We start from the raw sequence: 72,089 nt of genomic DNA, 5'->3' as shown, positions 1-72,089 counted from the left end.
AGGCTTCACTGACTCTGGCCAGTGTCTGCAGGCTTTGCGGACTCCAGGCAGAGTCTGCAGGCTTCACTCTGGCTGGAGTCTTCACTTCGCTCTGGCCTGAGCACTGCTCTTGTAGCTCCCTCCGCCGCCCGGCTGCTCTGCACCTTGAGCAGCTGGAGGGGCAGAGCTGCCACCATCTTTGTCCTGCTAATTTGTATATTCCCTCCTGATTGGCTGGTGGGCGTAGCAGAGATATGGTCAATTTACATGTTTCTCTTTTATTAGTGTAGTTACACTGAGTGGCCAGATTATTATGTGTTCAGAGATCATAATAATCTGGCCACTCAGTGTATATATAAATTTAAAGGTTATATGATAATGTGAAGGTTTCCAACTTATTTAAAACATATAATTAACTTAATAAACATTAAATAAAACAATGTCTATGTCATACTGAATTTATTATCTTAATAAATGTGTAACAATTCCTCTAATGAACAAAAACATAAGTTATATCCATTATCTCCTTTATGTTCATTTCTCTCTGTAACTATTACACATATCACTTATCTTTACCAAAGAACCAACCAATTAAAACTTGTTTTCTTACAGAGAAAAACTAGAAGCCAAGAAATCAAGAATTGTCTAGTCCTTTTTGTCCACCACCACATATTTCATGTTACATAGAATTATTTTTACTGTTTAAATTTATTTTTTGATGTTTTTTACTAGATGTTTCCTGCATTGTCTCCTCAGTCATTGTCTACAGGACTCTGAGAAGCTGTAGGAATATCAAGTCCTGTCTTCTATCCAACTTTGTGGAAAGAGAGTGTACATCAAGGGGCACAGCCATAAACAGAGCCCACCTTATCCCACCTGGACAGAGCCCCTAAACAGAGCCCAAGGGAGAGGGACCTCCTGGGGGTATTCACGCTGGACATGTATACAATTTTAAAGTAACAATAAACCCATATATTAATACTACCCAAGCCTTTTCAACTTGTTAATTTATAGCTGTTATATATATAAGGAACAAGGGTGAATGAAAACTGTGTGTAGTGACCAATGCTTTGAACATTTTTTCTGAAATTGTCCAGATAGCCAAAAAATATTTACTAATTAAGTCAATTTAATATGAATTTAAGGACACCAAGTTAACTAAGCATGTGGAACTTATAATTTAAGCCAATGTAATTGGCCTTTATAATTTGGAACATTATAAACATTACAAGACTAAATTCTATAAAATATACTCATTGTTGCAAATTCATTTAGTTCAAAAGAATTTTTATTTTAATAATTTAAAACTATTTGTGGAAACAATAATGACAATTTTTTGATCTATAAAAAAGTAGAAAATTTGAATATTTTAAACTTTGATCAATTAAATTCAAGTCTTAATACTAATTGGAATGTTGTATCTATTACTTTTACATGGTGTTAAAATCAGCAAGAAGACAAAAAATTGTTAGTGCACTAAAAATAAATCAGTACGATTCTTCAAAGTGTCATCTGTTTATTTGGAATATTTTTCATGTTTTATAATACAATTCATAAAACTCTCTACTTTTGAAATCATCCCCAAAACTCTGATCTCATTTTTCTTCTTTTTTTTTTACCTACCAACTTAAGCCATTGTTTGAAGTCACAGTTAAAATTTTTCATCCAATATACAGTTTTAGTGAGGAAGAAACTTTGAGTACCAGCATATTTGATACCACAAAACACATACCATTAATTTTTATTTTTTGTTTATTTATCAGGAATGAACATATTCCTAGAGTTTTTACATAATAACAAAAAAAATTTTTGAGCAATTAAACATTAGCATTTCCAAAAGATAGAAGAGAGGAAGAGGGGGTAAAAAGAGAGAGAGAAGTGAGCAAAAGCCAGCCCCAAATATGTATAAAATTATCACCGTAAAATGCTAAGTATATTTCCTCTAGAAATTTGGGAGGTGGTATAGAGGCAGTAAACCTCAGTTTCACACATACATACAAAAATGTGACTACAGCTCATTGATTGATTGATTGATTGATTGATTGATTGGAGGTGGGGGGGTTAATCCTCACCCGAGGATATTTTTCTATTGATTTTTAGGGAGAGTGGAAGAGAGAGAAAAAGACAGAAAGAAACATCAAGGTGAGAGAAACACATCTATTGGTTGCCTTCTGCACTCATGCCCTTGACCAAAATCAAACCCGGGATCCTTTGGTCCACAGGCTGACACTCTATCCACTGAGCCAAACAGGCTAGGGTGTAAATACAGCTGATTTAAACAATAAGTTAGATGTGTGATAATTCTAAGGTTTATATGTTGGAAATATGCCTATTGTTCCCTGAAGTATGGAAACAAAGGAGGAGGTTCTTCAGTTGTTAGTGACAAATGGAAAAGAAGAGAAGAGAAGAGAAGAGGAGAGGAGAGGAGAGGAGAGGAGAGGAGAGGAGAGGAGAGGAGAGGAGAGGAGAGGGGAGGGGAGGGGAGGGGAGGGGAGGAGAAGAGAAGAGAAGAGAAGAGAAGAGAAGAGAAGAGAAGAGAAAAGGAAAAAAAAGAAAAGAAAAAATGACATCTAATTAACAGGAGGTAACAAAATTGAAAGTTGAGAAAAGAAAATGTGTAATATCCATTTACTTTATTTATTTATTTATTTATTTATTTATTTATTTATTTTAGTCTCTCACAGGTTGGAAGATTCTATACTTTCAGTCATTGCTACCAGTTATCATGTCAAATTTCAAAAATCATTAGATGGTGGATGATGTCAACAAGATGGTGGACTAAAAAATTCCACACTCTCTCCTATGGAAATATCAAATTAACAACTAGATATTCACTAAAATTACTTCATAGGAGATCTATAAACCAGACAAAAATCTACGACAACCAAGTAGTCACACTGAAAACAGTAGAAGCAAAGAAACCATCAACAAAACAAAAAGAAAGCCCACTGCATGGGAGAACATATTTGCCAATGATATCACCGATAAGGGTTTAATCTCCAACATTTACAGGGAACTCATACAACTTAACAAAAGGAAGATAAACAACCCAATCAAAAAATGGGCAAAGGACCTAAATAGATAATTTTTGAAAGAGGACATAAGGAAGGCCAAGAGAGATATGAAAACATGCTCAAATCATCAGAGAGATGCAAATCAAAATGACAATGCAGTACCATCTCACACCTGTCAGAACGGCTATCATCAACAAATCAACAAATGACAAGTGCTGGTGAGGATGTGGAGAAAAGGGAACCCTTGTGCACTGCTGGTGGGAATGCAGACTGGTGCAGCCACTGTGGAAAGCAGTATGGAGTTTCCTCAAAAAACTAAAAATGGAACTCCCATTTGACCCATTGATCCCACTTCTAGGAATATATCCCAAGAAACTAGAAGCACCGATCAGAAAGGATATATGCACCCCTATGTTCATAGCGGCACAATTTACCATAGCTAAGATTTGGAAACAGCCTAAGTACCCATCAGCAGATGAGTGGATTAAATACCAGTGGTACATCTACACAATGGAATACTACACTGCGGTAAAAAAGAAGGAATTCTTACCATTTGCAGCAGCATGGATGGAACTGGAGAGCGTTATGCTACGTGAAATAAGCCAGTCAGAGAAAGATAAATATCACATGATCTCACTCATTTATGGAATATAATGAACAAAATAAACTGATGAACAAAAACAGACCCAGAGACAGAGAAGCATTGATCAGACCATCCAAACCTCAGAGGGAAGGCAAGGGAGAGTAGGGATAAGGGGGAGAGATCAACCAAAGGACTTGTATGCATGCATATAAGCCTAACCAATGGACACAGACAACAGGGTGGTGAGGGCATGAGTGGGGGATGGAGGGGCAATGGGGAGATAAGGACACATATGTAATACCTTAATCAATAAAAAATAAATAAATAAATAAATAAATAAATAAATAAATAAGAAAGAAAGAAAACAGTAGAAGCAGAGTGAAAAGTTTTTTCAAGTTTTAGTCTGCTGAAAGGCTGCTTGGATGACGGTTTCTGTGTTGCCTGACTTGAAGCTCAATTGAGAAGCAGAAGAAAACATTTGAGTTCAATCTGGAAATCGTGGCATATAGGAAATGCAGGGGTACTATAGACTTGTAGATTCCTGGAGGCAAGAGATTATAGATAATCTATGGTGAGAATAATCTATGGTAAGACATTTGGGACACTAAGACTTTGAAAAGCAGCTGGGAGATAAAAAAATAAAAATAGCACAGCCACAGACCCATAGATGAAACATACCCAGAAAAGACCAGAGAAGAGCTTAAGCCTTCACCCTGGGCTGATCCAAAGGCTCAAAAGAAGACAAAAAAAAAAAAGTAAGTCTGCAAAGATTGGGAGAGGTGACCATTTTTCACATGCACAATTTTCAACATAATGCTATAAGACATACAGTGAAACAAGGATCCACAGCCAATTCAAAGGAACAAAATAAATCCCTAGAGATTATTCCCAAAGGAATATATGCATTGAATTTACTAGACAAATATTTTTTAAATAAATCTTTATTGTTCAGATTATTACAGGTGTTCCTCTTTTTTTTCCCCATAGCTCCCCTCCACCTGATTCCTCACCCCACCCCATGCCCTTACCCCCCACCACTGTCTTCATCCATAGGTGTAAGATTTTTGTCCAATCTCTTCCCGCACCCCTCATACGCGCGTCCCCCTGAGAATTGTCAGTCCACTCCCTTTCTATGTCCCTGATTCTATTATATTCACCAGTCCATTCTGTTCTTCAGATTTTTTATTCACTTGATTTTTAGATTCACTTGTTGGTAGGTATGTATTTGATGTCATTTTGTTATTCATAATTTTTATCTTTACCTTTTTCTTCTTCTTCCTCTTCTTAAAGAATACCCTTCAACATTTCATGTAATCCTGGTTTGGTGGTGATGAACTCCTTTAGCTTTTTCTTGTCTGTGAAGCTCTTTATCTGATCTTCAACTCTGAATGATAGCTTTGCTGGGTAATCTTGGTTGTAGGTTCTTGCTGTTCATCACTTTGAATATTTCTTGCCACTTTCTTCTGTCCTGCATAGTTTCTGCTGAGAAATCAGCTGACAGTCGTATGGGTGCTACCTTGTAGGTAACTAACCATTTTTCTCTTGCTGCTTTCAAGATTCTCTCTTTGTCTTTTGCCCTTGGCATTTTAATTATGATGTGTCTTGGTGTGGTCCTCTTTGGATTCCTCTTGTACGAGGTTCTGTGCACTTCCTGAACTTGTAAGTCTATTTCTTTCACCAGGTAGGGAAAGTTTTCTGTCATTATTTCTTCTAATAGGTTTTCAATATCTTGCTCTCTGTCTTCTTCTGGCACCCCAAAAATTCGGATGTTGGTATGCTTAAAGTTGTCCCAGAGGCTCCTTACACTATCTTCATATTTTTGGATTCTTTTTTATTTTTGTTGTTTTCCTGGTTGGGTGTTTTTTGTTTTCTCATATTTCAGATCTTTGGTTTGATTCTTGGGGTACATTGATCTACAGTTGAGTTTCTGTATATTCTTTATTTTAGACAGTGTATGCTTAATTTCTGACTGGTCCTTTTCCATTTTTTTTTGGCATTCTCATTAAGGTCCTTGAAGGTCTCACTAAGCTCCTCGGAGGTCTCATCAAGTTTCTCGGCGGTTTTTAGAAGATTCTTGAGTAACCTTATAAATGTGATTCTGAACTCTATGTCATCCAGTAGTTTGCTTTCCTCCATTTCTTTCATTCGTGGCATGTTTCTTTGTCTCCACATTTTGCTGCTTCCCTGTGTTGATGGAGTGGCTTTGTGTGGTAGGTGACCTATAGTGGCCAGTAGCTCAGCCTCCCTAATCACCTGAGGTGGACACCTTTGGTACACCCCTTTGTGGGCTGAGTGCAAAGTCTTGGTGTAGTTAAGCCTTGATTGCTGTTGGTACACTGGGAGGAATTGACCTCCAGGCCAATTGGCTGTGAGGACCTGCTGTGTCTATAATGGAAGAACTGCTGTGCTGGATACATGCTTATGGTGCAGGACTTATTTCAGGGGGGCTTTGGTGCTCACTGAGTCTGCCTCTTGAATGTGTCACTTATGGATGTGAGGAGTTGCAATCTGGTGTCTCACACTCACCACTAGGTACACTGGCTTCTGGATCTCCAATGGGGGGCAGGTCAGCTACTGTCTGAGGCCACCCAGCAGGAGCTACAGTGAGAACTACAGTTTTCTCCTCTTTGCTTGGGGTTTGGAGGTTTTGGAGCTGTCTGATCCAGGCTGCAAGTTTGCTAGGTTAAGCTGCGATAGGGCAGGTCATTCATATGCTAAAGCCACTGCTTGGAGCTTGGGTGGGTTTGTAGATTGTACGGGGTGGGGTCTCAGGGTGTCACTAGGCTAGGGCGTGGCAAACAGCGATGGCTGCCAGTCAGCTGGCTCTGCGTCTCTGACCACATCCCCCCCGTCCGCACCCCAGCACAGTAAACAATTATTCCTGCGCGCAGCCCTGCAAGCAAGCCTCCCTCACTTTCCGACCCTATGGCAGACAGTCCAGCTTCTCCCCGTAGGAGTTTGGGTGCCCTGCATCTCCCCAGAAACTGGAGGTTGGAGTAATTGGGAGCTTGTCTCCCTTCTGGATGAAAAAAGCAGTGCTCCCAGTCGCCCGTTGCCAGCCCGATTCACGCGCCCCTGTACCTCAGCTTTTCAGCGCTTGTGCACCTCTCAATGCTGTTTTCTCTTTCCTTCTTGTTGTAGAACTTCCACTCAGCCAGCTTTCCCATGGTTCTGGGTGATAGATGTTTTGTCTTTCAGTTGTAGTTTTGAAATTGTTGTGCGAGGCAGCAGTTTAGGTGTTTACCTACGCCGCCATCTTGAATCCTCCTCGACAAATATTTTTAAAAACTGTGTTAAATATGCTCAAAGAAATAAAGAATACATGGACAAAGAACTAGAGGAATTCAGGAAAATTATATATGAACAAAATGAAAATATCTACTAAGATAAAAATAGTAAAGAATCAAAAAAAAATCTAAAGCTGAAAAATACCATAACTGAATGGAAAAATTTGCTAGAGGGGTTAAAAAGAAGACTCAAACAGGGAGAAAAAAGAATCAGTGAAACTGAAGATATTGAAAATTATGGATTCTGAAGGGTAAAAAAGACTAAGGAAAAGTGAACAGAGCCTAAAGGACATGTGATACACCATCAAGTGAACCAAAATATGCATTATGGAAGTCCAAGAGGAAGAGAGAAAGTTATTGAAGAAAGGATGACAGAAAACTTTTCAAATTTGAGGTAATATAAAATTTGAATAGAATCTCTAAATAATAAACCTAAGAGACCATACACTCTGATTGTTCAAAGACAAAGACAAAGAGGAAGTAATGAAAGCAACAAGAGAAAAGTGTCTCATCCTGTACAAAGAATTCCCACTAGAAATATGAGTGAATTTCCCAGCAGAAACCTTACAGGGCAGAAAGCAGTGGGATGATATACAGGGTTGGGAAAAAGTAGGTTTACAGTTTTTTATATAGAAAATAATATAATACTTAATAAAAAATAATATAAGAATAAACTGTGTTTTGCATACTTACAACTGTAAACCTACTTTTGCTCCACCCTGTATTTAAAGCACTGAAAGAAATAAACTGGCAACTGAAAATTCTACATCTAGCAAATATGTAAGTCAATAATAAGGGAGAAATTAAGATATTTCCAGACAAACATATATGAAGGAGTTCATTACCAATGGACCTACAAGAGAGCAAATGCTAAAGGGAATCCTTAAGTTGAAATGAGAGGACACTAAGCAGTAACCCAAAGCCATATGAAAATATAAAGCTCTCTGGTAAAAGTAAACACATGGGCAAATGTAAAAGAAAAAAGTAGCATAGTAATTTTTGTTTCTAACCCTACTTCCTATTTTCTACAAGATTTAAAAGACAAAACCATAAAAATAATTATAAATCTATGTAATTGGATATACAATATGTAAAGATGTAATTTGTGACATCAACAACCTTAAGTGGTAAGGGGGGAGCAGAGTTGTCAAGGAGTAGCGCTTATGAATGCAATTGAAGTTACTTTTAATAAGGTAAAGAGTCATAAATTTAGAATATATTTGAAATCTTCCTCATGGTAACCATAAATAAAATATCTGTCGAATATAAATAAAAGGAAATAAGAAAACAATCAAAATTTATCACTATGAAAAATCAACTAAAGACAAATGAAGGCAGTAATGGAGAAAATGAGGGACAGAAAACTATAACAGGCATATAAAATAAAAAATAAAATGGTAAAAGTGTCACTACTAATTGCTTCAACTGTAAATGAATTAAATACCCTATTCAAAAGACATAGATTGGCAGAATATATTAATAAACAGAATACAAGTATATGTTGTCTAAAAAAGTGATTTTAGATATAAGTTCATGCAGAGGTTGACATCAAAAAGATATAAGAAGATATTTTATGCAAATAATCAAATCAAAAAGAGCATTGTTGGCTATACTAATATCAGCCAAAAGATATCTTTAGTCAAAAATTGTTCCAAGAGACAAAGAAGGACATTATATAATGACTAGAGGCCCGGTGCACGAAATTCATGCATGGGTGCCAACCCTAGGCCTGGGCAGCAATCGAAGCATGAGCATCTGGCATGGAAGAGCAGGTCCCAGCTGACCTCTGGGCCCCGGGCAGCACCTGGGCCCCTGGGGCCCCGCGTGCCCCCCTCCGCCTGAATAATGGTTGCCCGAGTCCCCATGCAGAGATGCAGTGAGCACAGCAGGATGCCGTGGGCCAGGGTGCAGCAAGGGCCTCTGGGCTGCTCAGTGACGCTGCACAGAAGCCAGGTGGGTAGCGCTCTCTCTCCCACCGGCCTTGCAGACCAGCTCCTGCAGTCCTGGCGGCTATGGCCTGGCTCACCCAGAAGATGCCATGCGGGTGCGGGGTGGGCTCCTTGTGGGCACCTGGCACCTGAACATGGGGGCTTCCCCGGGGCACGAGCCCTGGAATCCCAGGGGAAGGTAGCAGGTGGAATGAGAGTGAGCTCAGTGGAGCCCACATTCTCACCTCCATCCCCATTACCCCCACTCCCAGGTAGCCGGTGAGAGGTCGCAGCCCCCCACCTGGGCGCCGTGGAAGGTTGGTAGTTGCCACCCACCTCCAGTTCCCTGTCCCAGGGCCTGGCCCCGATCGATCTGGAGATCAGGGCCTGCTGGCTGCTGGTTGCTGTCTGTGGGGCAATCGGTGGGGTGATCAGGCTCCTGCTAGCACTCACCTTGACCTGGCACCACCCACTCACCTGCTCCACCATCCCGCCACAGTCCTGCTCTCATTGGGACCCATTGGTCCCTGCAGCACCTCCACTGCCACCCGCTACCAGCACCATGTCACAGATGCTGCCATGTTCCATGCCTCCCCCTGGTGGTCAGCGCACATCATAGCAAGCAGTCAAACAACCGCCTGTGGGGACAATTTGCATATTAGGCTTTTATTATATAGGATAAAATGGTCAATACAGAAAGAAGATATCACAAATATACACATGTATGCACCAAACACCAGAGTTCCTAAATATATGAAGCAATCATTAATAGAATTAAAGGCAAAAATAAAGTCCTGCAATAATAGTAGGAAACTTAAATGCCTCTCTTAAAACTAGAACAGATAAAATCAATGAGGAAATAGAGGATTTGAACAACATTATAGATTAATTGAACCCACCAGACATATACAGAACACTCCACTCAACAATAGCTGAATGCATATTTTTCTCAGGTGCACATGAAACACTCTCCATGATAGACCATAGGTTAGGCCAGTGGTCGGCAAACTGTGGCTCGTGAGCCACATGTGGCTCGCAAGCCACGGTTTGCCGCTCTGTTGACTAATGAGTTTGCCGACCACTGGGATAGGGGCTTAATCACAAGGAACAATAACAGCCTGTAATTATTGGAATCGAGACTCTAGATCAGTGGTCGGCAAACTCATTAGTCAACAGAGCGGCAAACTGTGGCTTGCGAGCCGCAGTTTGCCAACCACTGGGTTAGGCCGTAAAATATGTCTTAATAAATATGTAAAGAGTGAATCATACAAAGTATATTTTATGATCACAATGGATAAAACTAGAAATTAGCAGCAGAAGGAAAACTGATAAATTCATAAATATATGGCAATTAAATGATACACTTTCAAACAACCAATGGTTCATAGATTCACAAATCTTTGGATTTTTCACAAAGAAAATTAGATAATATCTTGAGGCAGATTAATGTGAAAACACAACATACTAAAATTTATGGGATGCAGCAATGTCAGTACTGAGCCGGAAATTTATAGCTTTAAATGTTTTATTAAAAAGAAAACATCTTTGAATCATCATCCTAACTTTATACCTTAAGGAGCTAGAAAAAGAAGAACAAACTAAACCCAATGTTAGCAGAAAGATGGAAATAATAAATATTAGAGCAGAAATAAAGGAAATAGAGAATATCAAAACAAGAAAAAGCTGGATTCACTAAGAAAAAAGAGATAAGATACAAATAACAAAAATCAGAAAGAAAATAGTGAACATTACTTCTGATTTTACATAAATAAAATGGATTGTAAGAGATTACTATGAACAGCCATAACCCAACAAATTGAATAACCTAGACAAAATGTTTAAATTCCTAGAAACACACAATCTGCAAAGATATGAAGAAACAGAAAATATAAATGTACCTATAACTAGCAATGAGATTTAAACTGTAATCAAAAACCTTCCAACAAAGGGAAGTCCAGGAGCAGATGGCTACACTGGTGAATTCTACCAATTATTTAAAGAATGATTAACAGCATTCTTCAAACTCTTCCAAAAATTTTAAGAGGATAGAAGACTTTCTAATGCCTTCTATGTAGCCAGCATAACTCTAATACCAAAGTCAGTCAAAGGCACTACAAAAGACAGGGAGGGAGGGAGGGAGGGAGGGAGGGAGGGAGGGAGACTACAGACCAATATCCTTTATGAATATTGATGTAAAAATCTTGGAGATTTCAGGTTTCCAGTTCACCATGTAAGAAGCTTGAAAGTTGCCACTCCATCCTCACAACAGTAAAAGCTGAACAAACTTCAAAATCAATAGGAAGTTCACACCCAATCATTTCCCCCATGTGGCTCAATGGTTGAGTGACAACCTATGAACTAGGAGGTCACAGTTTGATTCCCAGTCAGGGCAGATGCCAGGGTTGCGGGCTTCATCCCCAGTAGGGACATGCAGGAGGCAGCCAATCAGTAATTCTCTCTCATTTTTGCTGTTTCTCTCTCTCCTTTTCCCTTCCTCGCTGAAATCAATAAAAATATATTTAAAAAACAAAACAAAGAATCACCACTTACCAGCACAGAAACCAACAAATGGCAAGATCTGATGGAAAAGTGCTAGGGTAAGAAAACATGAACTGTAATTGATAAATTGTTGGTGATTCAGTGTGGACACGTCTGAGAGATAAGAATTTCAGGGGTAGTGAGGCATCAGCAGCCCCCAACTCCTGAGAGTTTTACTACCTAGTGCTCTACCAGGTTGTCACACTGAATACTGGAGAAAAATCCTTTAGTGCTTCTGGCAAGGGAATGAAAAAAGAATCATGATGAAAAATGCTAGAGAGTTCTATAATTCTTATCAAGGTTTGCTCACAGTAGAAATTATTTCACCAGAGACTAATCTGCTTGGGTTTTTTTCACAGGCTAAATAACATGGGAGAGTAGAAATACCAAATTCAAGCAGGCTTTGGCCTTTCATGGAAGAAAGGAAATACTAAGCTCTAGCCTCATTTAGCCTTTCACATAAGAGAAAGGAAATACTGAACTCCAACCACTCCAGCCCTCCAGTCCCACCTAAGGTAGTGGTGAGGAGACTAAGAAGCACATATCAAGTTCACAATCTATAGGTACATGCTCACTAAAACACTAAGACCTAAACAGAACTATATTGCCCTAGCCAGTGCTCAGTGGTTAGAGCACTGGCCCACAGACTGAATGTTTTGGGTTCAATTCTGGTCAAGGGCCCATACAGTACTTCGGTTGCAGGCTCGATCTCTCTCTGGCCTTGGTTGGGAGCGTGCAGAAGGCAACCAATGTGTCTCTCACACATCAATGCTTCTCTGTCTCTCCCCCTTCTTCCACTCTCTCTAAAAAATCAATAGAAAAAAATATCCTCCAGTGAGGATTAACAAAAAACTAAAATAAACAGAACTATATATATGATAGAATTATAAGACTGGGAAGTTGAAACAACTTTGATTGATATGCTAAGGGCTCTAAAGCAAAAAGTAGACAGCATGGAAGAACAGATGAGTAATATAAGCAGAGAAATGGAAAGTCTAAGAAAAAAAACACTAGAGGTCAAAAACACTATAATGGAAATAAACGATATCTTTGATGGGATATCAAAGAGAAGACATGGCTGAGGAAAGAATCTCTGAGATATTGTTGGAAGCCGCCCATTGTCCTCACTAGCAGAGAGGTGTGGACAAGGAACCCGGAAGGCTGGTCAACCTTGAAGCTCTGAAAGGTCAGAGCCAACCACCCACTGTTTAGTTGACACAATGATAGCTAAAGCAACTTCCACTATTTAGTTTTATGTAAATTCTTGCTGATTGGCTATTATTGGAATTGTCTGCCTAAAGGCTGTGGGTGTATCCCATAGTCTTAATAAAAGGGATAGCAAGTCCAGAGTGGGGTAAAGTCCTTCCCCTTGAGTTGGGCTCCCGCCTGGCCCCTGATATTCCCAAACTTATACTTTCTTGTCTAGTCTCTTTCATTTATGTGCAGCCTCCTCCAGAGCACGAACCCTGAACCTGAACCCTGAACCACGCGGGACATGGGGGGACACTCACAACTGGTAGCCCAACGTGGGGTACTCGCAAGATATGTCAATAGAAATCTCCAAAACTAAAAGGTGGGCTTTCAGTCAAGATGGTGGAGTAGGTAAATGCAGTAATTGCATCCTCCCACAACCACACCAAAATTACAACTTCAGAACAACCATCATTCAGAACTTTCTGAAATCTAGCTGAACAGAAGTTCTATAACTAAGGATATACAGAAGTCACATTGAGACTGGAAGGAGGGGGAGAGACACTGAACAGGCTGATCACATATCCATATGTGGCAGATGAAATCAGGAGAGATATCTCAGTTGCAGGGGTTCCCCCTGAGGAGCAATGATCCCAGCCCCACACTAGCCCAGGGCTCTAATGTCGGGAAGAGAAGTCCCCCATAACTTCAAGCTGTAAAAACCAGCAGGGACTGTGGCTTAGTGAGACAATGGGCTGCTGAAGTCCCAGGTTGTCCTCTTAAAAAGCCCTTGCTCTGACCTACTCAGACTCACACACTCTGAGCTCCAGCACTGGGGCAGCAGCTCAAAAGGTGCCAGGGACATACTGGCCTCAGGGTGAAAGCTGGAGGGGCAGCTTTCTCCAAGAAAGAAGTGGTGGCAGAGGCTGGCAGCTCTCCCTCTACAGAGCTGGCAGCAGGCACCATCAACCTGGCTCACACTATTCACCCTGCCCTAATGATTCCATAAAACCTCACCCTGAAGAAGGACAGTAAGAGGCTAAGAAAATCCAAACAATTTGGGCAGTTTGCAGCCAGCTTGTGAATTGCAAGGCCTTATCTTCCTTAACCAAGCAAACTTAAGAACAAATGATTTATACCCTCCTCCCTAACCAGAAAATACATAGTTTAAATCACTCTGGCCTGAGGAAATAGAGAACAAAGGCCCAATTCATGCCATTTGTGCCAGCTAAACAAGGACAGCTAAAGTTGGGGAACAAATAACAAAAACCTCATTAATGCCAGACAGACCTAAGATAAAAGTAAGACAGTAAAACAGACCAAAGAATAACCCAAAACTCCCCTATACATTCATTTTAATGCATCAGCATATTAAAAATGCACCTGGAAAGCTGATGGATATTCTACTGAAACCCTCCCCTAAGATTCTTGCCTGCAGGGGAAAAAATGGATAAAAAGCCCTCAGGGCAAAGACTCAATGGGGGCTTGCTCTAGAGCAGTGGTCGGCAAACTGCAGCTCGCGAGCCGCGGTTTGCCGCTCTGTTGACTAATGAGTTTGCCGACCACTGCTCTAGAGCATGCCCACATCCCTTCCTGGGCATGAACTTTTTATTTCTTCCTGAAGTCTAAGGGTCCCCACAAGACTTGCAGCCATAGGAGTGGTGGGCAGTGGCAGCTTGACCAGGGTTCACCCCCTGATCCTGTCTCCAAAGGCCCCTTTTTCTCTGACTTCCCAGCGAGCTAACAGCAGCTTCACCTTGGCTCACTTCTCTCCTATAACATTTCTAGAGAGTCAAAGCAGAACACGGCCTACAGTTTCCCCTGCTCTTTCTTCTATCCTAATTTCTTTCTTTGTTTCATTGTCCCCAACAATAATAAACATACTCTCAAACCTATCTGGATTCATGTTGCAAAATCTTTCCTACATGAAGTAAAGGACTCACACATTACAGGTCAGCCTGAGGCAGACCTGTTCTGGCCGGCCCCTGTCCAGTAATAGCCCCACTCAACTTGTGGACTCAACCAAGCTGTTTCTAGTGTCTTTTCCATACAAATGGCCTGTCTTGTCTCATGCTAAAAATCTCCTAAAATAAGCAGCATCTGGCTTGGGTATACCCCAGACCTCTTACTACATGGCCCCAGCCTGGCACTAGTGACAGCCAGCCTTGGTTCACAGCTTGGCCTCTTCTGGGCACCTTCAAGCCCAGCACATGTAGCAATCATCTGAAGATCTCTTTGTAGCTCAGGCTGGCTGGCCTATGGCAAGGCACAGGTGGCAGCTGACCTTGGCCTACACCTATGAGAGGCCCCAGAGTCAGTGCCCCCAGTAGACAGCTTCAGACCACATTGAAGCACCATCCAACCACCTTAACAAATGACACACTCAAGGGGCAAACTTGTTGAGCATTGGAACCCTGTTGAAGTGACTCCTACTCCATGGAGTGGGCCCTGAACAGCAGCCCTTCCATTACGGTTGCAGCCCATCCTCAAAGCTGATTGGCTGGAAGGTCAGCCAATCATGTACCAATAGCAATCAAGGCTCAACTACAACAGGAGGGAGCATGTAGTTCACATGGGCAAAGGGTATGCACCTGGAATGCCCAGCTCAGGTGACCAGGGAAACTGTGCCACTAGTCCCTACATAGCACCTACTATATGAGGCCATCCTACCAAACTGGGAGACATAGCAGCTCTACCTAGTATACAGAAGCAAACACAGGGAGGCAGCCAAAATGAAGAGAGAAAGAAACATGTCCACATGAAAGAACAGAACAAAACTCCAGAAAAAGAACTAAACAAAATGGAGACAAGCAATCTACAAGATGCAGAGTTTAAAACACTGGTTATAATTATGCTCGATGAACTTAGGGGAAAAGTAGAGCAACTTAGTGAGAACTTCAACAAAGAAATAGGAAACATAAAAAAGAACCAGTCATAAATGAAGAATGCATGAACTGAAATGAAGAATACATTACAGGCTATCAACAATGGAGTAGATGAAGCAGAATATCAAATAAGAGATTTGTAAGATAATGAAGCAGTAAATACCCAATCAGAACAGCAAAAAGAAAAAGAATCCAAAAAATGAGGATAGTTTAAGGAGCCTTTGGGACAACTTCAAGTGTACCAACATTTGCATCATGGGGGTGCCAGAAGAAGAAAAGAAAGAGCAAGAAATTTGAGACCTATTTGAAGAAATAATGATGGAAAACTTCTGTAACCTGGTGACGGAAATAAACATTTAAGTCCAGGACGTGCTGAGTCCCAAACAAGATAAACCCAAAGAGGCCCACACCAGGACACATCATAATTAAAATGCAAAAAGTTAAAGACAAAGAGAGAATCTTAAAAGCAGCAAGAGAAAAGCAGCTAATTACCAATGAGGGAGCTCCCATAAGACTATCAGCTGATTTCTCAACAGAAACTTTGCAGGCCAGAAGGGGGTGACATGAAATATTCTAAGTGATGAAAAGTAAGGACCTACAACCAAGATTACTCTACCCAGCAAAGTTACTGTTTAGAATTGAAGGATAGATAAAGAGCTTCCCAGATGAGAAAAAGTTAAAGGGGTTCATCACCACCAAATCAGTATTACAGGAAATGTTAAAGGGAGTTTTTTAAGAAAAAAAAAAAGAGACATGAATAATAAAATGGCAATAAATAAATTTCTATCAGTAACTATTTTAAATGCAAATGGATTAAATGCTCCAATCAAGAGGTATACATTGGCTTAATGGATAACAAAATAAGACCCTTACATATGCTATCTACAAGAGACTCATTTCACATCAAAAGACACACAGAGGCTGAAAGTAAAGGAATGGAAAAAGATATTTTATGAAAATGGAAACAAACAAAAAAAAAACTGATGTAGCAATACTTATACCAGACAAATTAGACTTTAAAACAAAGACTATATAAAGACAAAGAGGGTTCCAGAAATTACACTGCTGGGTATTTATCAAAGAAAACACTAAATCTAAACGACATATACATCTATGTTTGTTGCAGCGTTATTTACAATAGCCAAGACATGGAAGCAACCCAAGTTCTCATCAATAGATGAATGGATAAAGAAGTGGTACATATATACAATGGAATATGATTCAGTTATAATAAATAATAAAATGTTGCCATCAGCAACAACATGGAGGAACCTAGAGGGTAAGAGGGTATTGTGCAGGGTGAAATAAGTTAGATAGAAAGACAAATGCCAGATGATTTCACTTACATATGGAATCTAAAAAATAAAATAAACAAACAGAAACAGACTCGTACATAGAGAACATTTTGACAATTGCCAGATTTGGGGGGGGGGGTGTAAAAAGGTGACAGGATTAAGAAGTACAAATTGGTAGTTATAAAATAGTCACGGGCTTGTAAAGGACAGCATAGGGAATATAGTCAACAATATTGTGATAACTAGGTATGATGTCAGATGGGTACTAGATTTATTGGGGTGTCACTTCATAAGTTATATATTTATATATAATAATGAGTTTGTACACCTGAAACTAATATAATATTGTACATCAAATGTAACTGAAAAAATTAAAGTGAAAGATATTAAATGTAAAGAGAAAAAAACTGATAAAAAGACCAGAATAGAGTACCAATGACTGAGAGACAACTACAAAAGGTGTAACATTCATAATGGGAATACCAGAATGAGAGAGAGAGGAGGAGGATGTTACAGGAGGAGGAGGAGGAGATGAGGGGAGAAGGGGGAGAAGGAGAAATATTTGCAGCAATAAGAACTAATAATTTTCCCCAACTTAATGTCAGACACGAATTCAAGATCCAGGAAGCTCAGAGAACTACAAGCATGATACATGCTTATCTTAGCACTTTTACATTAATTTCTGTGGATATTTGATTAATATCTGTCTCCCATGCTTGAATGCATATTCCAGGTGAGCAGAGACTTTTTTTTTTCCACATAATCATGCTCCCAGAATACATCACAATGCTTAACCTTTGCTTGGGTTTATAATAAACACATTGAATAAATAAATCTTGAAGCTTTGAACTCATAATTGGGAAGTAAGTTTGGTATGAAAAGTTTATACATGTAATTCCTCTCCATCCTATCTACTAATATATGAAGATGAGTTATTCCCCAAGAAGTTAGTGAGCTGCAGTTTGACACTCATCTTGAGATTATCCTGGCTTTTTCTTTTTTAGTTCAGTGTCATCTTGTACATTTACCCAAATTTCTTGAACATTTCTAACTTGTTTAGTACAATGTTTTCTGTATCTGTTAGTTTTCATGAATACTATTCCAAACATAGTGTTCAATTCCTTGGGTGGAAAATATGAAATACTTTATGCTCATAAGTCAACCAGTGGAGGTAGAAAGATTGCAGGGCTGGGGATGAAGGTGAGGGAATGGAAGAGTTTCTCTTTGGACTCAAACTGTGGATTTTAGGTATTAGTTTCAAATGAGTTTACTTAACGCCTGAATCTGTTTCTGCATTTCCAAAAGTATTAGAAACACCTAAAGCCCAAAATATTGTGAGAATTATTTGGGGAAATGTCTGTTGAATTACTTTTTAAACTGTACAGTAACACAAATTTACATAATTATCTAAATTCTATAAGGTTGGAGTGAATCCTAAAATAGGAATGGGAGCATGGAGGAGGTCTCTGACAAAGTCTTTTAATTTGTGGGTAACTACTTTTTACGGTACATTTCTATCTTGTTTTTTAACTTGTTTTTTAAATGAATAATGGAGTAGTTGCAGTAGAGATAAACATATCTAAAAAGAAGAAAGAGAAGAGGGAAGAGCACTTTTAAAATACTGCATTTAACCAGCCAGTTCGGTGTCTGTACTTCTCTACCATGTTTCAGCTTCTTGGAAATCCTGAACTCACCCCATCTGGCTCTTACACGCCGCCTGGTTTCTCCTAGGTGGGATTATGCGTCATCAAATTGTGACGTAGTTCTCCTACGTACATGCTCAATTGTGAGGTCATGTGCCCTCCAGTATATAAGGCGGGACGCTGAAACGTATCCCAGTAGCACCAGGCAGTGTAGGAAGACCAGCACACTGGCCGGGGGCTTCTGGAGTTCCCCTGAGTGCCTGAGAAGAGAGAAAGAAGAGGACGAAGAGGAGCCATGAGTATCCTGTTGCTCCTAATTGGTGGTGTTTTGTTCACCTATGTGTTTCTTTCCTGGAAAAACCGGCTTCAGGTAAAGTGTGTAAGAGAGATTGTAAAGAGATGAAACTAGGTGAATACATGGATGTGGTGGGTGGGGGTGGGGGTGGGAGTTGTATAAGAAAGTAGGAAGATAGTAAAATGGTACAATAAGGGTAAGGGAAGGTCACCTCATTCCCCTTATTCTCTTGAAAGAGCCTCAGATGTTTATTCTTTATTCCCACACTTGTCTCATCTTGACCAGTGATTTGACAGCTGTGATCTGTTGTAAAAAACAAACAAACAAAAAAACAAAACAAGTCACTAAGTGATATGGTCAGCTTTTTACCTACTTGAAAAGTACAGCTTGAAGTGCCCACTCTCTACCACTACCTCCTGTTTTAGGAATCTGTACCTTCTCTCTTCTCTGGTTTTTACTGCCCCTATGTTTCTGTTTTCCTCTTCCTCCCTTGTATTTTCCTTTTCAGCCATCTTTATGAGAACTTTAGGGGCATTCACAAATAATTCAAGCCAAAATTTGATATTCCTGGTGATATTTAAAGTTGCAAATGAAGTACTTTTAGGTAAGAGTCAGACTGAGTCCAAATACAGACCTACTGGAGTGCCCAAGAAATGTAAAGCAAGGATATGGCATTTTAGCATTAAAAAGGCACTTTCATATATTTCCCCCCTCCGTCTGTGTTTGGTAATAGCATATTTCCAAATCAATGTAATAATTCAACAGGTTCTTAATTTCTAATTCTTAGGGGAGCACAGGCAGTTGATTTTAGTAACCAAGACTAAGCAAGTTGTTATTTGGTAGTATTTGTAAATTGCTAAACTCAATAAACTACATATGTGTGATTTCCTCCTCTTACAGAGAAACATTAGTGAAATGTCATCATCAGATTCAACTGTTTTTGTACTAGTAAGATCATCCTCTTCTACTTGGTCAACTAAGCGCAATACTGTTAACAGTCTTACAGTCAGCAGCCTCTCTCGGGGTATGTTAATTAATTCCCCACAATCAGTCGTCATCCAGAAACAAATCCTGGTAAATCTCAGGATGGTGGAGTACAAGCTTGTTGAATTGGAACATTCCCTAGTTACTAAGGATGTAAATGGTGCCTTAGTTGACCCTAATTCCACTGGCATGTGTATGGAATGTATTGACTATGAAGTCAATCATTAAAGGCACTTTGAGTGGATTCATTTGATTTTGTGTGTTTATACCAAATAGTTTATTTTTAAAAGAGGAGGAGATGCCAAATAAGATACAAAATCTAGATATTTATCAATTTGCTTACTCACATGTAAAGAATTGATTAGAAGTTGCTAATATACGAATATTTAACTGGGGAAGGAATGAAAGCACAATAGAGAAGGAAAGTTATCTAGTTAAGATAGTGATTTTAAATTTCACTCATGTGAAAAATGGTTTTCTCTAATAGTTTACAATACAGCACCACACATGTCTTCAAGTTTGCATTAAAGTAAATGAATTTGATGGAACACTTTCCATTAATGCATAGTACTATTTTTTGTGAAATCTGTGTAATAATAATAATAAGCTGTCACTGAGCACCCAGGCACTCTGTTAAGATCTGTGCTTTACACCTTTGTGAAAAAAGTTAGACACACTCTTAGTTACTCTTTGTAGTAAGTTCTTAAAGGGGTTTCTTCCCCATCATCCTTTTCCCACTGCCAATTATATATTATTTTCTTAGAAATGTACCTAAATCTTTCCTGAATTGCAAGAATCACCTATAGAAAATAGCATGCATTTTTATATTTGATAAAAAAATTTCCACACCTCAAATACATCTACACTAATAAAAGAGAAAAATGCAAATTGGCTGTACCTTCATGACACCCACCAGCCAATCATGAGTGAGTATGCAAATTAACCCAACAAAGATGGAGGGTTAATTTGCATACATAGGTGCTGAGCAGCCGGGGTGGGATGCTTGTATTGTCGCCATGGCGAAGACACAGTTTTTCCCCACCGCCCCAGCCACTCCAGGCCTCTGTGCAGCATGGGAAGGCAGAAAGGTGGCTCCAGCCAGAGCAAAGGCGGTGCCGGCAGCCAGGGGAAGGAAGGCCCATTCTTGCACGAATCTTCATGCATCAGGCCTCTAGTCAAAATATAATGGCAGAATGCCTGTGGTATAATATGGATTAAAATTAAGGAAAAAAGTACTTTTAAGCTCTAGTCACCCATCTGTTTCATATAATCCTATCTAATAAAAGAGTAATATGCAGATTGACCATCACTCCAACACACAAGATGGCTGCCCCCATGTGGTCAAAGATCCTGCCCCCATGTGGACACAAGACGGCCGCCACAAGATGGCCAGCAAGGGAGGGCAGTTGGGAGGGACCAGGCCTGCAAGAGAGGGCAGTTGTGGGTGATCAGGCTAGCAGGGGAGGGCAGTTGGGAGGGACCAGGCCTGCAAGGGAGGGCAGTTGGGGGCGATCAAGCTTGCAGGGGAGGGCAGTTAGGGGTGACCAGGCCGGCAGAGGAGGGAAGTTGGGGGCAAAGGCTCGCAGGGGAGCAGTTAGACATCAATCAGTCTGGCAGGGGAGTGGTTAGGGGGTGATCAGGCTGGCAGGCAGAAGCGGTTAGGGGCAATCAGGAAGGCAGGCAGGCGAGCAGTTGGGAGCCAGCAGTCCTGGATTGTGAGAGGGATGTCCGACTGCCCGTTTAGGCCCGATCCCGGTGGGCAGTCGGATATCCCTCGAGCGGTCCCAGATTGGAGAGGGTGCAGGCTGGGCTGAGGGACACCCCCACCCTGTGTGTGAATTTCATGCACCAGGCCTCTAGTACTTTATAAAATCCAGTGTAACTGAGAGTTAACAATCTATGGAAAATCACTAATAGCATTTGACCTACCTATCCTCAAAGAAAACCCTCAAAATATCTAAGATGAGTTTATCTTATATGTATGTACATAACTCACTGAGATCATTCAATTACAGGCCTACCTACTTACCTACCTTCATGCCCACTCCTCTCAAAATAAATTATTAGTATAAATTTTAAAATGCTTTAATCCCTTACCCCTATAATCTTCAATATAAAGGAAGAAAAGGAATTTAAAATGTATAAGAAATTAAAGTTTAAAATTATTCCTTTTATTTCTTAACTTGCCAAGAAGAAAAGCTAGCAGTGGTATGTGTGGTTCTTAAACTTTTGAGTCACAAATCCCTTTGATATTCTGTTGAAGTTATGGATACTTTCCTTAGAAAAATGCATGCATACATACACATAGAAAAATATTGCATATAATTTTACTTAGATGGTAGGCAATTAGACAGACATGAGCAGAGCAAGGGCAATGGGCCAGGCACAGAAGGGTACCAGGGTGGAAAGCCCCAGGTGCCTAGCAAAAGACAATTGTGGAGTGGGACCTCACCCCCAGGGTGACCTTTCCTCCCCTAGCATATCGCTGTTCTTGCAGTTTGGACCCCCTGACCTTTCCTCCCCTAGAGGTAACATCTAGGCCTCAGTTGCATTTCAGCTCCAAGCCCAGAAAAGCAGCAAAACCAGACAAGTGGCCCCATGGCTGACCTCAGGACCAGCGGCATTGTATAATGACCCCTTGCTCTGGTGCCAACCAATCAATCAGTGGAGACCTAGACCCTGGAAAGACACACCTGGAAAACTGCTAATTATTCTGTTAAGATCTTCCCTTGGGACCTCCCCTAAAATCTCCACCCTTAAAACCTTTAGGATGAGGACCCAGTGCACTCTCCTTCCCAGGAGCACTCCCTGCCTTCCCCTCTCCTTTCCCTGTCCCCAGGCACTTACCATTAGCTCCCTCACTCCCAAACTCCAAGGGCCCTTCCTTTACCTCTATAACTTGTTTCATAAGCCCATTTCTCCTACAAATTACTTCTTTCACCTCTGTGATTTTATAAATAAATAAATGTGTTGGCTCTGAATTCTTTCCTAGCCAGAACTCAAGTACCAAGGTTACTGAATCCAGGTCCAGCGTGACCCCCACCAGTCTAACACCTTGTGCTTTTCCTGCTGCCTTCCATATGTTCTCTGAAGCCCAGGTTAAAAACTTTAAGAATAGTTGAAAAATTTCTTACATATTTAGGCAATGTTCATCATGCTAGGCTGTGATGTTTCAACCAATTGTCAGTAATATGTAATCACTGTAAAAAACTATGAATGATGTAATATGTTTTCATTATCTTCTGTAAGGAAACTGGGACATAGGACTTTCTAATTTGGCTTCTTTCATTCTTGACAAGTTTACCAAATTTATCTCCTATAAGGATGTAAACAAGTTATCACCCATAAGTAGTAACATATTCAAATAAGACAAAATCATTCTACTTGATCTATTAACAGTATATTACAACATAAGTTTTTAAATTTGATTGAAGCCATTTCCTCATTCATATTTTGTTATATGTTCTATTTGAAATTACACCTAGATTTCAGAGAGTACAATGAACTACTCTTAATTTTCTAAAATAGTAGAAATTAGATGGTTCATGTTTTTCTTCCAAATATAACCTAAGGAAGAGATTATATGGGGAAGGAAGTACTTAAAGATACTGGTTTCTCTTTTCTAGATGTATCACTTACTGTACACAGGATCCTTATTTTTTTATCTTATTTTACAATCCTATTTAATAAAGAGGTAATATGCAAATTGACCCTCATGCCCTTGCATCACAAGATGGCTGCCCCCACGTCATCACAAGATGGCTGCCCCCACATTGTCACAAGATGGCCAGCAGGGGAGGACAGTTGGGGGCAACCAGGCCTGCAGGGGAGGGCAGTTGGGGGTGACTGGGCCAGCAGGGGAGCGGTTAGGTGTCAATCAGGCCGGCAGGGGAGCTGTTAGCGGGTGATCAGGCTGGCAGGCAGAGTAGTTAGGGGCAATCAGGCAGCCAGGCAGACAATTGGTTAGGAGCCAGCAGTCCCAGATTGTGACTAAACTGGCAGTCGGACATCCCCCAAGGGGTCCCAGATTGGAGAGGATGCAGGTTGGGCTAAGGGACACCCCTCCAGTGCATGAATTTTGTGCACCAGGCCTCTAGTTTGTAAATAAAGGACATAACTACTATGTTCACATAGAAAACATTAGCCATTAATACCTAAAGTTTTTAGACATATTTGGATAAAAAGTATTAAACTATATCCACATGTTATATATACAGTCCATTTATTCCATATATGTATAGCATTTCTAATTAAGTGAGGCCTTCAATTTTAATACTTTCTTTTAAATACACTGATTTATTTTCCCCAGCTTTATGGGGAATAAAATATTGTATAACAAGAAAATATAAACAAGTAATATTATAAAACTTGTACAATAGAAAATATAACTATTTTCTAAATAACCTGCTCAAATTAAAGCTTTCAATATATTATGGTAATATGTACAAAAATGTTATTATGAAATACAAACAGCTGTGTGTGTTAATACAGATAGATCATTTAAAAATAAATATAATAGGCACATTGCTAAACATTACTAGATTCACATTTTTATATTACATTCCTGCTTAAATGGGAAAAATAATTTTTATACTATTATGAACATAATATGTACATTTTATTCAATTGACATACAAATAAATAAAAATTTTCTCTAAAATAATCACATTACACAAGCACATATTTTTTAAAATTAGAACTTATTCTGGTTTTACACTGCCACTGACAGTAGGTATTTCATGGTCAATCTCTTTCTTAGGATCCACCATGTCTTTATATCTGTCCCCACGGTATCGTTCCAGGTATGGACCCCAGTTAGAAGCTGGTCTGCAGCAGCTTACAATACGCTGAAATGAGGAGGGAAAAAAGCTGTCTTAGAACTTAAGTGCTACAATCTGTAAATAAATATCAATGTACACTTTTTTAGAATGTTAAATTTCTTTGCCCTAGCCTTAGGGTGACTGTTTGGTGAGGATATAAACCAGTGTATACCTGAGAAGTTTCAAGAACCAAAGAAAGGGAGTTTCGGGGTAAAACAATTAATCTAGATCCATTCTTGAATGGGGTTAGGTATTTATTTTAAATCCAACTACTGAGCCCAACTGGTGTCGCTCAGTGGTTGAGTGTCAACCTATGAACCAGGAGGTTACATTCCATCCCCAGTGGAGGGCATGCAGGAGGCAGCCAATCAATTATTCTCTCTCATCATTGATGTTTCTCTCTCTCTCTCTCTCTCTCTCTCTTCCTCTCTGAAATAAATATATATATATTTTAAGATCTGATTACTGAGCCTAGCTTATTATTGCCCTATGTCCTAATGATGTGTCATAATCAACTCCATCCCTCTAGGCCTCCAAGGAAGAGGGGTGACTCATGACCTAGTTTGGGTTCAAGATATTTTACCAGGCTTTTCCCAGTCTAAACATTCTATTAGGATATAAATTATAAACAGAGCGTTGTTTTCCAGACCAGGTTTTACAAGTGAAGATTATAGATATAACACAAAAAAGGTCATTTGCTTTGCTTTTGCATCATCTTCAGGAACAATTTAGTACAAGTATAAATATGATAACTCAGTGGTTGGCAAGCTGCGGCTCGCTCTGTTGACTAATGAGTTTGCCGACCACTGTGATAACTTATGTGCTAAGCACTCATAGCACCTGAGGCTACAGCAACAAGCAAGACAAGACTTCTTAATGGACCTTATAGTCTAGTACAAGGAGACACACAAATATATGTATAGTGTAATACAATGCTATGCACGTAGTAATGGATGTTTGTCTCAGATACAGAAGTAGCCTAAAGGGAAGAGTGATTAATTTGATCTCATGGTCATAAGCTCATATTACCAACATATTGGTAAGTTAATCTTTAGTTTGATAATAATGCTTTATATGAAGTACAAATAATATTAATTTTTAATTGAATTTATTGGGATGACATTGGTTAATAAAATTATATAGCTTTCAGGGGTACCGTTCTATAATACATCATCTGTATGTAAACTAATAAAATAGAAACAGACTTATAGATACAGAGAACAGACTGGCAGCTGTCAGAGGGAGGGGGTGGGTGTACAGGGTGAAAAGAGTGAAGAAATTAAGCAAACCCTCCCCCCCCCAGAAAAAAACAAACTCATAGACAATAGTATGATGATTATCAGAAGAAAGGAGGTGGGGAAAGGTAAGAAAGGGTAAAAGGAAAAAAAAAGAAAGGGTAAAAGGGGGACAAATGGTGATGGAAGGACACTTGATTTTGGGTGGTGAACAAATAATTTAATGTGCTTACTTGAATGATGTTTCCTTTAGCTTGAATTATTTTTATAATAGCCATAATTGGAATCCAAATAATGCAGAAAGTAATCAAACACCAGCCTATAGCAACTCCCCAGTCTGGGTATGGAATTTCGCCATAAGTAGGTCTATTAAATTTCACCAGTGACCAGATAAAAATTGCCTGTGAAAGTTAACATATGAAAGGACAATGCTAAAGATCAGACTTTATTGCACTAACAATTTCAATTGCACTAATTATTAGCAATTTTATTCCATTCCTTAGAAATAATTTATCAAAAGAAATTACAATGAAAATACACTCAATCAACTAAGACAGTGGTCAGCAAACTGCGGCTCGTGAGCCACATGCGGCTCGCAAGCCGTGGTTTGCCGCTCTGTTGACTAATGAGTTTGTCGATCACTGGAATAGGGGCTTAATCACAAGGAACAACAACAACCTGTAATTATTGGAATCGAGAGTCTACGTCAGTGGTCTGCAAACTCATTAGTCAACAGAGCGGCAAACCGCGGTTCGCGAGCCTCATGTGGCTCGCGAGCCACAGTTTGCCGACCACTGAACTGAGATAATCAGATAATTAGCCAGAAGATAACAATACTAAGTGGACCAATCTAAATGACTTATATTTGGCTTTTAATAGATTCTTTCAAAATTAGCATCTCCATGTATTTATAAAAAATACAAATACTTGTCCAACATGTATTTCAATATAATACTTTACCATAAAATAAAGCAGACTATAAGTAAAATAATATCTGAGATATTCTGTTATTGAACTTATAACTTTTGTTTATAATAGCATGGTTTTATTCTAAGCCATTAGGTAGCGAGCATATCAATTAATTTAATGAGAATGTAAAATACACTTTAGTGAACATGCTTTGCTCCTTGCTTAGCAATTATTTCTATTATTTCTCACTGCACAGAGCACCCCTTACTCCACACCCAAACTCACACACATTCACTTACTAGTAGTACATACATATTTACCAAAGCACACATCACTTACAGCCTCTTGAGAAAAAAACAAGCTCAATGTGTGTTTGGTAAAACAGTGAAATCTGAATCTTAAAGCTGAAACATGTTAAGGCCACATTTTTAAAAAATGTCTTTAAAAAACATGTTGCAGCATTAAAACTAATTGTGTATTTAGAAATCTATAAAACAAAATTAAAACCAAAAATCACCTAGTAGTTCCTCTAAATTTAGTTTAAATGTATTTAGAATACAAGAATCTTTATAAAGTAGATATTCAAATTTCATTTTACAACTTAATAGATTAATTTAATTACAGAAATTTAAATATATTTTACAATTACCATAATTTTACATAGCTAAAAGAGAATAAATGAGGGGTAGTGGAGTCTAATATGCATAACTTTATACAAATGGCTGATGATGTATGTCATTTAATAGTTAATACCTTTGCATTTATAAATAAACTCAGTTGTCACCCTGACCGAGTGACTCAGTCGGTTGGAGCATCATCCTGTACACCAAAAGGTTGTGGGTTTGATTCCCAGTTAGGGCACATACCAAGGTTTCCAGTTTGACCCGGGTCAGGGTGTGTACAAGAGGCAAACAATCCATGTTTCTCTTTCACATCAATGTTTCCCTCTCTCTCTCTCTCTCTATCCCTTCCTCTCTCTCTAAATTCAATAAAACCTATGGGCTCAAAAATAATACTGCAAAGACATTTTAATTTAGGCAACTCGGAGGTACCAGTCATAAAGCAAAAGTTGAAAAATCATTAATTTATGACATTTGCCTTTTTGTCTTCAATGTGCATTATTCTTCAATTTTATCTCAGAGATGTTTAAATATATATTATTTATACTAAATTTGTGGAATATTAATACTTACAATCAAAAGAATAGGCGTAATGACAAACCAGCAAGCTCTCCACCATAGCCAGAATATCCACCTTTTTGCTCCAATCATCATTTCTATATCTTCAATGAATCTGTTCCCTCCTAACAAAACAACCAACAGAGTGCATTCAGTCCTTGCTCATATTTTCCTCCATTAATCACTGTGGCCTCAAGTTTTGTCTGAACATTTTCCTATACTACAGCAATGAAGGATACACATTTACATTTTATTTATAATATATTTTGACCAATTATATTATACTTTACTATTATAGTACACATAATGGAAAAGAGTCAAACTAAATTACTTTAATAAAAAGAGTAGATAATTTTAAGAGTCACCACTTACCATAAATCCAGATGATTCCTATTATTTCCAGTATAGCTGCAATCAAAATGCCCCATCCAGCACAGAAGTGGTCAATCAGATTAACCCAGTAAATCCCAGCCTATCAAAAAATTAATTACTTCAGAGTATAGTTTTAATTATTTTTATGATTTATTAAGCATTCAAATTGAATTTATTAATTTTATTTTAGCATAAGCTCCTTGATTTCACCTCTGCCAAAAATGTGAAAAGGAATATTTTCAAATGTGAACACAAATGTGGATTTAAATTTCAAAAATGATATCCTTTTCTTCTGCATAGAGTCACTTGGAAAAAAGCATTTAGAATAGTTAATTATTAAAATGATATGCAGTATCTGTGTATTCTGTAGTAGTGGCCAGGAAATATAATGATGTTTAAAGTCTCTAACTTTATTGTAATTGGGGAAACTGTTCATTAGTGGGCCTCCTGCCCCTCTGCAAAATATACTTATTGAAATTGTGCTATAATGGCAAACAATCTGGGCTAAAATTCAGAAAACCTTGATCCAAGTCAGACTTGGACTTGTCATTAAACATTCTCTTAAACCGTGGTTTTCTCATTGAGATTATAAAGTATGTTCCAAGTAATATTTTGTCTATGGAAAAAATACTGTAATATACCTGAGTTACACAGACGAGACCAAGGAGAAACAAAACCAGGCAGCAACCCAAAGTTATGGGAATTCTCATTTTCTTCATCACTTTGGGAAATAAATCTTGAATTGTTGTTGTAATTGTTTCTTCAGGAGGGGAAAAAATGGCATGTTATGTGTCAACTCATTTGCCAATCACAGAATTCAACTTCTATTCATGAAATTTACAAATATATATCGAGAAAATAGTCTAGCCTTAATCATAGCTTTTAAAAACCCATACGATCCTTTCTCTTGGCAGTCACCACTTGTCGGTTCTGATAAAAATCAAAGGCAGCTCCATTTGTCATTTTTAGTCTGTTTTATAAGGTTTTTCATTGGTAGCAACTATAAGGTAACAGGTCCCTGGGGGATGAAGTAGTTTGAAAGAGTTATAGGGAAGGAAGAAGTCTAATACAACTTTTTAAAAAGGTGAATACCAGTATTTCAATAAATAACATGGATACAGAAAGGCCTTCCAGGTTAAGAAATAAATGTATTCCCATAAGCCACCAAACCCAATCATTGGTTATTTTATACAAATAATTATAATAATCTAAAAATCTTATAGAAGAATTAGAACTTCATATCAGTATATTAAGAAATTAAAACCAACCTTTAAAAAAGAAAAAAAGAAAGAATGTGTTCATGAAACAGGGTACTGGCTAAAAGTAGAAGGGTGTTTGAGTGAAAGGATTAAGAAATATATTTGAAATTTTTGAGGGCTTTGAAAGTCAATTAGAGGAGGCTGGACTTTGCCCCCTAAACAGTAAACTATTAAAATGTTTTATATAAGAGGACGATATAATAAAAACTGTTTCAGAATTTCTTGGTGTATACCCTAAGGAAAATTCTTATCTATACATAGAGCCATGTGCAAAAATAGCCATTGCAGTAGTTTGTGTGAGTTCTAAAAACTGGAAATAATCCAGTTGCCTGTCACTATGGCAACAGATTGTGAATTAGCTAGACCTATATGTCTATGCATCAACATGGGTTCATAATATATGTAAAATACAACTGTCAGAATATGTATGGAATGAAACTTCACATTTATGTGAACATTTAAAAATTTGTTATTTATGGATACATATAAAATGAATACAAACATGGACTATATATGTCACAATATTCATGGTGACATTCGTTCCAGGGAAGGAAGAAACGTGAATTGTATTAGGGAGAGGAACATGGGGCACTTCAAATTCATCTGTAACAGTTTATTTTTTAAAACATCTGAAGCAAATATGATGACATATTAATGTTTGTTCCTTTTGGGTGTTTGATTCATGAATACTTTTAAGTTAAAAATGTTTTCAGAAAGATTTTTGTGAGAGTAAAACCTAGGGGGGCAACAAGGGTTAAGAAAAGGATAATTTTAAGTAGAAGAAACATGAGTACAATACAAAAGAGATAGGCTAACAGTGCGAGTATTACTTACCAATGGAAGCAAACTGAGAGTCAAGACCCAAAGTCAAAAGCATGAAGAAAAATAATATAGACCAGAATGGTCCACCTGGGAGTTGGGCTAGAGCTTCTGGATAAGCAATGAATGCCAAATCAAAACCTAAGAAAAATGCATGACATTTTAATTTAAATTAGTTGCCAAGAAAATTCCCACATTTGGACATTTTCAAAATAACGTACTAGAAAAATCTCATTTTAATTTGGTAACACAATCCATGAAATATATTTTTAGCAACTATTTCACTTTCACTTTTAAAAATATTTGACTTGGTTATGATATGAACCCATGACGTGAATTAAGCTAGAGAGATCAATTTTATAAATGGTACATTTCTCACATAAGAAATCTTAATTATTTCATTGAGCTTGACTTTATTTTTTTAATATTGATGAAGAATAGTATCTTCCTTAAACTCCAGAAACCTAAATTATTTTACCCTAGAAATTCTAAAAGAATCATTAACCAAATGATGTTCAGGCTGGACACAGCTGGGCAAAGTCACTTGGGTTTCTATCTATATGATATTAATGTGTTTTTAAAATGCAGACCAATACTGTAAATACACACACACACACACACACACACATCCTCGCTTTTACATATATGCATACACACAAATAAAGATAATGCAGTAAAGTGCTTATCATGATTTCTGATACTTATAATTGTGCAGGAAGTAATTCATAATAAAAACTAAACAAATTCAGGAAAAAAAATCTTAAATTGTTTCCTAGTATAGTCTTATTTTCTCAAATCATCTAAGAATTATTTCATCCTTAAAGCCAAAGTATATAAGATGAAATGAGAAAGAAATGCAATACCTTAAATCTTGAGTGCTTTAAGTAAATTGCTCTAAAATATATTAGTATTTCTTAAATGAACTACATTGAGTTAATAAAAATTAATAATATATAGCATTCCATACCTGATTTTACAACTTGAGAAACTTCCTTTCCAGAGATGTGAGCCATGTGTCCCAATATAGAAAAAATAGCAAATCCAGCAAACACACTAGTGAGGCAGTTTGTCAAACATACCACAATGGCATCTGAGAAGCAGTTGTTATTGAACTTATTATAAGATGATAGAGCAACTAAGCCACCCCAAGCCACTGAAAGGGAGTAAAATATCTGTGTGGCAGCATCTTTCCAAACCTATGAGAAAATAAGTTGATATTTTAAAACATACACTCTTAATTTTCATTTGCATAAAATATTTTATATATACAAATGAATGAATATAATGAGATAAACACCCAAGTACCCACTACTCAGCTTACGAAATAAAATGTTAACAGTCTTTTGAAGACCCAGTTTCCCCCTTCTTAATCCTATCACCCTTCCAACCTCCAGTGGTAACTGCTATCCTGACTTTTGTGTTTATCATTTTCTTGTTTTTCTTTGTATTTTTACTACATAAATATGTAAACTTAAACACAATGGCATTTAGCTTTGCATGTTTTTGAGTTTATAGAGAAGTTCTTGTAATACATATTAACTTATACAATGTCCCTTTTTCAGTCAGTATTGTATAAAATTTATCCCTTATCAATTTGAACCATAAGGTATTTCAATTTTGTAAGTCAAAAATGAAAGAATATAAGCAAATTCATATGGTTCAGTTATATATATATACACACACACATATATACATATATATATATATATATATATATATATATATATATATATAGTTTTGAACATTTTTTATTGCCCCACTGTGTGTGCCACACTTTATCCTTTATCCTGTTGATGGACATTCAGTTTCTTCAGTATTTTGCTATTAGAAACAATGTAGCTGTGAATATTCTTGTGTATGTCCTCATACCTAGTTGTGGAACTGTGATGTCATAGGGTATATGAATCTTCCCTTTTCCTAAATATTGCCAAATTATCCTTCAAAGTGGTTGTTCACTTTGCACTTCCTGTAGCTGGGTATGAGAGTTCCCATTCCTGCACATTTTTTATAACATTGGTCAGAATTTTTAATACAGTCTAATCTAGTGAGAGTTGATTACCCTAATGACATATGTTTTGGCATGTTTTTATGTGTTCTACTACATAGTTGTTGTTTTTTCTGTGAAATTCCGGTTCATGTCTTTGCCATTTTTGTGTGGCTTATTTGCCTTATTGGATCTCTACGAATATATAATGTAATTTGGATTCTAACATTTGTCTATTATGTATGTTAAATTTTTTTCTGACACTTTGTGGTTTATTTTTTCACCTCTTAACATTGTGTTCTTAAATGAAACAAAGATTTTGTTTTTTTTTTTTTTAATGTAGCTAAGGTTGTTCATCCTTGCCTGTTTGTATTGTTTTATTTCGCTGACTTAAAAAATAACCCTTAAAAATAATAATCTTTAACACAAGGTCATTAAGATACTATGCTATATTTTCTTCTAAAAGATTTAAAGTTCACCTGAAATTTACATTGTGCATATTAAATTGGAAATCCCAATTCATTTTTCTCCAAATGGAATATCAATGTTCCAAAGATAATTGATATTATCAATTATATCAATTGGACATCAATTGGACAATTGAATAATTCATCCTTTCCCCCATTGACTTTCATTGCCACCTCTGCCACATATCAAGTTCCATATATTCATTAATATTTCTGAGACTACTCTTCTTTTTCACTGGTCTATATATCTATATCTATGTTAACATCATACTATTTTAATAACTATAGCATTATGATATTGTTTCATATCTGGTCAGACAAGTGTGCCTCACTTCCTCAGAAACACCTTGTTTTGTTTTGCCTTTTCTTCTTTCACATAAATTTAAAATCAGTTTTCAAGTTCCACCAAAAAAAAACTGTGCTGGAAATGTATTGGAATTCTTACATATCAATTTGGGGACAATAAAAATAATAATTTTTAACAAGGGTAGTACTAGGCAATTTTTGAACAATGATGATACATTTAGGTAGCCCTTAGATCACCCCATTCTCTCATTCTATGTGGGTTTTTTTTTTTTTCTGTTGTTGTTGTTAATCTTCACCTGAAGATATTTTTCCATTGATTTTCAGAGAGAGTGGAATGGGGGGGGGGGAGCGGTTAGACAGAGAGAGAGAAACATCAATGTGAGAGAAACACATCAATTGATTGCCTCCTGCACATGCCCCAACCAGGGCCAGTTATCAAGCCTGCAACCAAGGTAAATGCCCTTGACTGGTATCAAATCCGGGATCCTTCAGTCTGCAAGCCAATGCTCTATTCACTGAGCCAAACTGGCTAGGGCCCTCATTCCATCACTTTAAGTAGCATCCCCATTCTTCATCTAATTCTACCCATTTATTATTTCACAATTACCCCTCCTATGTCTTTGCTAAGGAACAGTAATTAATCTTAGGAACTAATCTAGATAAATTCATTTAACAATGAAATTCTGTAGCTATAACCTTACCCCAAGGGAAAAAAATCTAATTGTGCAGATTTCAAATAATAGAATTGGCATATACAGGGTGTCCCCAAAAAATGTATAACCACTTTTAACCCATTTTTAATTCCAGTGGGTTAAATCTGAAAATAAAGTAACCTCAGTTGTGCTATCAGTTGTTAAAGTGGGTATACATTTTTGGGATATCCTGTATTTGGGCAAAATTAATTTTTAGTTCATCTAAAAACAGGACTGGTCAGTGAAAGCAGGCAATATAACATGATGACTAGGAGTTCTAGCTCTGGAGTCAAAAAGAATGAAGTTTATATTCAATAACTCTGTCTCTCTCTCTTTGACTTTAATGTATTTAACATCTTTAAACCTGTCCTTTCATTTATAAAATGGAAATGGCAAAAATAACAATTTTTATGCATCCTAGGAATGATGTGAGGCACATGCAAAGCAATTAGCAGATGCTCAATAGTAGCTATTATGTTATTATGAAAAATCATAAATTGATACTTGTTGTTTATGGAAGTTAAAAACAATAATTTTCTCCCTGAAAGGTATATAATCTATTTCCAATTACAATAGAAATAAAGTTTTTATACAGTAAAACAAATATTCCTAGGTCTTCAGAATATAGCTTGATGTTAGATTATTATTACACTATAATTGCTTTATAATGTCAGGAAGCTAGTAGGAAGTAAATGAATAGATAGATAGAACATGGTTATTTTACTTAGATATAATAAAAATGTGTTATAAATAAAGTACTCTCTTTTTTCTTAGGTGGTTGTATATATTAAAAGATAAATAACATGCTTATGTTGGTCTCAGCTTCTTTTAGTTGATACATTATGTATTCATATGTGAGTTAGGGGGAGCTGGAAATGGTGTGGCAGGTGTGAGTCATAATGTTTACCTAAGGTTGTAAAGAACAAGGAAGCAAAATCCCAAACATAGTTGTAATGCCCATGCCTACCAATCTCATAGCTATATACAGGATCATTGCTTTAGGGATTAGGAAATCTTAATTCAAGATGCAGAAACTGGCTGTCTAAACTTAACTAAATTTGAATATTTCTGGGTCTCAATATTATCACTGTAAAATTAGTTAGTAAAATAATCACTGAAGACCCCTCTAGCTATGCATTTGTATGGTTCTCTACTCTTCTAGAGATCTCAATAGAGATCACATATACAAAGATAAGGAAAAATATATACTTATGATCCCATGCTCTAGTATGTGGCCAGAGAGGAAATTTTAAAAATCTAAGAAAAAATTCTAATTGCCAGCAAACCCCAAGAAAAAGAAGTGGAGGTAGTTCAGTGGGGAGTGGGAGGATTAAATTTTATGTTTCACAAAGAGCATTAGGTTTAGTTCTGATCTTTTAAAGCTGCCCCAGAGGGAAGGGCAAAGGGCAGACTGGATGAAAGGAGGTGAAGGGATTAGCCAAAGAACATATATGCATAACCCATTGACACAGAGGACTGTGTGGTGAATGCCAGAGGGAAAGGGGGGGTGGGGACTGGGTGTAGAAGAGCAAAGGGTGGGGGGAAATGAGGATATCTGTAATAGTGTCAACAATAAAAAATAAAAATAATACAGACATAGAAACACAGACCAATATAAAATATTCATAGAAATTTTTCAGGAAAGTTTCAAGGAACTGTAAAGCCCAAGTGATCTGAGTCTTGTAAATGCCACTTAAAGAATAGGAAAAGGACTTTCAGACTATGATCAAAGTTATGATGTTGAAATAAAATGAATGTTCCACTTATTAGGGAAAATGTTGCATCTATAATAACATACAGGGATTGGCAAAAGTAGGTTTACAGTTGTTTGTATGAAAAAGGCATGCAGGTTATGATTGTTACAATAACTTTATGAACTCTGTTTTGTGTACTTACAACTGTAAACTTACTTTTGCCTGTCCTTGTAGTATAATATAATAATAATTTAAATAAGTGTGTGGTCATATTTATATAGCACTTTACCATTCCAAAAATGAATTAATAGTTTATCTTGTTTAATAACCTAATAGAGAGAAGATAATGGATCTAAACTTCCATATTTTTTGTTTTTATTCATCATGAAACATGGTCTTTGAGTTGGGAAGAGATTAACAAACAATGTTAAAAGATGAGAGGCCTAAAATAAACAAAGAAATCAACAGATGGTCTGTGAACACATAAAAGTATGTTAATTTCCAAGATTAAAATCATAAAACTTCATAGGGCTAAACCAATTTAGGGCTCTTGTGGTTGATTATGGAGTGAAAATTATTTGAGCACAAGAAAGGTAAGCAAAGACCAGAGATAGACACCTCAATTTTCAAAAAGATAAAAGATGGATTTCCATGAATAAAAACAAATTTATTCTATGAATAAATTTGACATACTTACCAGAAAATTTCTATAGCAAATAATTAAATATCCAAATTGTAAGTACAGGCATACCTGTTCCAGACTACCACAATAAAGCAAATAATACAATAAAGTGAGTCAAATGAATTTTTGGTTTCCCAGTTCATATAGGCATTATGTTTATACTATACTGTAGTCTATTAAGTGTGCAATGGAATTATATCTAAAAAAACAATGTACATCCTTAATTTAAAATACTTCACTGCTAAAAAGCATCCCAGGCAAAGGGAATAAATGTGCAAAGATTTAGAGGCAGGAACAATTTTGGTATGTGTGAGGAAGAGAAAGGAGGCCTCTCTGGCAAAATGAGTAAGAAGACATTGGAGAGGTGGGCAGGCGCTGGTTATGCAGAACTTTATAGACCATCACAAGGACTCTGAATTTTATGCTCAGAGCCATGCTAAATCACTGAAGAGTTACTTATAAAATATGTACCATACTACTGTAAGATAATCATAATAGGAGTATGAGAACCCTTTGTATGATCTGCTCGATCTTTAAGAAAAATCTGAAACTGTTCTAAAAAATAAAACTTGCTAATAAAAAACATGAAACTGGGGGGGAAAAAACTTAAAAAATACTTTATTGCTAAAACATGCTAACCATCATCTGAGCCTTTAGTGATTAGTAAATTTTTTGCAGGTGGAGGGTCTCCCTTCAATGTTCATGACTGATCAGGGTGGTGGCTGCTGAAGGTTGGGGTGTCTGTGGCAATTTTTCAAAATAAGACAATGAAGTTTGCAGCATGGATTGACTCTTCCTTTCATGAACAATTTCTCTGTAGCATGTGATGCTGTTTGATGGCATTTTACCCACAGTGGAACTTCCTTCAAAAGTGGAGCCAATCCTCCCAAACCCTGCTGCTGCTTTATCAACTAAGTTAATGCAATATTCAACTGTATATCCTGTGTTGTCATTTCAACAACCTTCCCCGCATATTCAGCGGGTGTAGATGCCATCTCAAGAAACTGCTTTCTTTGCTTATTCATAAGAAGCAACTCCTCATCTGTTAAAGTTTTACCAGGAGATTGCAGCAATTCAGTCAGTCTTTAGGATTCACTTCTGATTCTAGTTCTCTTGATATTTCTACCACATCTGCAGTTACTCCCTCCACTGAAGTCTTGAACCCCTCAAAATAATCCGTGATAACTGGTATCAATTCCTGTTAATGTTGATATATATTTTTAATGTTGATATTTTGACTTCCTCATGAATAATAAATGTTCTTAATGGTATTTGGAATAGTGAATCTTTTCCAGAAGGTTTTCCACTGAAAACCTTTTCTTTGCTCAGATCCATCAGAGGTATCACTACCTACCAATGACACCTATAGCCTTACAATGTGTATTTCTTAAATAATAAGACTTGAAAATAAAAAATTACTCCTTGATCTTTCAGCTGCAAAATGGATGTTGGGTTAGCAGGCGTGAAAACAACATTAACCTCATTGTACAACTCCAGCAGAGCTCTTGGGTGGCCAAGTGCATTGTCAATAAGCAGTAATATTTTGAAAGGAGTCTTTTTTCTGAACAGTAGGTCTCAACAGTGGGTTAAAATCTTCAATAAACCATGTTGTAAACAGATGTGCTATCCTCCAGGCTTTGTTGTTACATTTATGGCAGATAGGCAGACTAGATTTCTCATTGTTCTTAAGAGCCCTAGGATTTTTGGAATGCTAAATGAGAATTGTCTTCAACTTAAAGTCACCAGACCATCCTCTGAAGCTTTGAAGCCAGGCATTGGCTTCTCCTCTCTAGCTATGAAAGTCCTAGTTGGCATCTTCTTCCAATATAAGACTGTTTCATCTATATTGAAAATTGTTTAGTGTAACCACCTTTATTATCTTAGCTAGATCTTCTGGATAACTTGCTGAAGCTTCCACATGAGCACTTTCTGCTTTACCACCTTTCACTTTTATGTTATGAAGATGGCTTCTTTCCCTCAATCTCATGAACCAACCTCTGCTGGCTTTAAACTTTTCTTCTGCAGATTCCTTACCTCTCTCAGCCTTCATAGACTTGAAGAGAGTTAGGGCCTCCCTCTGGATTAGGCTCTGGCTTAATGGAATGTGGTGGATGGTTTGATCTTCTATCAGACTACTAAAATTTTCTCCATATCAGCAACAAGGCTGTTTTTATTTCTTATCATTTGTGCCCCACTGAAGTAGAACTTTTAATTTCCTTCAAGAACTTTTTATTTTTTAATTTGTCTTTATTGTTGAAAGTATTACACATGTCCCCTTTTGTTCCACCATTCACAACTTGACTGATGCATGAGGCCTAGCTTTCAGCCTATCTTGGTTTTCAACATGCCTTCCACATTAAGCTTAATCAATTCTAGCTTCTGATTTAAAGTGATAGATGTGCAACTCTTCCTTTCACTTGAACACTTAGAAACCATTGTGGGGTTATCAATCAACCTGATATAAATACTGCTATGTCTCAGAGAATAAGAAGACCCAAGAAGAGGGGGAGGGACAGGGGAACGGCTGGTGGGTGGAACAGTCAGACACATGATACCCCAAAATATTTATAATAGTAACATCAAGCATAACTGATCACAGATCACCAGAACAAATATATTAATAATTTAAAAGTTTAAATTATTGCAAGAATTACCAAAATGTGACCAACACATGCAGAGAGCAAATGCTGTTGGAAAAATTGTGCCAATAGACTTGCTCAACACAGGGTAGCCACAAACCTTCAATTTGTAAAAAAAAATAATAATAATCAAGTGAAGTGCAATAAAACGAGGTATGACTGTATTTTGAAAATAGCAATTACTGGAAATAAGCATGGTTCCACAAAGAACATCATAGCAAACTAAAGCAAATATCCACTTGGGATAACACCACTAGATTTGACTAAAAAAGTGAAAGCATTCTTAGGCTGTTATCAATACAAGCTTAGTATATAGACTACACTTATTTTTAACATCCTTTACAGTCAAAATTGTAAAGTATTTATGTACCTGTGATACAGACAGCCATTATCTGGAGATGGACCAAAGTTAAAATAGGATTACCCAATTCATATTCATGGTACATGTTTATGTTTCTGGTACTAGTAACAATTTTGTTTATAGAATGATTCATCCATTTCAATTTTGTGTTTTAACTTCATAATCCATTCGGCAAAATGTGATTTTACTTTTTTGGGATATTAACTTTTGAAGAAAGTTAAAATATATATTAGTCTATTAAAGTTTCAACTGTAATCTTTAAATCTCCTATGAGTTTATCCAATAAGTCACATGGTTGTAGTCATCAATTTGTAGGTATTCATGCATGAAATATTATTTGTCAGATTAATACACTCCAAATCTTTGTGGTCAAATAGAATCAGTTATATGAATAAAAGGACTTTCAGAATCCTATTGCTAAAATGATCATCTCACTTCCAATAAGAGAGCATTAGTGTAATATAAATAGCTAAGTCAGACATCCTACTGGACAGAAACACTAATAAACTTAACTGTATATCTTTTGTAAGCTACTACATTATGATACTCTTATCTGTAACCAAAGATTTTTGGTATTTGCTTTTAAGGTTTACCTTCTCAGATAATTTGAAATTCAAATTGTCTTACCTCAGCTTCCATAAGTTTTGTAAAATTTGACTGTGCTCCTATATAATATGAAATGCCTTTTGATGCACCCTCCAGAGTTGCACCTCGTATTAGCAGGATGAGTAGGACAACATATGGGAAAAGAGCTGTAAAATATACCACCTATCAAGAAAAACAAAAGAAAGTTAATATCATTTTTTTAAAATCACAGTATACAATTGTATAGAAATAAAGTCATTAGCAAGTGGAGCTTAGCAAAATAAGTATCAAAAATTTCATAAGGTTATTAATAAGTCTGATGACACCAATAGCAAAGTTGGAATAATTTCCTTTTCCTGTTCTCACCACTCTCAAATGGTCCATTTTTCAAACACTCTAATGTATGAAACAGTATTTCCCAGGTTCTTGTTGGAAATATACAACATATCAGCAGTGATAAGTTGGAATCCAGATGGAGTGCTTTCCTAAACATCCTATATAATAAAGAGGTAATATGCAAATTGACCATCACACCCTCACACAATTTGGCCACTCCCATGTGGTCAAAGATGGCCACCCCCATGTGGTCACAAGATGGCTGCCACAAGATGGCTGACAGGGGAGAGCAGTTGTGGGTGATCAGGCCAGCAGGGAAGGGCAGTTAGGGGTGACCAGGCTGGCAGGGGAGGGCAGTTGGGGGGGACCAGGCCTGCAGGGGAGGGCAGTTAGGGGTGACCAGGCCAGCCGGGGAGGGCAGTTGGGGGTGACAAGGCCAGCAGGGGAGGGCAGTTGGGGGCAATTAGGATGGCAGGGGAGCAGTTAGGCATTGATCAGGCTGGCAGTGGAGTGGTTAGGGGGTGATCAGGCTGGCAGGCAGATGCAGTTAGGGGCAATCAGGCAGGCAGGCAGGTGAGTGGTTGGGAGCCAGCAGTCCCGGATTGTGAGAGGGATGTCCGCCTGCCGGTTTAGGCCCGACTGATCGGGCCTAAACCAGCAGTTGGACATCCCTTGAGGGGTCCCAGATTGGAGAGGGTGCAGGCTGGGCTGAGGGACAGCCCCCCCCCCCCCCCGAGTGCACAAATTGCATGCACCAGGCCTCTAGTATCCTTATAAATGTGTGAGGGGACTGAATGGCACCTCTTGGTAAATTATTGTATTGAAATGGGAAGAAAAATGATTTAAAACCCTGCAATGTTTAGTATATACTCAGTCCACAAAGAGAAGGAAAATAATCTCTTTCCTAGTCAATGTCCAAATCCCATTAAAGCTGATTAAAATGACCCAGACGGTGTTGCTCAGTGGTTTAGCGTGGACCTATGAACCAGGAGGTCATGGTTCGATTCCCTGTCAGAATGCATGCCTGGATTTCAGGCTGGATCCCCAGTAGGGGGCGTGCAGGAGGCAGCCAATTGAAGGATGATTCTCTCTCATCATTGATGTTTCAATCTCTCTCTCCCTCTCCCTTCCTCTCTGAAATCAATACAAATATATTTTTTAAAAGTTGATTAAAGTGAATACCAGACACTTTTGTCATTATTATCCCTAAAACTACCATTAAGACAGTTTGACAGCACACACTGCTTGTATCCTAGATAACACATGATTCCAGATGAGCAGGTTGCCTTTGAGGCTGGCTTTTCATTAACGTGGATGTCCTATGTTTGATAATATGCCCAAAGTCATCCAGAGACTAATAAAAATGAATGTATTGAGTAAATGCCTTTTAATGGATTCTTTCCATATTAACATAAAAAAGGAACCAATGGTTTCAAAAGTGTGTAATTAAAACATTAGTTTGTAAAGTTTCCACTGACTTCGTGATATTCACAATATTTTTGTGATCTAACAGCTTGTCTCATCACAACTTAACATTAACTGAATGTGCTAGATATTGTACCAGGAATGCAAAGATAGTATCCAGTTATTCCTGTCCTCCATTTTTAAGGAAATTTCACTGTAGTAATTACAAATACATAATCATCTATTTTTCTGGATGCTATACAACTTCTCACAGAGAAATTTCATGTTGTTCTCTGAAATTGCCATGATGCTTTCTGAAAGTTTAAAAAATAAAACAATGAAGGGGGAAATATAATGTTTTTCAGAAAGGGATTCTTTGCTGAGAGAGAGAGAATTCTGAGTCAATTTTAGCAAACTTTAAGAGAATAATTACATAGTTGGTTTTTTATTTCCTCCAATTAGGGGAATCCTGACATAATTACCTTATAGAACAAGGATCTAGACTTTTGAAACTAAATGTTTCACTATATGACATGCTTAAATACTCAAGATGCTTATTTATATAATAGAACAGAAAATTTAAAAATATACTTGCAATTCTCAGAATACTATATCAGCTAGAAGGGTCCAAGTTTTGAGTAACTACACAACTCTAGTATTAGTTTGTGCTTGGTTTGTTTTATTTTTAACAATAGTAGTGATCTTATGCATTTTTTAGAACTAGGCTGCCTACTTTGAAAGCTTTTCACACATTTGAATGTTCCCATTATAGAAAAAGACATGCATTTGATAATGCTCATCAATGAACTACAATGATATTGGAAAACAGCTCCATCACTAATGCATTTTCCAAATTACCTTTCCAGAAGACTTGATTCCTTTAAATAGTGCTGCACCAACTATGAGCCAAGCCAGAAGAAGACAAAGTGCTAAATACCACACAATTTCTCCAGTCTCATCCATTCCACTTGAGCGTTGGAGTGCCACTTTGCTGAAAACACATGAGCCCTTTTATGAACACAGAATCACTTGTCTTAATACATTGACTTTTGTCATATATTTTATCCAGTGGGAAGCTTCATGAGTATTTTATTAACACATCAATATCATGTGAACCTTTTATTGACATTGGAGGGGCAAAAATAGTTCAATGAAAAGCCAGGCTTTGACTTAGGTTTATTAGTAAGTGCAACCAATCCAAAGTTCCAAACCCCAGAATAAAAGATTTACTGATTCCTTTAGCTATGATTTTGCCCTAATATTTCAAAGCTCCTTTTATGCAAAAAAAAAATTAACCTTACATTAGATTGTTTCATTTTATTACAATATTTGTCTCAAGTTAAAATAACAAATATATCATTTAGAATTGCATTAAATGTTTTCTTATCCATTGTACTTATATTTACCATCAAATCTAAATGGTCCCACTATTTATAACTTTTTCAAAGGCAAAATTTCTATCAAATTCTATGATTTCCACTAGGAACATGCATGGATCTAGGATTTTAATTCTTAGCTTAGTCTTCAGGAACATTTTAAGATCCAAATTTTAAAAGGGTCACAAAAGAGTATTAACATATAGACGAGGAAGAACACATTACAGCAATAGTCAAAGAAGTTAGGTCAGGGTAAAGGGTAGGTGTACAGTAAAGGAAATAAAAAGAGAACATTTCAAATTAATAAAAGTAAATATAACTCAAAATATCTCTATCATATAAGCAAAATGGATAATAAAGAATTGCAGCCTAAAATAGAAATTTTATCCACAAATTACTTATCACACAACTGTTTATCATTAAAACTTGCTAATTATAGTCTAAAGTTTGAATATTTTTCTTCAAAACAACTCCCTAATTTATAGTTAATAGTGCTAAATAAATCATTACTGACAATGTGTTACCCATTTACATAAGTAATTTATAAATGATAATTTGTCGACTATAAGCTAAATTTGCAGGTTACTACTGCTCACACAGGATAGGTAAATATCTGAATCAAATGGAGTAGAATTTGTTCTGCTTCCCTTTTTTTCTACTTATATGACTTAAGAAAAGAGCTGATTAATATTTTATTGTTATTTATAATTTTTTTTAGTAACATCTGTATAAGAAGTGGATCATCTAGGGTACTTACTTCCAATATTGTTCACTGGGAAGCTGCCCTGGCTGATAAACTTCAGTTCCATTGTCGCAGGTAAAATTGTTGAAGTCTACCCAGCTTTTATTCACATGGATGAATGTCCCTATTTCTGTACTCACATTGCAGTGAGTTACTAAACATTATAAAAAAGAATGTACACACAAACACATACTTAGTTTTAAAATAGTATTTTCCTGGAAAACAAGTTTTAATGGTAAAATATTTAAAGTACAGTCTAAGTTGTTACTTGATGAAGGTAGTTTAAAAATCGTACAAATGGAATGAGACATGCACATTCTGCATCTTAAATCTTCTCTACTACTAAGCTGGGAGTGAGTATGAAAATATTTGCCCTTTTAAACTAAGATTATATTTATAGTCATAAAAGCTATAAAGTTAACAATAATTTCAGTTGGGATTTAGTGCTCTAAGGGACTCTTAGTATGTGGATTTATTTAACCTATATAGAAAAGTATACCTTTAAGTTCTTAAGAAGTACTGGTATTGTCTTTACCACTTTATCCTCTGATATACAAAGGCAATCCTAGTGGTAATAGTCTACAATATTAATGCTACATTATTCCAAAGATTAGCAATATGGCATGGGCAATATTGACTGTCTCTTGAAACATACTACAATGACCATGGATAGTGCTTTTCTCTCTTCATCACTTTCCCATTATCTTTTTTCTCTCCTGCCCATGGCTAAGGCCTGCAAGAACTCTTCTAGTAACCGTTTAGCCTTACTGACTGTCTTCAGAAATTAACATTGCATTCATCAATTTTCAGGTTATACATGCTTTATTCTATTTTTATCAGTAACCTATGGCTCACTTAAAACTTCTCCTAAATTGGTTAGAAAATAATTTAATCCTTTAAGCTTCTTCGAAAATATAAAAGAATGAAGCAGAGTTAACAATATTTTTAAAAATAAACAAATGAATTTTACCGATAGGTGATCTGCTACAGTTTTGATCTGCCCAATAAGAACAATTTTTCCATGGTAGTTCACTTCGAAAAGAAGCAAACATGTAGTAAAGACTATAGGCAATTATGACATTGTAATAGATGGTCACAAAAATGGATATCAGGACCATTGTAATTCCCACACCTGAAAAAGAGAACAATTAAAATAAATAAAAAAAACAAGTGAAGTTTCTTTTGCTAGTTCATAAAAAACTGCATCTCAATTTCCACAAAATCTATTTTAAAATGAGAAGACTGTTTCAAATAACTTTTTCTTTTTGGGTGGGTAGGAAGGCAGTACTATTGTCTGAGTAGTTTTCTTCTCAAATATCAAATTATTTTGATGATTGGCTTTCTGAGACAGTTTTTTATTTGGTTAGAAAAAAGTTCTAAGATCAAGGGCAGAAGACTGTACTAATCCATTAAATTCACAGAAGGAAAAATCTATGTCTATTATTCTTATGAAGTCTGTAAAGTCTTGTCAGAATGGGTACTATTCTTAAAAATAAAAAAGAAAGAAAAGAAAAACAATTCAAAGCTCAAATCCTATTGACTCACTGGCCAATACTTACATCTTCATCCATAAACTAACATTTTGACAAGTAAAAGATAAAGCCTATGAGTTGATTTCTACAGTACATGTGAAGAAAATTCAATGACTCGGTAACAATCTGAATTTAAACTTCTGAAGTTTTTTTGTTGTTTTTTTTTAAACTCAGTAGTTTCAAAATGTTTAGCATACTAAATGTAACTCCTATGTTTAAGGCTAGCTTTTGAGGTAGCTTCCTTAATATTTCAGCAAAATATACTGTTCACATAACTATAAATTTATTTTTGATGTAGCATTGAGGCTTTTACAAATAGTTTTCAGCTGCTAGCACATACCAAAATGAGATATAGCTATAATAGAAAGGCTGTTTGATATTTAATAACAATCAAGGCGTTAAAAAAAATTTTCACCAGCCCTAGGTGGTTTGGCTCAGTGGATAGAGTGTCAGCCTGTGGACTGAAGGGTCCCAGGTTTGATTCCAGCCAAGGGCACATGCCCGGGTTGTGGGCTTGATACCTCCCCCCCGCAGTAGGGGGCATGCAGGAGGCAGCCAATCAATGATTCTCTCTCATTGATGTTTCTATCTCTCCCTCTCCCTTCCTCTCTGAAATCAATAAAAATATATATTTTTAAAAAAACTTTACCAGTGTTTTATTCTATTAAGAGCACCCAAGAAAAAAAATTGTGATATGTCTTTCAACTTTTCTGAGTGAAGCATTGTAAAAGATATGCAAAAGAAAGAAGGCAAAGAACCACCTGAAGTAGAAAAATGCCAGAGCCACAAAATGAATGCACAGCAGGACCATGTGCCAAGAGAATTAAAAAGGTGAAAATTAGGAAAAGAATGATACCCTTACAACCCTCTCTAATCCTTCCTTACCCTCCATATCTGCAGCCTGAGACAAACAGAAATAAAAATTAACATTTGATTTTTAAATTCTACAGTGGCAAATATGCAGAAAAAAATGTATGGGTCTTTGTCTTTAACCTGTTCAAATTTTAAATAGTTTTATTTCTCATAGTGAGGACAGCTATATGCATGAATAGACCAACAAGTATAATAGGAAACACATTTTAATACCAACCTTGAAACAATGGAAGAATATTCCAAACTGAAACTGGACCTAAGCTAGCAAATTGTCCCAGTGAACACTCTAGGAAGAACAATGGTAAACCAGCCAATGCTAGCATAATTGCATAAGGTATCAAGAAGGCACCTAGAAAATGCAAAAAAGAAACAAACCACTATTATATCCCAAAATTTTGATGGCACTTAATAACCAGCATAAAATTTTGGAAGCATTATGATATAGTGAAGTCAGATTTCTGGGTTTAGGCCCCAAATGTACTACTTTCTGGGGGAAAAGTCCTTGATTCTCTAAACCTTGGATTCCTCATCTATGAAATGAGGATGCTAGTACAGTAAGTCCTCACTTAACATCTTCGACAGGTTCTGCGACTTAAGTGAAATGACATTTAAAAAAACCCAATTTTAATAAAATGAATTAATAGAACCAGGATGTAAGTTCCTAGAGCAACTCATCAATGTTATAACAAAACTACATTGAGTGAAACAACATTATTTGAGGACTGGCTGTATAATGTAATGAGGTTGTTGTGCTTATTAAAAACAATAGCCCATAAGAAGCAACCTGAGGAGTTGAATGATCATATGGTTTAGAGCCAGACCGAACCAGGTGTATATCCTGGTTCCACCATTCACTAGTTATTTGGCCTGGGGCAATTTACCTAACTTCTGAACCTTGTGTTCTTCATAAATGGGAAAAACTATGTGTAATAACTCATCAGTGTATGGTAAGGGTTTAATTACAGAGCCTATGAGAAAACACTTGGCAAAATGGCAGGCACATAGCATATGTTCCAAGTTAGTTTCCCTCCTTTCTCCTTTAAAAATAAATGGTCTATTTTTAAGACATAGGGTGCAAATGTTAAATGTGGTTCAGAGTAGAAGTCATTGAAGTTAAGGTCATTATTCTTCAAACAGTTATAATTCATTCAATTTAATAAGAAATTTATTGTTTTGTTAGAAGAGCCTGAACTTTTGAGATGCATTCAGAGTTAACTTTCAATTTTATGAGGACTAATTATCTTACATTTAGATTATCCAGGCCCCTTTTGATTTTTTTAAAAAACACCTTTTATTATTTTACTTTGTTTCTGCCTACTTTTGGGGCATAATATTGCTCATTAGAAGTTTTATCATATTGTGGGTAGAAGCAGGGACATAACACTAAACTCAATGATCAAGTATTCTAGAAGTCTGAACAAAATTTAATAAGAAAATGTGAGAATCAGTGGGTATAAATGGGCTTTTGGATTATGTACATTTTATTTACCATGTTACATTTTTTCCTCATATATTTTTCATATAATGATACTGTAACATCATATCTGGGAATTACATTTTTGCAACCCTCAAAATATATTTTACTAAAAATAATGAGACCATAAACTACTTGTTATTTACAAGTCACTAGTCACAAGAACATATGGACAAATATGTTTTTACATATGTTGCAATAAACATACCGGCATTATTATGACTAATAGTTTAAATCCTGCCAATGATATTTATGAAGAAAACGTAAAACAAAGTGTCCCTGTTTAAATACAACAGTAATCAAAGCCTTACTAGCCCAGTATAAATAGTTTTTTTAAGAGGGAGAAAAGGGATTATTTTCCTCAGTGTTATATATGGCTTTTCACCCATTATATTTTTCATTATTAATAACCATATTGGTAAATTAATACAGTACAGTAGTCACATATTGGTAACACTGCTGGCCTAGACCCTAAGGTAGTATAATACTTCTCTTTCATAAACTGTTCAAAAGAATTTATAGATAAAAATGATTCCAGATTTTAGCATATTTTTAATTCAACTGACCATATTTTTTAAATCGGCTTTATTAACATTTGACAAATTTGAATTTTATGTTCATCTTCTACCCTTGGGCAAAAAGAGAACAAAGCAACTCAGAGAGTCTAGATCATCTATTATCCAAATGATGTGATCTTTAAAAACTGAGAGCCCATATAATGTATTAATTCTTAGAGGAAATGATAAATGAGATAATGGCATACAATAAATGATACTATTTGATTTTGGCTATGTTTAAAAATTCTCTATTAAACCTAGTTTCATATAGTTCCTGAAAATTAATTGCAACTAGTTGGTCTATATATGATGTGAAATCACAGGGAAATTCATATTCTAAAACTGAATACAAGAGGCTGGAAAGGAGCTTGAATGTTTTTCTTCACTACACTGGACCTTAGGACATAGGCACCAAAAAGATTGTGATTTCTGACCCATTTTTCAGCTCAAACATATACCAAACCCATGACTAAATGACATAGGCTCTATCTAGGGGAATTTTTTGCCACACCACACTTAAAGTTTTTAATAAACAGAACTCCTTTCTTAAGTCTCTGAAGGTAGGTGTGAATCTTTTAATGCAACCAATTAACAAGGAATATAAGATTGAAATATCACCACATGATATTCTAGTGTACCAAGAAAAATAATTACAGTGGCACAGTTTCACTGGTATCCAGTTATGAAATATAAGGGCATGTCACCTCTATACTTCTAAAAGAACCTGTAATTACAAGTGAATAAAATATGGTGTAAGTGACAAGTTATTTCGACATTATTAGAGAATTATGCAATTCATTTTGTATCCCTTTGTGTGTTATCTCAGAAATATTTTTCTTGTTCTAATTGAGTCTTCTTAATGATTTCTGAGGTATAAACAGTATTATTTTGCAGAAATTAAACACCTAGTCTTTAACTAAATTTTATTCCAATTTAAAAGGATCTTCTACATAATCAATTCAATTAGAAATACTTGTAACTGAATATTGTAGCTTAAAATACTAAACCTTTAATTATTTTTAATCAACTGCTCCCACACCTAAATTTCCAAAATGCACACAAACAATTTACTTAAACCTCTTATTAGAACTAGAAATCACTGTCTTTTGCTAATACTAAAGTCTGAACAGATTATCACAGGAATTTATAAATTAAGAATAGTAAGTCACAGTTGGAGATTACACAAAATCTCAAATCCGAAACACAGAAGTTGTAAGTATACAACTTTTATTATGTTTATATGTGAGGATTTTGTGAAGCTACCTTCCTAATAAGCTAGCAATTTATAGTCTAGTAATAAATGCAGTATGCTTGTTTCCTATTCTCCCACTAACCCAACACATCATATACCTTTCCTCAGTTCTTAAAATATCCTTAGAGGCCTTACAGCACCCCACTTAAAGATGGATGAGAACGAAGTGGGGCAAGGGGAAGTACCTCCGCCATTGTTGTAGGTCAAATATGGGAATCTCCACACATTCCCCAATCCAACTGCATATCCAACCATAGATAGAAGATAATCCGATTTTTTGGACCAGTTGCCACGTTCCTGATTCTCATCATTTTCACCAACATGGAAATTCTCAGATGAAGCTGTCACTTTCTGGAGAAGGGAAAATATCAACAGCTTGTCTTTCTACTATTAAAAATTCCACAGAAGCATAATTTCACTAATCAAGAGAGAGAGAGCCTGAAAACTGTAGAGCCTGAGCTAAGGGGAATGCTATCCAAGGTTAGAGAAATTTCTGCTAATGACTGTTTTTACTTTACATTTACCTCTTGAAGTGAAAAAGCTCTGTAGGCAGATATTTGTACTACTTCTTCAGGTGAGACCATCCAAATTTTGGTGGAAAGGTTACATGTGGCACCCAGTATGAAGGGTAAATAAAGATGGACAAATAAGTTTGCAAATGGAAAAGTCTTAAAGATGAACTAGGTAAAATCAATATTCTTGAGATTGTAGAAGATTTTTGAGAACGATCAGCTATAGCTTCCACTAAAAAAAAAAGAAAAGAAAAGAAAAGGAGAGAGAGAGAGAGAGAGAGAGAGAAGAAAAAAAACACCTTTTCCCATAGGCTGATAGTTTTGGATGTTTGGCTAGGGGAAGTTTAACTTAACCGCTATCTTGGAGAGTAAAATCAGTGCTTTTCTGAAAGCCACAGGATAATATTCAGAGACTATTTCTCCTGTCCCACCAGGTGGAGCAGCTCTCTCTCCACTTCAGAGGAGAGGAGTTGTCTCCCAACCTGTTAGCTGCTCTGAGCTATGGAGTGTTCCTCAGGTCAGATAAGAACAGTGCATTTTCTCATTTTTCTCCAGCATATGGACACAGTCTGGAGAGAAACAGAAAACAGGGTGTTCTGGGCACACTCAAGGCACAGGATGAGATGCCCCTGTCTTCTAGCTACTGGAGTAAGAGCTGTTTTATTTTCCCTCTACTCTCTGAAAACATCTCAGGCACACTGGATGACAGTTGAACAGAAATGTGGAGAAGTAATAAGCACAGAAAGCAAAAACTGAGACTTGCCTCCCCTTAAAATTTTCCTTCCCAGGCCCTCCACACCTCTGCAGCTCCCAGACCCCTACCTCTTTCCCTCTGCACTTGAAGAAGCTGGAGCACTTCAAGTTGTCCATTGTTCACTCACTCCCTCTGCTCGAGCTCCGCCTCGTCTCACAGTCCTGCTGAGCTGGACTGGTGGCAGGTGCACACTCCCCGTTGTTACCTGTCAGAGTGAGCCACCTTGTCCAGGGGTGGGACCATTTATGAAGGGAAGCTCTCTCCTCCCCCCTCCGGAGCAATCTGTCGTGTCAATTACTGGAAGGGCCCAACGTGGGTTTTCCCCAGGTAAGCTGGCATGTAGCAATCCCCTGCCCAGCCCCAGGAAAAGGGCTGGGCTGTGAGAGAGCAGAGCAGCCTGAGTGAGAGGACTGACAGCCTTTGACTCAGAGCCCAGCAGGTGCCTTCGCAATCTCACCTGCTTTCCCAGGTTCCCAGCTTCCCCCTAGCCTCCTGGTTTACTCTAGTCTCTGTCCTGGGACCAAGTGCTGATCTCCACTGGTCTTTGGGGCCCATTCTGTTCCCCAAGATTTTCATGAATAGACCATACTGCCCTGGGCCCTGGGATTTCCCGAAGTTTTGCCCTCACTAGAAAGCACTTGATCCCCTGAGGCAAACGCTGCTTCCAGAAGAAAAGTTCCTGAGTTAGGAACCTTGAAAAGCAGCCAATTTAGATACTATTACTCAGCTGGCTCTGCCTGAAAAGAGCAAATTTGAGCCTCTGTCTCAGGAACCTTTCTCAGCCTTCAGGAGGCATTGCCCTTTACAGGGATTGCTTTGTATAGTACTTCAAAGACGTCAAACAAAAACAAATTATTGAGCAGGCTTATGGGAAATTCTAACCCTAACAAAGGACTCCACTTTGTAAGAAAAGTAAGGCCTAGAAAGTAAACTATGAGGAAGCATCATAATTTGGTTGGGGAGGAAAGAATTATTTTATGCTGTTTACCAATGTAGCACCTTTTAATAAGAAAACTCAAAAAATTTAAATGACATCTGCCCAGGTAAAAGATTATGGCAGTTCTCTGAAACAGTACAAATCGGTCACACAGAGATACCAGCAGAGAACCAAAGTCTGTATCCTATGTGGAATGCCTTTGTTCTCCACTGTCTGCAATAGAAATATGCCCTGGGGAATCTGGGCAGGGAAGGCAGAGGAAAGTCTACGGGGGAAATGGGAAGGTAGTAAGGAGAAAGAATCAAGATATTTCATCTAAATTTATCTTGAACATAGACAGGTTGGTGAGTGTGTGTGTGTGTGTGTGTGTGTGTGTGTGTGTGTGTGTGTGTTTATGCCTATTAGTATGAAATACTACTGATATGACCTAAAGGCTAAGATGAGGGAATTATAGCCTATCTTGGACATAGAAAAGAGAAGAGGAAGAGAGACTTATAAACCTCTTTATAAAAGGGTAACCTGAAAAGCAAATCTAATAGCATTTACCAAACTGTCAAAGTCCTGTATGGGGCACTGCAAACAGCTGATAACATGGGAATAGGAAGAGAATAGGAATCTTAAAGGTATATAGAGTATGGGGATATCATGGCAATGGTTTTGGCATGCAGAGGAAACCACCAGCTATTTTCCCTGCCTATTAGACAGTAGAAAAAGTTCTAGCAACTATGAGAGTTTAGAGCATCAAAGGCATAACATTTAAGGTAGAAGTTATTTTAGAGAATGTGCTGTTGTTTATTTGTTTTAGGGGATATTATTCCCATTGCCAAGCATGGCTTTTCATGACATGGTTTCTTTGTACCTTTTTAGTGTCATCTTGTGTCATTCTTTGCCTCAAACTCTTGAGCTTCTGTGTCCTTTCCTATGCATGCACATACATGTTTACTTCTGTGCCTTTGCTCATGCTATTTCTTCTTCTGGAAATTCCTGCCCTCCTCATTTGGCTAACAACTACTAATCCTTTAAGACTCTGCTTAGGTGTCACCTCCTCCAGGTCTTTCCACAGTGGTTATACCTCTGTTACTGCAGACTGGGTTTAGATGCCTCTCCTCTATAATCCTAGGCTACCCAACACATATTGTACATTATGTGAGACTATTTGCTTACAGTCCTCTGGACTTCAAGTTCTCTGAGGGCTGCACAACTATTCTTTATCATTCCTGTATTCCCAACACCGGGCACAAAACCTGACACAGAACAGGCACTCAGTAAATACTTATTAGAAATTTTTACTCAGAAGAGCCATTGAATTACTTTGTGCTCGAAAAAGAGAAAGGGCAACTGATCTAGAATGCATCTCCAAGAGATCATAACACACCAAAAGTACGTTTTCTCTTCTTTGGGTTAATGTGACTCATTAACTGAGAAACAATTGAGTTTGTAATTTTTTAAATTTATTTGGGACTTGAAAAAGTATGGAAAGTGAGTGGGCACAGGACAGAGGGAACTACATAAACTCATTCACAAGGGCATGGATGAGCATGGTGTGGAAGAACATGGGGAGACTCTGTTAATTATTGGCGTACTAAGAAATATTTGCAGAGAGAAAATGTGGCCATTCGTGTACTTTGAAATCCAGACCTAAGTCATGACCTGATAGGCAATAGTAAAGTAATTGTTAACTAGGGGATGTCACAAAGTATACTCTAGTTGTGAAAAAAAAACACACTTCAAAATTGTAATTAATGACCTCAATGCACTGAGTTGTGCAATGCTGGACTTTTAACTATGGGCTATCTCTTCCTTCCAGGACACACATACCACAGCCATGAATCTGCTCAGTTTAAAAAAATTAACAGCAATTTAAAGGTTTATTCATAATTGTGATTTTGTCCAGGAAAAATTTTAAAATAAAAATGGATCCAATAGTTACAGTCCACACTCTTATTTTCTACTAAGATTAAATTTATGTCATTGTCCATGAAAATTCCTTCAATTTTGATTTTAGTCACTAAAATTAAAGCAGGCTCATTACCTAAAAATTTTTTCTAGCTATTTGGATGTGAAAATTTTGCACAGATTTTTTTCTAGTCCTATCCTGAAAGAATCCTATTAAACTTTAACAGCTGAAAGTCTACAAGAAAGAATCCCATTAGTCTATCTACAGGGAAATATATGTATATATTTTTTAAAACCCTATCATAGTAAACGTGTATATTAAATAGCCCTTTAAAGTTTATAATTTCAGACATTAACCACTTTATTAAAATATCAGACTCCACCCATAGTCAAAACACTGATACATTATTTCTTTAAATTTGTCTTCAATTCTAGGTAACAAGACTTACTTAGGAAAGACAATCATGATAATTTCCTTTCTGGCAGCCAAGGAGGAAATGATTTTCTAGCTACATCGGCTAGTGGATGGGCTGAGGAAACATACACTACTTTGCTAGAGAATACTAAAGGAGAATATACACCAGAGAACCTTGAAAGGAAACCATAGCTACTGATGCATAATTTCATACTGGTACTTTCTAAATAGGAAAAGTGAATCTGTTAAATTTCATGATTATTTTTTACTGTAGCATACCATATAGCTTTTTTAAAGTATTGAGTGTACAAATCATAGGTGTACCAATTAAAAATTTTCACAAATATGATACTCACATGCATCTACCACCAAGTTCAAGAAACAACAGTATCAGGACTTCAGAAAACCCCTCCTTACCCTCCTCAAGGCTAACCACTATCTTGAATTTTAACATAATAAATTAGTTTTGCCTTTTTAAACTTTTTTTATATGGAATATTATGGAATGTACAATTTATGTCTGAGCTCTTTTGGCTCAACAATGTTTTGGAGATCAACTCATACTATAACATAGACCTGTAGTTCATCTATTTTTATGTTATACTAGAGGCCAGGTGCACAAAATTTGTGCACGGGGGCCGTCCCTCAGCCTGACCTGCACCCTCTCCAATCCGGGAGCCCTCAGGGGATGTCTTACTGATCACTTAGGCCTGCTCCCCATGGTTCTCTGCTCTCTGTGGGGCCTGCCTGCTCCACACAGTGGTGATGGGCAAGCGGGCCCTGCTGGGTGCTGTCTGCGGGCCGCACTTGCCTGCTCACGGGTCACTGCTGCTACGGCCAAGTGGGCCCTGCTGTCTGCTGTCAAGCTGCATGGCTGGACCCACCTGGGGGCAGGTCCAGCTGCGCCGCCCCCCATGGAGTCACTGGTCTGGCCCTGCCTCCCTCTCTGGCCCTTGAAGCAACCTCAGTGGCTGCTGACCAGGCCCTCCCCCAGCGCAGGCACACAGAGGCCCCTGCCACCCCATGCCCAACACTGCATGCGCAACCTCCTCCTGTCCGGTTCACCCATTACGGCATCCCGGTTAATTAGCATGTTTCTCTATTATAGATAGATAGATAGATGATAGATAGATAGATAGATAGATAGATAGATAGATAGATAGATAGATAGACTAGAGGCCTGGTGCATGAAATTCATGCACAGGGGTGGTGTCCCTCAGCCCAGCCTGCACCCACTTCAATCCGGGACCCCTCAGGGGATGTCTGACTCACAATCTGGAACCACTGGCTCCTAATCACTCACCTGCCTGCCTGCCTGATTGCCCCTAACCCCTCTGTCTGCCTGCCTGATCTCCCCTAACCACCTCTGCCTGCAGTCCTGATGCCCCTAACCCCTCTACCCTGCTGGCCTGATCACCCCTAACTGCTCTCCCTTGCTGGCCTGATTGCCCCTAACTGCTTTGCCTGCCTGCCTGATCACCCCTAACCGCCTCTGCCTCGGCTCCTGCCACTGTGGTTTTGTCCAGAAGGACATCCGGAAGACATCTGGTCTATCTGGTCTAATTAGCATATTACCCTTTTATTAGTATAGATGATATTCCAATATATGACTATACCACAATTGATTTGTTTTACTGGTGGACATTTGAATTGTTTCCAGATTGGGGCTATTTTGAAGAGTATGGCTATGAACTTTGCTGTAACACATCCTCTGTGTATATTTCTTTTAGGCGTAGATCTAGAGTGGATTTTCTGGATCATGGTAGATGTTGCCAAACAGGTTTCCAAAGTGATTCCAATTTACATTCCTACTTGCACTACTACATAGATTTTTAAAGGCCATGTTGAATGGAATGGGCTGTGAGGAAAAAAGAAGGAAGATGGAAGGGAAGGAGATACTTGATGGGAAAAGAGAAGATATAGTTGTTTATCGAGTCAGGTACTGTGTTAAGCACTATACATTTATGATTTCATTTCATTCTCATAGGACTCCATTTGAGGTAGGATCTATTATAATCCCCATTTTACAAATGAAGAGAGAGGTTCTGAGAAGTTAAGTTACTTGCTCAAAGTTATACCACTAGTAAGTGACAGACCTGATATTTGAACCCAGACAATCTGACTAAAGTTTATGCTCTCAAATCACTTTACTATACAAACATGAGGACAAGATGTTTAAAAATGCTTTGTCTGCAGCATTTTTGCTGCATGGGTCTTGGTATGTCCCTCAGCATTAATAATGACATGAAATAATTAGGCATCATTCAACCCTCCCATCCAAAAGAACAGTACACATAGATGAAACTCTGTTTAATCTCTTCTTCAGTAATATTGACTAAGCTAATCTGTATTTCCTCCTTGAAGAAGTCACATGTCAGAAAGCATTTATGCTTCCTTCCCATCTGAGTCTCACATAGTTAATTTGCAAGGGTCACTCACCATTGAGAGATTTAGATTCAACTGATTCATACTGAAGACATTCAGTACTGGGTGTTCAGAGGGCTGAATTGTAGTACTTACAGCTAAGAAACAAAGATAGACACATAATTTTCTCTGGGGTGTAACAAACACATGGGATTTGGAGCCTACTGAACACTTAGATACTTCACTAACTAACCACCATGTAATGCAGCTTCCCCCTCCCCTTTTTTGAAGTATTTTTAACCAAACCAATCTTTTATATGAGAGATAGCAGAACCACTCTAGGTAATGGAGCTAATGTGGATTTTTTAAAATAAACAAGTTGCTAGTAAATATTTTCTCTCCCAGGACAGATAAGGGCTTTCTTTAGTACATCAATACTAATTCTATTACCTTGAAACTTTGATTATGGAGCCAATAGGGGTACTCTTTAAATTGTTAGCAACAGTGAATAAACATTTTAATTTGAACTAGTTGTCTGATACTATTGTAATGGTACATTAAAGGAGAGAAATATTTAGTCTTCACCCTTCATCCATTTGTATTTCTCCTTTTAAAATCATTGTTGTAAGGCATGCTTACTGCCAGTTTGCATTTTGTATCAGAACTATGTGCTCTAGCTCTTCAAAGATTCAGTGCCTAATTTTTTGCTTTCTCACCTAAGGAAATTATTTACTTCATATGATCAATCGAATAATTGTTCTTGTTATCTTTTTAAATAAAAGCAAGCATTAAAAAATCATTTCATTATGGGACCTAACTAAAATCCAACTACTAGAGTCCTTTGAGAAGATAAAATAAAGAATATGTTAATATTGTCTATGTTCATGTGCAGAAATTTTCAATATATTATTCTAATTAATAAAGATCAAACTGGGAGTTGCCATTACTACATATTCTAGAGAACTGGAAAAAGAATTGCTATGAAAAAACCAATCGTGTATAAAGCAGCAATTTTCAACCTTTTTCATCTCATGGTGCACATAAACTACTAAAATTCTGCAGCACGCCAATAAATATATTTTTTACCAATCTAACAGAAAAAATAGGTATAAATTTATAATTTTAATTTTAATTCACTTGCACCGGAAAACTATTGTTTTGTTGGCTGTTTTCTTTTTCTTTTCTTTTTCAATCTAAGGGAAAAGAGGTCAGTGCCCCTGACTAAATAGTCAGGTATTGCATGTTTTTAATATTCTCATGGCACACAAGTTGAAAATCGCTGGTATAAAGTATAGCATTTATTTTTTCTTGCTTGGCTGACATCCTTTAATGTACAAGTGATGTACAGTAGAATGTCTAATATGTGAATAAAATAATGATTTCTTTCCTTCTTCACCATGTACAGCGATGTTTTAGCTTCTTTTGCTAAAACTGACTTCTAGAAGGAGGGCTATCTGATTTGTTTGTGTTTCATTACTGTCAAACAATACAGTCACTAACAGCAATACTGTTACTTCCTCTAACAATAACAATAACCACCACAACAGTAATAATATCAGCTACCCTTTGTTTGAGTAGCTGCCATATGACATGTACTTTATAAATGTTATTTTCAATCCTCACAACAACTCCCCCAAATAGGTATACTATTATTATCTCCATTTTTACAGATGAATAAATAGACACAGAGAAGTGAAATGATTTGTCCAAGGTCATCGGGCTAGAAAATGCAGGGGCTGTTACTCAAACACAATTCTATTAGAACCTGAGCTTTTCCTGGTAGTCATATTATGGAGCTTCTCCTTCCCACCTTAGCCTTTGTTGATTACTCTATAAGTTCATTCCCTATTCTCAGCATTCCTCCTTTTTGTTGTTTACTTCTATTTCTCCTTCCTTTCACCCATATCATGCCTAACCCAGTGTTTCTTATCAAACTGTTTTCCCTTTCTTGGCAATCTCCCCTCCATCTATCCCTCCCTCTCAGTCAGTCTCCTCTTAAAATATAAACCAAGGATAATTAGTACTCATCACCAGCCTGAAATGATAACATGTTAACATCTGCCAGATATCTCACTTCTCCAAGGTGGAAATCACTTTGGGATACTACTGAAGAGAGGAGGGCTGATTCAGTGTACAAATCAATTGGGATCAGTTACATGGACTTCCTAGAATCAGAGATCAGTTTATGAAACCAATACCAAGATCTCTACCAACACCCATGGTCAGGAGAGCTTATAAATAAAATGAAGTCCAGCTCTATTATCAGTATTCTTATAGTTGCTAACATCGGTGGAGTGCTGCAACCGGTTACTGGTATTTAAGATTTTAGGTTTCCCATTACCCTGTGTTTTGGGGATACTATTGTTTTCAGGCTTAAGAGTGGTGGTGATACACCCGTCTTGTAATTACATAACACTAGCTAATGCCTCAGTGTGCATTTACGAACTGATTCATTTGTTTAGATCTTTTGTGTCTAGAAATAATGAGAGCTATATAATTAAGACTTACTGGGAAATATTATTTTTAAATGAAGGGAAAATTAAAACACAACCTCTTACATAATACCTTTCCATTAAATCATAGATACCAATTTGAATTGCTCATTCCAATGAGGTGTACCAAGTGAAATAGGTGCAATGCATATTAGTCTCATTTTCCCAAACAACTAAGAGAAAAACACTCACACTGCTGTTTCATAACTTCATCATGAAAAGAAAAAATCTGTGGAGCTAGAAAATAGCAACATTTTCTGATATAGGTATTAAATCCTATTACCTATTCTAAGATGTCCAGTTTACTGAACCATAGTGGATAACTTCTTTAGAATTAACTTCTTTCTAATTACTGCCTTTAACCATGGTGTGCTAAATCTCCATTTTCTGAACCTTAATACGTTAAGCGCCAAGCCTGCTTTGTCTTCCTTTCCCTTTAGCCCGTGATATCTGATTTCACCAGTGACTGACATGGCGCTTAATGTGTTAAAAATACCCCAGGAGTAAAACTGTCACTATTTACATAACTATGACATTATATATACAAAACCATAAGCACTCTTCACCCCAAAATTGTTAGAACTAATGAACAAGTTCATTAAGTTGCAGAATACAAAATCAATATACAAAAATATGTTGTATTTCTATACACCACAATGAAACACCACCTCACACCTGTTAGAATGTCTATTATCAAAAGGATAAGAAATAATAATTGTTGACAAGAATGTGGAGAAAAAGAGAACATTTGTCCACTCTTTGTGGGAATGTAAATTGGTGCAGCCACTATGGAAAACAGTATAGAGGTTCCTCAAAAAATTAAGGATAGAATTACCAAAAGACCCAGCAATTCCACTTCTGGGTACTTATGCGAAGAAAACAAAAACACTAATTTGAAAGAATATATGCATCCCCTATGTTTATTGCAGTGTTATTTACTAGTACAATATTCAAGATATGGAAACAACCTATGTCTCCATTGATGGACGAATGGATAATGAAGATGCGGTATACATATACAATTCAGCCATAAAAAGATAATGAAATCTTGCCATTTGCAACAACATGGATGGACAATAAGGGCATTATGCTAAGTGAAATAAGTCAGACAAGGAAAAGTAAATACCATATGATTTAACTTATATGTGGAATCTAAAAAATAACAACAAAAATAAAATGCTCATAGCTACAGAGTACAGATTGGTGGTTACCAAAGGCAAGGGAGTGTAGTAGGTATAATGGGAGAAAGGGGTCAGAGATACAAACATTCAGTTATAAAATGTATAGTCATGGAAATGTAATGTACAGAATGGCGACTCTAGTTAATAATATTGTATATTTGGTGGTTTTTGTTTTGTTTTTTATTGATTTCAGAGAGGAAGGGAGAGAGAGTGAGAGATAGAAACATCAATGATGAGAGAGAATCATTGATTGGCTGCCTCCTGCACACCCCCACTGGGGATTGAGCCCGCAACCCAGGCATGTGTCCTGACTGGGATCAAACTGTGACCTCTCAGCTCATAGGTCGAAGCTCAACCACTGAGCCATGAGCCAGGTATTGTATATTTGAAAGTGGCTAAGAGGGTAGATCTTAAAGTTCTCATCACACACAAAAAAATTTTTGTGACTATGGTGACAGATGTTAACTAGATGTATTGCCATGATCATTTCACAATATATACAAATAGCAGATCATTATGTTGTACACCTGAAATTAATATAGTGTTATATGTCTGTTACTGGAGGGAGAGAGAAGATGAACAGTAAACAGGCAATTAATTGAAGTTTTAAGATGGTTTGGACTTCTTAATACCTACAAGTGACCAAAAAGCTACGGGATATGCCTGAGGTATTGTTTTGTTTTCCTCATGTGTTTTTTACTTTTTTTAAAAATTGAGGAATAGTTGACATATAACACTATATTAATTTCAGGTGTACAACATAATGATCTGCTATTTGTATATATTGTGAAATGATCATGGCAATACATCTAGTTAAGGGGGTGTAGAAGAAATGGTTGGCTCATTGCAATGGGATTACCAGTCTACAAGATTCATGGACAAGGGACCTTGTCTTGTTCACCAGTGTATGCTCAGTGTCTTGAAGGAGGCCTGGAGCATAGCAGGCTCAATAAATATTTGTTGCCTGCCGAACCGAAGAATAGATATGCTTGAATCTAGATTCCACACTATAGGAAAAAGGGAGCTTTCAGAGTTATCATCAAGAACAGAATTACTTGAGAATTTTCCAAAGTGCCTTTAAAATTCAGATTTTATTTTGTATCCAGTCTTTATTCTATTCTACTTAAGAATATCTCAAAGTAGATAAGGTAAATCAATTGCATAGTTAATAGGGCTGCAAATCGGTATAAATTTCTGGAGGGCAATTTGGCAACATGTATCAAAAAGTTAAAGAATTTTCATACCCTTCGACCTAGTATTCTTTATGGAATGTAGCCCAAGGAAACAAAGATGTAAACAAAATTTTAGCATAGTTGAGAAAAACTGATAACACACTGAATGAACATTTTGTGACTGTTTAAGTAAATTTTATATTATTAGTCAACCAACAAAATTTTAGTTGTAGAATAATAACAAAAAATGTAAACATACACACAAATAGATTGGTTATTTTCTGAACTCTGTGCCCTATGGCTCTGAGTATTTCTTCTTCCTTTCTCCCTTGCCACACTCCTCTGTACTGTGTCTACTGCTCACACGTGCTCAGTCAGCCAGTTGGAGTGAAAAACTACTTACAGTTTGGCAATCTCAACATATAAACCATACACTGATTAGGTAAATTTCAGGTACACAGGCCTATTATTTAAATTAGTTAGACACAGCTTACTTGTTAATTAGGCCCTTAAAGAGGCTGTTGCTCTAGATTTTTCTCCAAGGCTGGTTAGCCCACTAATTTGGCTCTCTTCTTTCCTGACAGACCAGCAGGCCCATCCCTCAGAGCTGAAGTAAAATTGCATGTTCTGTAAGTCCTCTAAAACTGTATAGCATATAGCATTTATTTTACATACTGATTATAAAAGTAATTCTTTTTGTTAAAAAAATCACAAAATAAAAGTATAAAGTAAAAACAAAAGTCTTCCATAATACCTCCACCCAAATGCAAACACTGTTGTTGGGACATTCACTTAATATATGTAAATGTGTCTATCTGTGTATATATACACTAAGTGGCCAGATTATTATGATCTCTGAACACATTATATATATATATATATATATATATATATATATATATATATATATATACACTAGAGGCCCGGTGCATGAATTCATGCATGGATGGGGTCCGGCCAGCCTGGCCAGGGGGAGGGGACATGGGCAGTTGGTCAGCCTGCCTTCTGGTTGAACTCCTGGTTGAGGGGACAATTTGCAAATTAGCCTTTTATTATATAGGATATACACTGAGTGGCCAGATTATTATGCATTCAGAGATCATAATAATCTGGCCACTCAATGCATTTCTAAGTTACCATCCAAAATTGTACCAACTGACATTACCCCCAGAAGTATATCAGAGAATATTGGCAATCCTTGGTACATAATAATTATGGGCCAATATTTTCACAGTATGGTTTAAAAACCCTGACCCAGTCCCAGAAAAAAAAAAAGAATATTTCCTATTTATTTGCATCCCACTTTTACTGTAATTTACTAGTTATAATCAAAAAGATGCTTTATAGATCTTTATAAAAAATTACTTTTTATATAACAAATAGAGGCCCGGTGCACAAAATTTATGCACGGGGGGGGGGGGGGGGGCGGGGGCGTCCCTCAGCCCAGATGGCACCCTCTCCAATCTGGGACCCCTTGAGAGATGTCCGACTGCCCGTTTAGGCCCGATCCCAGTGGGATAGGCCCTAAACGGGCAGTCGGACATCCCTCTCACAATCCAGACTGCTGGCTCCCAACTGCTTACCTGCCTTCCTGCCTGATTGCCCCTAACCTCTTCTGCCTGCCAGCCTGATCACCCCCTAACTACTCCCTTGCCAGCCTGATCGACACCTAACTGCTCCTCTGCCAACCTGATTGCCCCTAACTGCCCTCCCCTGCCAGCCTGGTCACCCCTAACTGCCTTCCCTACCAGCCTGGTCACCCCTAACCATCCTCCCCTGCAGGCCTGGTTGCCCTCAACTGCTCTCCTCTGCAGGCCTTGTCCCTCCCAACTATCCTCCCCTGCCGGTCGGATCCCTTCCAACTGCCCTCCCCTGCCAGCCTGGTCACCCCTAACTGCCTTCCCTACCGGCCTGGTCACCCCTAACCATCCTCCCCTGCAGGCCTGGTTGCCCTCAACTGCTCTCCTCTGCAGGCCTTGTCCCTCCCAACTATACTCCCCTGCCGGTCGGATCCCTTCCAACTGCCCTCCCCTGCAGGCCTGGTCCCCCCTAACTGCCCTCCCCTGCTGGCCTGTTTGCCCCCAACTGCCCTCCCCTGCTGGCCCAGTCACCCCAAATGCCCTCCCCTGAAGGCCTGGTAGCCCTTAACTGCCCTCCCTTGCAGGCCCGGTTGCCCCTAACTGCCCTCCCCTACTGACCTGGTCACCCCCAACTGCCCTCCCCTGCTGGCCTGATCACCCACAACCGCACCCCCCTGCTTGCCATATAATGGCGGCCATCTTGTTTCCACATGGGGGCAGCCATCTTTGACCACATGGGGGTGGCCATCTTGTGTGTTGGAGTGATGGTCAATTTGCATATTACCACTTTATTAAATAGGACTAGAGGCCTGGTGAATGAAAATTCATGCACTAGAGGGGAGTCCCTCAGCATGGCCCCTCTCACAGTCTGGGAGCCCTCAGGGGCGGGAGGCGACCTGGCGATCAGGGGAAGGTGATTCCCCATCACACCTCTGCTGCTGGCCACTGCCAGCAGCGCAAGTCTTGGCCGGTCCTGGTTACCTGAGCCTCAGGCAGCCCTGGGCAGCTGGGCAGCGCCATCTGAGGCTTGCCTGTGCCTCAGGCCAGCCCTGTGTAGCTGAGGAAACTGGGGGACTCCAGAGGCAGGCGCTGTGCGCACCGCCATCTTTGAGGGCATGGCAGTCAATTATCATATTCCCCCTTTATTGTCTGTGGGCGCCACCATCTTTGAGGGCAGGGCAGTCAATTAGCATATCCCCTCCTTATTGTCTGTGGGTGCCGCCATCTTTGCGACAGTATGAGGCTCAATTAGCATATTCCCTCTTTATTAGATAGGACTAGAGGCCTGATCCACAAAATTTGTGCAAGAGGCTTGGCCCTCACAAATGCAGCAGCTTGCCTTAGCAGCTTGCCTTGGCCCTTGCAGCCATGGTGACTGCCTTGGCCCTCACAGCCCTGGCTTTGCATTACGATTCATTAACAGTAGCAAAATTACAGTTATGAAGTAGCAATGAAAATAATTTTATGGTTGGGGGTCACCACAACATGAGGAACTGTATTAAACGGTCATAGCATTAGAAAGGTTGAGAACTACTGGCCTAGAAGGTCATCCAGAAGGACGTCCAGAAGGATGTCCAGTCTAATTAGCATATTATGCTTTTATTATTATAGATTAAGTCAAATGAGTGACTTTGTTATCTGATCAATCTCTTACTTACATTTCTCTGTAAATTTCACTTGCACCCTGAATATCACCAGAATGTAATAAAAAATCTTTACTAGCTGCTAGTGTGATTTCAGATCGCCAAAAAGGTCACCAAATAAATGTAAAATGTAATTCCATACTGTTTTGTATATTAAGTTTCATTATCTTCATTTATTAATTTTGTGAAAGTTATATGAGAGAAGACTAACACATCTTGAGGGGTAACATATGCAAGACAGTGTGTGCTTCCCATTTTACATGTATAATCTCATTTCACAAGTTTCTTAGGTAAAATTCTCAGTATGCTGTTTTACTGGTGGGGAAACTGAGGCATAGAAACTAAGTAACTCTACTCAATCCACAAGAAAATATCAGAGCCACACCTGAGATCCAGGTCTATCTTTCCAAGACTTCTAGTCAAGATGGCAGTGTAAATAAATGTGGTACTCAAATCCTCCCACTACCACATCAAAATTACAAGTAAACTACAGAATAGCCATCATTCATAACCACCTGAAATCTAGCTGAATGGAAGTCCTACAACTAGGGATTTTAAAAAAAAAGCCACATCAAGACTGGTAAGAGGGGAGGAGAAGAGGAATTGACTAGTCCCATACCCACATGTGGGGGTTTAAAATCAGGAGGGAGATTTCGGCTGCATAGGTCACCCTGAGCAGTGAGGGGTCCCAGCCCCACACCAGGCCTCCTAACCTAGGGTCCCAGAGCCAGGAAGAGAAGTCACCATAACTTATGGCTGTAAAAACCAGCAGAGATTGTGGCTGAGTGAGATGGAAGGCTGCTGTTGTCCCAGGCATTCCTCTTAAAGGGCCCACACACTAACTTACTTGGACTAATACCCTCTGAGCTCCAGTGCTGAGCAGCAGCTCAAAAGGCACCAGGGACATACAGGGAGGAACTGAATTATCTGGCATCAGGGCAAGAGGTGAGGAGGCAGCTTTCTGCCAGACAAAAGTACTGACAGAAGCTATTGTTCCTTTTCTGAGAAGCCCAGCACCATGCAGAGCTAGCAGGTGAGTACCATACCTGAGTCTCCATCAACCTGGCTGACACTGTGCCCCACCCTGGGAATTCCCTAAGACCCTGCCCCACCCAACTTGTGGGCCCACCCAAACTGTTTCCAGTAGCTTTCTATATAAATGACCTCTCTTGCCTCATGCTTCAGACTTTCCTAAAATCTCTCAAACAAGAAGTATCTGGTTTCTGCTTTCTGGCCCCAGGACCACCCAGTGTTAGCCAGCCTTTGTTTACATCTTGGACTCTCTTGGAACCTCCAAGCCCAGCACAAGCAGCAGCCATCTGAAGATTACTTTGTAGCTTGTGCTGGGTGGTCCCAGGCAGGGCACAAGCAGTAGCTGGCCTTGCACCTCCCAGGAGACCCCAGAACCAGTGCACCCAGTGAACAACTTCAGGCAATGCTAGATTACAACCCTACTACCTTCTTAAGTGACACACTCAAGGGGTGGACTCAGTGAGCACCAAAGCCCCACTGAAGCAAGTTCTGCTCTGTAGGGTTGATTCCTGCACAGCAGCTCCTCCATTGTAGTTGAAGCCGGTCCTTGCAGCTGATTGGCCTAAGGGTAAATCTCTCCCAGTGACTACAAAAGCAACCAAGGCTCAACTACAGCTGGACAGTGCACACAATGGCCCACTTGGAACACCTAGCTCAGGGAGTCAGCTAGGCTGTGCCACTGTGTCCTACAGGACACCTACTACACAAGGCCACTCTACCAAGTCTGGGAGATGTAGCAGCTCTACCTAATACATACAAACACACATGGGGAAGCAGCAAAATGAAGAGACAAAAAAACAGGTGCTAAATAAAAAAACAGGAGAAATCTCCAGGAAAAAAAACACAACTAAATGAAATGGAGGCAAGCAACCTACCAAATATAGAGTTAAAAATAATGGTTTTAAGGATGCTCAAGGAACTTAGTGAGAACTTCAACAGCATGAAAAAAGGACATAGAAACCATAAAAAGGAATCAGTCAGAAATGAAGGCTACACTAACTGAAATGAAGAATAATGTACAGGGAATCAATACTAGATTAGATTAAGCCAATATTCAAATCAGCTATTTGGAATATAAAGAAGCAAAAAACACCCAATCAGAACAGGAAAAAGCAAAAAGAATCCAAAAATCTGAAGATAGTATAAGGTGCCTCTGATACAACTTCAAGCATACCAACATTTGCACCATGGGGCTGCCAAAAGGAGAAGAGAGAGAGCAAGAAATTAAAAACCTATTAGAAAAAAATAATTATGGAAAACTTCCCTTAACTAGTGAAGAAAATAGACCTATAAGTGCAGGAAGTGCAGAGAGACCCAAACAAAATTAACCCAATGAGGCCCACACCAAGGCACATCATAACTAAAATGCAAAAGGTTAAATACAAAGAGAGAGGCTTAAAGCAACAAGAGAAAAGCAGTCAGTTACCTACAAGGGAGCTCCCACATTACTGTCAGCTGATTTCTCAACAGAAACTTTGCAGGCCAGGAGGTATTGGCATGAAATATTCAGTGATGAAAAGAAAGGAGCTACAATCAAGATTACCCAGCAAAGCTATCACTTAGAAGCAAAGGACATATAAGCTTTAACTTCCCAGATAAGAAAAAGCTAAAGGAGTTCATTATCACCAAACCAGTATTACAAGTAATATTAAAGGGTCTTCTTTAAGAAGAAGAAGGGAAAATTAAAAATATGAACAATAAAATGGCAATAAATACCTACCTATCAACAATTGAATTTAAGAAAAAAGATAAGCGAACAAGAACAGAAACAAAGAACATTTTGATGATTGCCAGATGGGCAAGGGAGGGGAGCTTGGAGAAATGGGTAAAAAAGGTGAAGAGATCAAGAAGTTTAAATTGGTTGTTACAGAATTGTCATGGGGATGTAAAGGACAGCATAGGGAATATAGTCAATAATCCTATATAATAACAGACTAATATGCAAATTGTCCCCTCCGGCAGTCATTTGACCAGGAGTTCGACCCCTCACTATGATGTGTGCTGACCACCAGGCATCTGCAATGCACTGCGACCTCTCACCAGCTACCTGGGGGCAGGGGTGACAGGGACAAAGGTGCATGAGAATGTGGGGTGTCTGCCAAGTGCGCTCTCACTCCCCCTGCTACCCTCCTCCGGGACACCAAGGCTCGTGCTCCAGAGAAGTCCCCACACTCAGGTGCCAGGCACCTGCAAGGAGCCTGCCCTGCACCCATATGGCATCTTCCGGGTGAGCCAGGCTGCAGCCGCCAGAACCGCAGGGGCCAGTTGGGCTCCCGGTGGGGTGCAGGAGCTGATCTGTGAGGCCAGCCAGGAGAGAGCACACTGCCCACCTGGTTTCTGTGAGGCGCCGCTGGATGGCCCAGAGGCCCACACTGCACCCCAGCCCACAGTGTCTGGCTGTGCTCACTGCATCTCTGCATGGGGACTTGGGCTCCGTGACTCAGGCAGAGGGGGGCATGTGGGGGCCTGGGGGACCAGGTGATGCCCAGGACCCAGAGGTCAGCTGGGACCTTCCCTCCCATGCCAGATGCTCACACGTTGGTCGCTGGCCAGGCCTAGGGTCCGCACCCATGCACAAATTTCATGCACCGGGCCTCTAGTATTCTAATAACTATGTATGGTGTCAGATGTATATGAGATTTACTAGGATGATCACATAGTAAGTTATACAATGTCTAATCACTGGGGTGTACACCTAAAACTAATATAATATTATATGTCAACTGTAATTGAAAAATAAAAACTGAAAAAATATATTTTTTTTAAAAAAGAGCCCTTTCCACTTCACTCCATTGAATTCTGAAAAGTTAGGTCAAAAGAAGAGATACCACCACCTATCCTATTTAATAAAGAGGTAATATGCAAATTGACCATCACTGCAACACACAAGATGGCCAACCCCATGTGGTCAAAGATGGCCACCACAAGATGGCCAGCAGGGGAGAGCAGTTGTGGGCAATCAGGCCTGCAGGGGAGGGCAGTTAGGGGTGACCGGGCCAGCAGAGGAGGGCAATTGGGGGTGACCAGGCCTGCAGGGGAGGACAGTTGGGGGGACCCAGGCCTGTAGGGGAGGGCAGTTGGGGGGGGGGACCAGGACTGCAAGGGAGGACAGTTGGGGGGACCAGGCTGGCAGGGGAGGGCAGTTAGGGGCAATAGGGCCGGCCGGGGAGCTGTTAGGCATTGATCAGGCTGTCAAGGGAGTGGTTAGGAGGTGATCAGTCTGGCAGGCAGAAGAGGTTAGGGGCAATCAGGCAGGCAGGCAGGTGAGTGGTTAGGAGCCAGCAGTCCTGGATTGTGAGAGGGATCAAGCCTAAACAGGCAGTCGGACATCCTTCGAGGGGCCCCAGATTGGAAAGGGTGCAGGCTGGGCTGAGGGACACACCCCTCATTCACGAATTTTGTGCACTGGGCCTCTAGTAATCAATACTTTTCATCAGCTCCCTAATATCTCATACTATGTTTGAGTCTATTTCTAGCCAAAACCTTCTAGCATGCACTATTACTACACCAGGAATATTCTGAAGATGAATCAATAACTGATTGTACAGCACTTTAGAAGTTTAAACACAGCCACTTAAAACAACATACCTATATAAAGTATAGGACATTAAAGGTGCTTAAGACAGAGTGACTTACACCCAGTGGCTCCAATTTTAATGTTATCTATTAGTCTACCAGTAGGTATGTGCATTTTCTTAATTACAATATTGGGAGAGAATATTAATCCTCAGACACATTCATTATATCTCTGGCTGACATCAAAGAGTTCCACACAAATATCTGGGGGCAGTATTTGACTATCTTTGTCAAGGTATGTTACTAAATATGAGGTCAGAAATAATCTAATGTATGAATCAACTTCTTTCAGATCATCTCCCTCTCTCTCTTTCCTTAAAAGGAGTGGCTTGCTTTTCAGTTGTTTGTTTCCTGTTACTTGGAATAAATAATTATCTCCTTGCATGAGAATCCTATAAACCTTTGGGAAACAATCTTTGAGACAATTCTTTTTGTTCACGGGAGCCAACCTGAGTACATTAAAGCTGTTGGGAATTTATAAGTTAGCATCCTAGTTACAGAACTGTTATGGTTCTAGATAAGCTCATGCAACAAGCCCTGTAAGGCAATTTATGATTATCCCCGAGATTTTCAACCTCAACTCTACTGACATTTTGAGCCAGGTGATTCTCTTTTGTGGGGAGAAAGTCCGTTGCATCATAGGATGTTCAGCAGAATCCCTGGCTTTTACCTAGTAGATGCCAGAAGCACTCCCACCCCAAGTTGTAACTAAAATGTCTCTAGACACTGGCAAATGTGCCTCAGGATGGGGGGAAGGTAGTGGATAAAATATCTGCCAGTTGAGAACTACTTCTCTCAAGAAAGTGTCATTAAATCTTGTAGTGAGGTACTGCTTCCAGTTTCCATTCAAAGCTTGTGGATAGGGTAAAGAAGAGAGTAAGGAAAGTCACTGGGTTGGGCAGTGGTGGTTAAAATAATAGGTATAGAGAATTCTGAAGATGGGGGCCAGCAAGAAAGTAGGGAGGGAGAGAGTGTGAGAGAGTGAGGGAGTGATAGAGGAGTGTGTGGACATGTGTGGTGTGTGTGTGTGTATGAGCTAGGGACAGCTAGATACTGCAGGCCTTCCAAGGGGATGCCAAACCAGGCTGTCTTACAAGGCGGAGCCCCGCTGCTACTGCAGACACTCTGGGGGTGGCCAGCGTGAACATAGAGACCATGCCATCTTGAAAAACAGAGCTGCTTGAAACTAGGATCCTGGCCTCAGCACCACCCAGTCTGGTCTCAGACGCAAACCAGGACCCTGCAGCAACTGGGGACAGAGACATGTAACCACAGCTGCAGACCCACAGACACCAAGAATCCAGACATCCCAGCCTCAGATTTCTGTGAGTCACGGAGCCCATCCCCCTCCCAGCAGTCTCCCGGCAGTGCCATAGGAACTGCTGAGCCAGCCGTGGGCAAACTACGGCCCGTGGGCCGGATCTGGCTGTTCTATCCAGTTCTCTTGCTCTCCCCTCCACTCCTTTACTTTGAATTTATATTAGTTCACAAAAACACTCCATCCATGCTTTTGTTCCGGCCCTCTGGTCCAGTTTAAGAACCCATTGTGGCCCTCGAGTCAAAAAGTTTGCCCACCCCTGTCTAGACCCACCACTTGCATGGGCCTCAGCTCAGCTATAGGAATTTGAGCCTGGGAGTGCACACGCAGACACTGGGAATCTGTTCCCCACAGCGCAATGGGGCAACCAAACCCCACGCCCACACAGGGTGGCAGTGCCACCTGACTTCGATTCTGGGCAAGTGCACATGGAAGTCTGTTTTCCGCAGTGCAGGAGCGGACCTCCTGCCGACACAGTGCCACTGTGCAACCCAGTCCCCCAAGCTGACCAGGACCCTGATTCTCTGGGCAGGAGGCAGCACTAAGCACCAGTGACTTGACTCGGTTTCTTATTGTGTGCACATGGGATCCCTGACTCCCAGAGCATTCACACTTAGAGCCAGCGACTCCAATTCTTGTCACATACATACACAGGGACCCTAATTCTCGGCGCGAGGCCACACCAAGCAACAAAGACTCTGATACTCGATTCTTGGTGCTGGCACAAGGGAACTCTGACTCCTGGCATGAGCTAGGGGACTTAGATTTTCAGCACATGCCAGCGGGATCTCTGTTTCAGTGCAGCGCAGGTGAGGTTCCTGATTCTAGGTGTGCGCACAAGGCCACACTGAGCACCGGTGACTCTGATCCTGGGCAAGCGTGGCTTCCACCAACCCATGGCAGCCACATGTCTTGGTGTCAGAACTCTTCAGTGACACTCGGGTGGTGCGAAGCTCCCACTGTACACAGCCCAGGTCCACGCAACTCGACGTTTGAACCTTCTGGTGATAGTCAGAATGGGGAGATGACACAATCTCTGGAGGAAAGAAAATGAAGAGTCACCAAGAAAGGAAATTAGTGGAACGGAAGCATTCAACATGACTAAAAAAGAATTCAGAGTAATGGTCATACAGTTCATACACCAGATGGATGAGAAAATCAACAACCTATGCAAAAATCAGGAAGAAATCAAAAGTGATATAGCTACAATCAAAAACACCATGGAAGGTTTCAACAGTAGACTAGAAGAAGCAGAGGACTGAATTAGTAAATTAGAAGATAAGGTAGAAAAACAAGCTCAAAGTGAACAGCAACTGGAGAAAAAAATTAAAAAGCAGCCAAAACCGGTTTGGCTCAGTGGATGGAGCATCAGCCTGCGGACTGAAGGGTCCCGGGTTCGATTCCGGTCAAGGGCATGTACCTTGGTTGCGGGCACATCCCCAGTGGGAGGTGTGCAGAAGGCAGCTGATCGATGTTTCTCTATCATCGATGTTTCTAGCTCTCTATCCTTCTCCCTTCCTCTCTGTAAAATATCAATAAAATATATTTTTAAAAAAATTAAAAAGCAGAAGTAGAGCCTAAGGGAAATTTGGGACAATGCAAAACAAAGTAACATACTTATAATAGGGCTGACAGAAGGACAAGAGGAGCAGCAAGGATTAGAAAATCTATTTGAAGAAATAATGACAGAAAACTTCCCAGATATGAGAAAGAAAAAGTTACACAAGTACAGAGAGTCCCAAGCAAGATGAATCCCAAAAGACCCACACCTAGACACATCATAATTACAATGGCAAATGTTAATGACAAAGAGAGAATCTTAAAGGCTGCAAGAGAGAACAGAGAGTTACCTACAAAGGATTCCCCATCAGATTATCAAATGATTTCTCAACAGAAACACATCAAACTAGAAGGGAATGGAAGGAGGTATACAAAGTGATACAAAGCAAAGGACTGAATCCAAGAATACTCTATCCAGCAAGACTATAAATCAAAATTGAAGGGGAAATCAGGAGCTTTGCAGACAAAAAAAAAAAAAAAAAAAGGCT

The 72,089-nt window shown here is 38.6% G+C and overlaps 1 protein-coding gene across 1 annotated transcript; it reads right to left on the bottom strand.

Annotated features, from left to right (window-relative positions):
• Positions 1-23,829: 23,829 nt before the first annotated feature.
• SLC6A14 (solute carrier family 6 member 14) lies at positions 23,830-50,652 on the bottom strand. Its single transcript, XM_080652510.1, has 14 exons — positions 50,505-50,652; positions 49,356-49,521; positions 46,105-46,236; positions 44,453-44,614; positions 43,498-43,636; positions 42,223-42,355; positions 39,667-39,807; positions 31,182-31,410; positions 30,230-30,355; positions 28,778-28,896; positions 28,137-28,236; positions 27,780-27,889; positions 25,911-26,078; positions 23,830-24,469 (listed from the first exon to the last, which is right to left on the bottom strand). Exons 1-14 carry the CDS (start codon positions 50,550-50,552, stop codon positions 24,323-24,325), a joined length of 1,920 nt encoding a protein of 639 aa, XP_080508636.1. The 5' UTR covers positions 50,553-50,652; the 3' UTR covers positions 23,830-24,322.
• Positions 50,653-72,089: the final 21,437 nt, after the last annotated feature.

Source organism: Plecotus auritus (assembly GCF_963455305.1).
Source record: "Plecotus auritus genome assembly, chromosome: X".
In the NCBI taxonomy this organism is placed as follows: Eukaryota; Metazoa; Chordata; class Mammalia; order Chiroptera; family Vespertilionidae; genus Plecotus; species Plecotus auritus.
The sequence above is the reverse complement of the archived record's forward strand: the minus strand, read 5'-3'. Positions and strand labels throughout refer to the sequence as shown.

Excerpts from the sequence above, each read along its gene's own strand:
- SLC6A14 (XM_080652510.1), bottom strand. The coding sequence starts at position 50,552 with ATGGACAACTTGAAGTGCTCCAGCTTCTTCAAGTGCAGAGGGAAAGAG. Across the intron at positions 42,356-43,497 it reads CCCAGTGAACAATATTGGAA|CAAAGTGGCACTCCAACGCT; the intron begins GTAAGTACCCTA and ends ATGTGTTTTCAG. Across the intron at positions 28,237-28,777 it reads GTCTCGTCTGTGTAACTCAG|GCTGGGATTTACTGGGTTAA; the intron begins GTATATTACAGT and ends ATTTTTTGATAG.